Consider the following 72,089-nt stretch of genomic DNA (forward strand, 5'->3'; position numbering starts at 1 on the left):
ATAAAAAAATTAAAAATAAATAAATGTTATTAAGTGTGTTTAAGCACACTTAATTAAACGTCTTGATTACGCTTAATTCAGTCAAACTACAGTTTAACCGTTTTTTTCCGCTTTTCTCCAAAGCGGGACTTTTTTGTCGAAATTCAAACTTAAGCGCGTTTAAACGGGCTTTTTAGAACACTACTTAATAAAAGATATCATTGGTCGTAATACACGAACTAAGAACAAATTATCAAAAACAAAAACAAATATATATATATATATATATATATAAATTAAATAAAAACCATAAAATATAATTGTTGAAAAAGAATCCTTGGTTATAATTTAGAATTTAGTGATTGTCAAATCTACGTATTCTCTCACCTCTGTCACTCTCGCTATTTCTTCTCTTCATGCGAGATTCGATTCAATCGCCGATCATTCCATTTCCACCTCTGTCAATCTCTGTCTTCTCTTTCTCTCCGCCATTATAATGCTCCCACTTCTACAAGGTAAGTGAACCAAACAATGATGGAGTCTGTATATACACTAAAATACATATTTAATCTCTTTTGAGGTTAATTTTGAGGAGGTTTTTGTTTTTCTGGGTCTTTTTTTTTTGGGAGCGAATTCTGCTGTTTTTTTCCTGCAAAAATCAGTGTTTTCAGCTTCCATGGTTTTTGGGTTTCTTGATTCTTCACCAGTTCCAGCCATAAATCCTTTGAACTTCAGTTTTGTAGTTGTGCGGGTCTGTGGAAAAGAGCGATAATGATTTTACGTGAGCAGCTGTTGATTAAAAATTTATCTTTGTTTAATTGTTCGTAATTTGATATTTTTTATGGGTTCCTGGTTTCGATTCATAATGGGTCACGAGCAGTTCTGTTCTTTTTGTTTCTTGTTTAGGAATTCCAATATATTCCACTCTGCACCTGCAATCTTGGAGGTGTACGATTCCAGCATTTGAATCCTCTTTTCGAATCCCCCTTTTTTTGGCTTTTTCAGATTTTCAATTTAAATCCCATTTACTTTCTTTATTTTTAAGACAAGAATCCAATTTATTTCTACATCTCTATAATCTTCTTCTTTTTTCAGAAACCACCGCATCAAGTGTTCAAAGAGTTGCTGTTGGAAATATATTTGGTAGTTAATGTTCTTGAATGCTGTTTTCTTTTTCAATGATTCAGATGAGATTAATGTTGATTAGTAGGTACGAAGCTTCAATTTTCCTATAAATGATGCCCTTTTGAGAGCTGTCATCATTTATGCACTTCATCAATGACTGGTTTCTTTTGGGTTTGCAGATTCTTTGTTTTGAATTTCTGAGCTGAAACTTTAGGTGGGTTTTTCTGAGTACATTTTAAAAAGCTTGCCTTTTATGGAAATGGGGATCTGCTTTTCACATCTCATCATGCCTTATATTATTATATGATAATGATAATTGATCCCATGAATAACAGTGTTAGCAACATTAATAATACCCAAATTTTTTAGTATCATGTTGAAATGTGAATTTATACAATGATAGAAACATTGATGCTTGCTAGTTGCTACTTGGTTCTTGTTTGCTTTAAAGAAGTCCTTGGATATTGTGTCTTGCCGGAGCTTTCGTGTATGTCGAATTAGTCCAGTTATATCGCTGATATACTTTTGTTTTGTGTTGCTATTTTGTTTAAGTTAAATGTAAACCGAAGAACGGTTAGACTCGAGTTTTGGTATATAGATGGTTGGAATTTTTCAAAATCGAAATACATAATGGTAATGAGATTGGCTCACTTCTTGTTATGTTCCTTAGCCTCGCGATGGTCTCTTATTCCGTATATGATTCGTTTCTTGTTTGTTCAAGGTTGAATCTTGACAACAATGGAGGGGGATACATTTCCACACCTTGTAAATGGCAGTCAGTTTGATGGCAAGATCTCGCAAACTTTTCAGAAGAGTTTTGTTCAGGTTCAGAATATATTGGATCAGAACAGGACTACTGATCAATGAGATTAATCAGAATCACGAGTCCAAGATTCCGGACAACTTAAGCAGAAATGCAGGTTTGATTCGAGAGCTCAACAATAATATCCGAAGGGTCGTCGATCTATATGCTGATCTTTCAAGCTCTTTTACCAAATCCTTGGATAATTCATCAGAAGGAGAATCGAGTGGTGGCGGCTTGAAGTCAGATGGGAAAGCTGGCCATAAAAGGCATATGCCTGGTTAGTATGCAACAAGAAGGATAACGATTGAGCAGAAAATGTTGTCGTCTTGATTCTTTGGCATGGTGGAAACAAGATAATGCAACGATAATCAGTCTCAGAGATGGTATAAAATCTTCGGATTGTGTAATTTGCTGCTCAAAATCTGATATTTGGTACCTCAATGACTAGCATATAAATTTGTCATAGAAATAATAGTTCAAATCTGTGGCTGAAAGAATGTAACTTTGTACTAGTTCCCTCTTTGAATCAAGGATGCTTTCTGTGGCCTAATCTTTGCTTTTCTTCTTTTTTATTATACATTTATTCCTGTAATAATATCTATCATATGTTGTTTTCACATGTATGTAAGAGTTATATTCAAAGCACAATATGTTGGACTTTTGAAATCCATTAACCATCAATGGTAATAATACATGGCTCAAACTTGCTTTGCGAAGACGATGGTTCTAGCTTCGTATGTCTTTTGGATGCTCGATGTATTTGTATTGTTGTCACGCCCCGAGCCCGGGCCCGCGACTGCGTGAATGTACAATGGGCTCCTATAGCAACTATAGGTATTCGTCCTCACTTTACGAAATGATTAACCCAAGTTGCTATAGAAGTCCATTGTAAGCAATTTTAAACTCATTTTAAATATTTCATTTTTTAGATGTGGGACATCACAATCACCCCTCGCGGCCTGATCCCTCGATCCACCAGCGCCAAGAATCTAGAGGTGGCTCATACAGGTTCAAGAGGTGGCTCCCGTCATTTAGCACTTTGCCTCGCATGTTCAAGAGGTGGCTCTCATGCACATAGCACTTTGCCCAGCATAGCACTTATTTCTCGGTGTTCCATGCCCGTGACCGGCTATCATTCTGTCACGTCCCGAGCCCGGGCCCGCGATTGCGTGACTGCACAATGAGCCCCTATAGCAACTACTTCGTATTCGTCCTCGCTTTACGAAAATGATTAACCCAAGTTGCTATAGAGTCCATTGTAAGCCATTTTAAACTCATTTTAAATATTTCATTTTTAAGACGTGGGACATCACAATTGTATTTATGAACAATACATTTTTTTATTTTTTTTCCTGATACATGTGTGCGAACTTGTATAAATTACATTAATCACCGCTCCTTATGTTAAATCAAATATATTCTAGTCGATCTTCTATGAGATGGATCTACCCAGATCATAAAAGAAATAACTTTAACATAACAATTAATATTTTTTAATGAATCAGGTTGGATAGTAGAGATCTGAATTACAAAATAAACCGTGAGATAGTCTCATAGGAATTTTTGTAAATATCTTTTACAACCAGGTATTTGTAAAAATCAGACATATTTGCTCGATTTCCAATGATTTTACTTAAGGTTTTGAAAATTAAAAGATTTTAAAATATCATTAATTTCGTATGAGACGTCATATGTTTTTTTCTCAAAGAGGTCGAGCAGATCCTTACATAGAGTGAAAAATAATACTTTTAACATAAAAAGTAATATTTTTGTATGGTATAGATCGAGTCGGATTGGATAAACATATCACAAAATTGACCGTGAGACAGTCTCATACAAATTTTTATACAATATTTTTCATAAGTCAGATTGGATATCAATCTCATTAAATTTACTCGTGAAACGATCTCATACAATATTTTACGTGTGTGTACATATATATATCCACTCTGACATTGGTACAAACTCCTTGGAAAGATGCCTTGAAAGAAAAAAGGGAGAAAGGTGCTTTAAATAAACATGATTTTAGTTGCCACTCACAGAGCACCACAAGAACAGAATCTGATATAAGAAGATAACGATGGTCTTTGGACTAGTTTTATCTTGGTTCTTCCCATCCAATGACCATAGAGAAACAAAATACTATAAAGTAATTCAGAAAAAACAATCAGTTAAAAAAAAAGCAAAGGAAAACAGTCCTAAAAGACAAATATTTATGTTCAAACAGTGACCCCAACAACTTGACAATAAAGGGTCGTGTCACTCTCATATATTACAAATTATTTGTAGATGACGAGTGTGTCAATAATTATTTATGGGAATCCCATATCTTGTTTTTTTTTAATTCAAAATTAATTGTTGAAAAAAATTGTAAAATAAACTAAAATAGAGAGAAATTTATTTGACAATCAAGTCATATAGTGTATTTTTAAAAAAAAAATATGACAAATGTATTTGACATTTTTCATAAAACAATTGTTTTGGAAAATATTCAAGTGAAAACAAATATTATTTTGTTATATATGGCACTAAAATTCATCATATGTGATGTTATCTGGATAAATCAGGTGAGCAAAAGTCAGAGCGATTCATAGATGGTGATATAGTGTTTAAAGAAAATAGTAAGGAAATGATATATCTTGGTAATCTCGATCTTCTACCGCGACCTGCAAACAATGAGATGAACTCGTGAATGGGCGCCGGAGGAGTGTCCTGGCATATCCACTCTGATGCTTAAGTTAGCAGGTGAAGAAAAAATGTGAAATAGCTTGTATATGTGGTGAGATACGTGAATGCTTGAGAATTCGAAGTTCCAAAATTAAATGAGATTGATATCATTTATTTATAGGAGGAAATCTCATTATTACCTTGTTTTCAATGCTCACCCGCTAACTATGGTAAGACGACTGCTCATACCCTGCTTCTGATGGCTTCTTTAACATGCCAAACCTATGTTGTTCTGACAGATAAGATAGCCCATACCGATACACTCGAGTGTGGTGCGCTTCTCGAGGTATCTCGAGTAGAAAGTTCCGGGGAGCTTGTATGAGAGCCCGGGCTCCCGACTACCCAGGTAGAAATGTCTCGGGTGAATCCATGCACGGCTGATAAAAAAAGTGATCTGCATATTTGATTCTATTTTGGGCTATCCATTTAGTTTCTCGGGTCATCCATGACCCGGGCTTCTGTGGGGGTATCACCAATATGCTTCTTCTTTTTTACTTGTATCATGCTCAATACAAGTGGCCTTTTTCATTTGTGGCTTCCACTGCATAACCATCTTTTACCATAACTCTATTTTGTAGGGTTCATGTCAAAATAGTGTAAATTTTGCGTCAAACATCGAACTCTTCTCCAACCTATCTTTCGACATGATTTTATTTCATCAAATTGATTAATCCGAGTCTCGTACCTAAAAGAAGAGATAGTTCATAATCATAATACAAATGTGGGTACCATAAGAGTATTCTCTTCGCTCTGCATCTGATGATCCAAAATTACGCAAATATATGTATAGTTCACGATTAGAGAAAACCATATATACACCTCATACCAAAACAAATATTTGTAACATTAGATACACTTGCATCAGAATATCCCCTTACTAGATATGGCATTGGCCTCATTGGATTATGCTCCTACACTCACTTTCTTCAGTCCTTGATTGAACAAGTGATCTTAGTATAATGGAGGTCCACCTATTTTCATTGCTCCAAATGGTTTTGTTTTCTGTGTGGGTTTTGAATTATGTCTTGTTTGTTTTGGTGGCCTTTGCCTCCAAAAATATCATTTCAATGTCATCCATTCTATTATTGATTCACAAATTAACATCCACTTCAAGAAAATATCATTCCTAGGTCTACACTTTTGATACTAGGAAAAAACTTGTATGAGACCGTCTCACGAATCGTATTTTGTTAAACAGATCTCTTATTTGGGTCATCCATGAAAAAATATTATTTTCTATACTAAGGGTATTACTTTTTATTGTGAATATCCATATAGCTGGCTCGTCTCACAGATAAAGATTCGTGAGACAGTCTCACAAGAGACCTACTCCTAATTCTATATGTCACTTTTCTTTCTTCTTCTTAATTTTATCATATTCTACCATATATAGATGTAGATTACTGTCATCAGAGTGGCTCTAATTCGCCTGTGTTTTTTTCTTGGGAAATGACATTTACACTTCATTGTTTTATAAATGTACGACGACTTCTTTGCTTTTTGTTGTATGAATTGATGATATTAACCTTTGTTTGTTTCTTAGTAATTTTGTTAATGACTCTCAATTCCTAGATTAGTTTGCCAAAAACTACATATTTCCAAAAACTACTGACAAAATTATCATGAAATTTTTTAATATCCATAAATATAAAATAAAAACAAATTAAAAATATTATGAAATATATTGATTGCTATTTTTATTCCATCTTAATATATGGATTATTTTTTTTTTCAAATCAAAAGATGTTTATTGCTTGTTTTAATAATTTATCTCATATTTTCTTACTTTTTCATAAGATAGAAAGTTAATTTCTTTCCAGTAATCATAATGTCAAATAAAAATATATACGGAGCTTAAAAATATTAGGAGTAGGTCTCATGTGAGACCGTCTCACGGATCTTAATCTGTGAGACGGGTCAACCCTACCGATATTCACAATAAAAAGTAATACTCTTAGCATAAAAAGTAATACTTTTTCATAGATTATCCAAATAAAGACCCGTCTCACAAAATACGACTCGTGAGACCGTCTCACATAAGTTTTTGCCAAATATTAGTATCTTAAAATAAAGGCTTATTTATCAAATTTATCATTTAAATATTTTTTTAAAAATATTCGTTTTAAATGGGTGGTTATTTTTTAAACCAAATCTAGTGTATATCAACATAAAAAAAAAAGTCAAAATAATAGCTTTAATTTATTAAAAATATGAATTTACTCACTAGAGAGTGAATTATATATTTTGTAGAAATATTATAAGATCTTAATTTTAATTTTGAATTTTTATTTGTTTCACATTTTATTTTCAACTTGTTCAATTAAAAATTTTGATACCCCAAACTTATAAAATATTTTTTGACTTTAAAAAATTAACCAAAATTTTTATACCCTATATTTTTAGGGTAGTTTATTTATTTTATATTTTATATATAAGTGATTATTAACTTTCAAAATATGAAATTTGTTGTTAACTTTTTTATAAATCAACATTGTTTTTTATTACAACACACCCGAGGAGGGGAATCAAACTCGGAAAGCCAGCTAATCTGACAAGGGTGAGACCACTGCGCTACAAGCCCGATTTCTATTAATCAACATTTTATAATAAACGAAAGTAATAGTAGTACGAATCAAGAAAAAAAGGAAAAAAAAAAGAGTAACGAATGAGGGTAATTTTGTCAAAAAATAAATAAATAAAAGTCAAGTAAAATATATTTAATAAAATAGAGTGTAATATCATTAATTCATTCTCCTACTCTCTTGTTTTTTACGAATTCATATATTTTTATGTATATAACTTCAAATAAATAATATAGGATTCCTTATATTTTTATCACAAAATTTTGGTTCCAATGTCGTTACAAACATCCATAAAATAATATCATATGACACAATATACATGGATCTGGATCCTCTTCATATAAGATCATAAATCGATTATCTCAATATTAATCAGACAAATTTTCGAATTCGTCTGACGATATATGGAGCTCAACCCATTGATGATCTCGTCTAAAAAAAAATGCATGGCACCACGTAATGTGTTTATCTCCACAACAAAGAATCCAACTCCAATATACAGAATGTGAGAACCTGAATTTCCAGCTGCAGCTAGCAATATTCAGTAGCAATGAAAATTTCAGCAGAAGCTAATATTTCAGAAGATAGTATTTTCCAGCAGATAGAATCCAGCAGCAGATAGAATCCAGCAGCAGAAGAGCGAGATTCCAGCGGACAGTTACTGATTCAGCCTAAGACTTGTAACTGAAACATTTAACATGGAATAAAGGTTGTTAATGTCAGATTATGGCCATTAATTGGAAGGCTAACAGTCAGAATTTTGCCTATAAATATCACCCTCAAACCTCTGAATTGGGTTACACAAATCTTGAGGTTATCATCTTGAAATTAGAGCTAAGAGAGTGCATTTTTCGAAGATGCAAAATCCAGTAGCGAGAAACAGCAGATTTCAGACTTCAACCGAAACTCTAGCAAATTACAGTAAGTGGGCTTATGTATAAATATCTTGAAACCAGTTTGATGATTTCTGTTTTAAAGCAAAGTATATTTTTGATTTCTGATATCTGATTTTGAAGCACTGAAACCCAGTGAACTAATGGTAGGAATATATATTCTGAACATTACTGAATTCTGATTACTTATTACTGGCCTCACCCCTTAGAGGAGAGAACATATAGGAGATTGATATCAGTTTAACCGTGAAATTCACAAACATGCTCAGTGCTTACTTGCTAAATTTCTGATTACTGATTACCGAATACCGAATACCGAATACTGATTTCTGTTATGAAAATAAGAATTTCTGTATATTATTAATATTACTGTTTCTGTATGAAAATGATTTCGAAAACTGAGAGTTATTCCCGTCCCCGCTTACTGAGTGACAACTATATCAGTCACCCACCAAATCCATCTCAAATAAGAGCGGGGAAGAATTGTTAAGAAAAGAAGAACAACATCAGTTCTGGGGGTGGTGAAGAAGACTGTCATTTTTCTCAGTTCTGATTTATGTAATTAGATTCCGCTGCATCTGTTAAAGACAGTATTATGTTCGATTTTACATTTCCGCTGTAAAACATTTGAGTTTGTATCAGACATTGAGATATTCAGTATTTATGAATAAAAAGACTGCTTTCTGAATTTTGTACTTCTGAGGCCTGTTGTTTTCGAATGTAAATTTGAGAGCAACGTCGGTGTCAATCAATCCCGTCCCAGGGCGTGACACAGAATCACATATATGTTATCTCTAATACCTTTTGTGTTAACCCTACTCATGCTACATCCCAAATTCATCAAAGAAATGTGTGAATCTCACCAAATCAAACAAAATCAAACAATATGTGTACTAAAATGTTATCATCAATAATTCATTTTGAATTTAGTTTGTCTAAGGTGATATGGAGATAAGATGGGTTGGCCCCAATTGGCAAGCCAAGACAAAATAAACATGCTAAAAAAATATTAATAATAATTACCATGTGCAGTGGGAATCTACTTTATCTCTTTAACACCTTTTGTTTCTTGATGTTGCAGCAAATAGGCTTCAAAGAAAGGTATGTCAAATGTAGTACTATCTAGTTTGCATTATAAAAGCACAATTTTTTTATTTATTATGCTCTTCTAGTACAATATATATTACATCATACCTATTCTGAATTTAAACATGATATATTTTGTGTTAATATTATTAAATTTAGACGTCTATGAAAAAAATGGTATCTAATCTTTTTTATTTTAGTGTAATAACTCAACTTCTTATGTATTTTTACATCATTTTCTTTCGAACTACTGATAAGACGCTGGACGTGATTCATTTATCCGATATCATATCAACATATCAAAAGCATAAGAGAATCTAAAATTATATTGTTATAAAAATTTGACCAACTATAGGACCAATTTTTTTTTTTTGTTAATCTATCAGAAATTGTTGTCTTAACATTAAGTTGATATTTGCAAAATGGAACAGTTTTAATACATATTCTATTTTATATTTCGACCACTATGCAATTAATATTTCTAGTATCATTCTAAGCTACATTATTATTTTAATAATGTGACATCATGCATGAATTATTAGCATATAAAAATATACTAAATGCCCAATCCACGCCCATATATAATATTAATTTCTTTCATCAAAGTGGAATTCTGCCTAACTAGTAACTTTTCTATTGTAAAAGTTTAGGGAGAATCACATTTTTTTTTCTAATTTTCTTTTTTTTTTTAAATTTTTAGTAAGGTAAAAAATGAATTTGTAATTATAATCATGTAATTCAAATTTTTTTTACCAAACCCCCTGTGAAATATATGAAATTCACACTTCTCCCATACAAAAAAAATAGGCATCTTAGACCTTAAAATTTTATAAAAGTTGGATGAACACTCCTTGCACCAACCGAAAATCTGACGAGTTGAAGTATTTTGATGATATCTCATAGACCAGCGAGTAAAACAGTTAGAAAAAATACTCAATTTGCGATAATTCATATTTCAGCCAGCTAGATTAATTCGAACATTATTTATGCTAACTAGACGTTGTAAGATAGAGATAGATGACACATATACAATAATTGGCAACCTCTTGTTAACATAGATAACGTCCGAACTAGTCTAATCAGCTCGAAATATGACTTGTAGTAAATTGAGTTTTTTTTCTATTTGTTTTGTCAAAATATTTCAACTTGCCAGATTTCTAGCCTGTGAAGGGGATTCATCCAACTTTTATAAAATATTAAGGTCTAAGATGCATATTTAATTTTCACATGAGAGAAGTGTGTATTTTCGATATTTCACATGTAGGTTTCGTGCAAAAAACTCTAACTCGTATATTGTTTTCATTTTTGATTATTTAACTTTTATGTTTTTTTTCATTTTAATTCTTTTTTTGATCGGAAAAAACAACGAACTCCGATCAAGATAGGATCAAAAGTGAAAAATTACAAATTATAAGAAAAAAAAAATTCACCATAACAGAACTAAAAATGAAAAAGAAATGCAAGTTACATGACTAAAAAGTAAAAAAACACAAACTTATTATTAACAGAACCAAAAAAGTGAGAAGGACGAAAATGTAACTTTCCCAAAGTTTTAAGTTGCTAATGATGTTTATTACACTTTTATGTTTGTAATTTGGTTGGTCTTTTATATCGGCTAACTGAAAAATTGCATAAAAAGCAATATTAATGGATCAAGAATTCAGTATATAAATTTGACAAGGAATTGTGACTTTTTGTACTAATTAATCGTATTTTCATCATCTAATATAAAATCGAATAATGCTACATGTACAACACAAAAAATTCAATACAAAAATTCCATTTATCAACATCTCATGATAAATTCAATGCAAAATATCACGATATATTAACAAAATATCACGATTTAATTGTTGTAAATATCGTTGTACGATATTTTGGTTGTACCTTTAACATTATTCTATAAAATCTGTGCATACAAAAAACTCATATTAGTTTCACACAATTAAGATTAAATTACTAAATATATTTTTCTGAAATTTTCTAGCCTTATATTCATAATATATCGATTCGGTTTAAAATTTTGTTCCAACCAAAAGTAAACATGGTATATCAATAAACCAAACCGAAGTCCGACGTTCGGTTCAGTTCGGTTCGATTAAACTTCAATTCGCTTATTTCTTCTATATTTTCACTTATATGAAGTGAAAATTTGATGTTTAACTTTTTTGCTCCGAAGAGTGAGATGATAATAAGTATATTGTACAGGAAATTAAAGGATCTCAGTTTTGACAATGGTTTATTTGGTTTGTCCCATTCATTGAAACCAGCAAACCGCAAACTGAGCCGAAATTTCTCGGTTCATACCAGAAATCTAATTTTTTTTGGATTTTTAGTTCTTTTATTTCGATAATTACGGTTTCACGTAGATATATCCATGTTAAAATATTTCTCACATATAAGATAAGATATAAATATACTTTTTGTCAACTTTAATCTCCTCACATGTACAAATTTTTTAGCTCCATTCACTGCCGTCATGACTAGTGCAGTAGTGCAGTACTGGTATTTCCTATTAGAGAGTATATTGCAACAATATCATATATCTATATATATATATGAGACTATCGTCGACTCTGTGCATACTTATAATAAAAAATTAATATTTTTGACATAAAAAGTAATACATTTTACTCAAATCAACACACATTATTTTCATAATATAACTAATAAAAAACGATATTTTTATAGTGAAAAATAATATTTAAACATTAAAAAAAAATTCAACTCATAAAACTGTATTATATAAATCAGAATACTCGATGTATCCAATTTGTTTTAGCACATGAATCATGAATTCGGTGGGCGGCGTTGGATAAATATATTTATGTTTGTTTGCGGATTTTAAATGAAATGATTTGAAATTTAACGAAATATAAATTTACATACTTTAATGTAAATTTTAAATACCACAAATATTATAAATTTTAACATTTAATTTTATGCATACAGGGTGAAATTATCCTCGCTTTGGTGGACCTAGCCCAACATTTGTTTTTGGGCCAGTTTTTTTCCCAGGTGCAAACATAGTTTATTGGCCCGTATATTAGTGTATACCCATATGGAGAGAACATTGGCATATAAAGCCCATTTTAAATTAGAAGCAGATTCAATTAAAATCCTATTTAAAAGTGCCTCAAAAGTCAAAACTTCTGTCTATATTTTCAATCTTGATGTGGATTTAGTACGAAAGTGAGCATGAAAAAATGTTTTTGGGTTTATTATAATTTTAACTATATCAAATCAATCAATTCACAAGATTTAAGGATAAATACATAATTTTATAGGTTTGAATTACGATCAAAATGAAAATAACAGAGATTCATATTGGAAGTTGATCTTGGATTCTAGTTCGATGTCAAACTCTAAATTATTTTTTGAGATAATTGTCCAAAAAATTGAACATGAATTTAAAATATACAAATAATCAGGTAACATCTCATCATGGGGTTTTCACATTTCACGTATTAACCATCTATATTGTGGATCGTGTACTATCTTATGAATTGTGTACTATGCATCGTCCTAAAATGTCAGCTCCATGTGTCATATCTGCAACAACTTCCTCTTAGTTCGTTCCCGAGTTATACTGTACTAAGAGAGGTATGGCTCTGATACTATTTTGTAACGTCACATATTTGATGATTGTCTTCATTGTACTCACACGAGTCTTTTCGGCGTATTTATGTCATCACTCACACATACTCAGAAAAAAACTTCCCAATAAGGTCACTCATCCTAAATTTATTCAAGTCAATCACGCTTAACTTAAAAGTTTTTAAGTTATGGATTCTTGAAAGAAGATGTATTTTATTGATACGAGTAATACGTAACGATTATTTTTATTTTTATGTCACTCATTCTGATGTGAGATCGATTTGTTCATGTTCCCGTCACATAGTAATTGGTGAAATTTCTATCTTTCAGGTATTAATCACATATATTGTGAACCATGTACCATTTTGGGAAATGCATATCATGTGTCGTCCTAGGATTTTCAGCTATGGGTGTCACAATCTTGTTTTACAAACTTATCTTAGTTGATATCACACTATCAATTAAGACTCACAGCTCTCTCAGTCAGGCGTGACAACAAGCCTCAAATGACCTGTACGACCAATCTATCAGACGACAATTTTGGAGATCAACTCTTACTTTTACAATCGTTCTTCTTCAACTACTGAGTCGATCTGGTTTGAAGATCGAGACTAGGTGCAACAAGTTGTTGTAGGATGAACACATTGATCCTTGAAGATCTGATATAGACGTTGAAGTCATGTTCTAGTTCTCTAAGGTGATCTTTAATTGAGCAAATATGGAGGTGAAGTGTGAGCATGCAGATTGAGGCATGTCACCTTTATTTGATTCATTATCTCTGCAAATGATTTATGCCAAAGTTTTCCCCAAAAAAAAAAAAGTACCACACTTAAATAATTGGGTTTAAATTCTACCAGATGTGACACTTAATTCATGATATCCAAAGCAAAATTTAAGTAAAAATTTGCATAATTAAGATGTAAGGTTTAGCAAATGCAGTAGTTAATAAAAGAGTAAAAGACTATGAACATACCACGACATCATGAGAAGGTAGGGGATATTTTTACATTATCGAAATTTTGTCATGTAACATGATATTACCCATTTCTGTTCATGTAATATCTTATAACTTATTAAATGTACTTAATTATGTATCAATCGTATCTAATAATTTATATAAATATAAAATATGTAAATATAGTAGTAATATATTAAAGTTGAATTAGTCCATGGTAATCTATTCAATATGGGTTTTCATAATACTTGATTAACATCAAAATATACTTTAATTAGACATTTTCTGTCACGCCCCGAGACTGGGGTTAGTCGACACCGGCGTTGTCTCACAATCACATAATTGTAAAACAACAAGCCTCGTAGTAAATCAAAATAACCAGTCTTTTTTATAACAAATAATCGTCTTTACAATGCGATGGAAATAAAAATGCGGAAGCGGAAAACATGATAATAAAATTAAAAGACAGAATAAATTCGACTGGTCTCGAATTGGGTTTGCTTCATCACTATCCCCAAAAGTACTCTTGTTCTTCACCCTCGATTTGTTCCTCGTTCTTATCTGGGTGGGAATGTAAGGGGTGAGTATTTTGGGAAATATTCAGTAAATGGGGGCCGATCGTGCATAACAAATATTAAGGATATACATACAATTAAATTATCGTAATTTCAATATTAAGCATGTTGAATCAAATACTAACAAAATATGAATATAGCACTGAAAATCATCTCATTTTCTATGGTTTTACTGATCAGTCCCCTATATGTTACTCATCTAAGGGGTGAGGCCAAAGGAACGGTTATTATAACCCACCGCATCAGGGCCTAAACAAAGCATATCAAAGTTCGGAATTTCCTTTACCATTTCTAAATCAAATCATTACAGTGCATTTCAAATAATTCAACATGCTTTCAAATATTATAACTAATATCGAACAACGAATAATTAAGGGGATTTTATACCCAATGAAAACGGATAAATTATGCCGATCGAATTTTCAAAGTTATATTTAATTTATTTCGAAATATATTGTGCTCGCTTAAAGAAAAATAAGTGAGCCAAATCCTTTATATAATAATTTATATATTCAAAAGTCCACTTTAAAAATAATCAAATAAATAATCCATATTTATTTTAAGAGTATAAATATCAAGGGCCATTTAAATAATTATGAGTGTGCAATTTTATTTAATAATATTAGAAACAAAATAGAGTAAAGGAGAAGACCCACTTACAGATTTTTGTTTGGCTTTAAACGTGAAACTCCAAGGAAGGTGACCGAGAATTGATGGGTTTGTGGGGAGGATTTGGGCTTCGAATGGCTAATGGTCCAGAGATAGTAATTTGTTACTGCACAGTTCAAGGATGAAAGAGGAGGCTTCGTAAATCTGCTGCAAGAGGCTCCTACAGAAGCTTCAAAAAAAAAACAAAGAAATGGACGGAGACGAAGATTGGCTTACTGGAAAGCTTCGGGGTGGTGGAATCTCGACTTCGACCCGCTGCGGCCAAGATTCGAACTTGGAGCTGAATTCTGGCTTTGAGGTTGACAGAAAATGCTAACGGAGCAATGGACAACAGCTTGTTCGAACCGCCGCGGAAATCTCGAGATTTTGGATGAAGCTTTGGTCGCTGGAAAAAATTTCGAGAAAAGGGCAAGGAGGTGCTCGGAAATTGCAGGCTCTATATGGTGTGATCTCCCTTCTCGTTGGACACCATATAAATAGGGCTGTATCACCCGGCTGAAATGCTTATTCCATAATCTTCTTTCCTTAATTGCTGCGCTTCCCTCGAACGTGGACTCCGAGAATCTTGCTGCATGATGAGGGAGTGATTTTGGTTTTCCTTAATAGCCACTTGAAACTCCCCCAAGAATGATGCACATACTTTCCTCCTCCAATACTGATATACGGTTTTCACATTCCTCTCTCCTTATTGTAAGTTTCGTCCTCGAAACTTGGATTAACTCATTCTTCGAAAAGATAGGGGTATTGGTCTCTCATTTTCTCTTCGACTTCCCAAGTGGCCTCTCTTTCGGTATGATTAGACCATTGTACTTTGACATATGGAATCGTTCGTCTTCTTAGTACTTGATCCTTGATATCCACGATTCGGATCGGAACTTCTTTGTATTTAAGTTCTTCATTCAAGTTTCCTTCGATCAAGAGCGGTTCGGTTTCAAGAATGTGGCTTGGATCCGAAACATATCTTCTCAGTTGCGAAACGTGAAAGACATTATGGATTCTCGACATAGCTGGTGGGAGTGCTAACCGGTAAGCAAGTGTACCAACTTTCTCCAGAATTTCAAAAGGTCCAACATATCTTGGGTTCAGTTTACCCGGTTTGTGGAATCGAACCACACCCTTCATTGGTGATACTTTCATGTACGCTTTATCTCCCACTATAAATTCCATTGGTCTTCTTTTCAAATCAGCCCAACTTTTCTGTCGGTCTTGTGCAACTTTAAGTCTCTCTTTTATTATAGCGATTTTATCCACTGTTTCTTGGATCAACTGGGGTCCAGTTATGGCTTTTTCTCCTACTTCATCCCAATATAGTGGTGATCGACATTTTCGCCCATACAGAGCTTCATACGGTGTCATTCCAATGCTGCTGTGATAACTGTTATTGTAAGAGAACTCAATTAAAGGCAGATGTTCACTCCAATTACCACTGAAGTTTAGAGCACACGCTCTCAGCATATCTTCTAGAGTTTGAATTGTCCTCTCTGTTTGGCCATCGGTCTGAGGATGATAGGCCGTGCTGAGAGTGACCTTAGTTCCCAAGGCTTGTTGAAAGCTCTTCCAAAAACGAGATACAAACCTCGGGTCTCTGTCTGACAATATGCTGGCTGGAACTCCATGTAATCGTACGATATCGTTCATGTATAATATGGCTAGCTTGTCCAAATTATAGTTCATGCGGACGGGTAAGAAATGCGCAGATTTTGTGAGTCTATCTACGATTACCCAGATGCCATCATGACTTTGCCTTGACTTTGGTAACCCGACAACAAAGTCCATAGAGATATGTTCCCATTTCCATTCCGGGATCTCTAGAGGTTGAAGAAGTCCACCCGGCCTTTGGTGCTCTGCTTTGACTTATTGGCACACAAGACACTTGGAAACAAATATCGCCACATCCTTTTTCATTCCACTCCACCAGAAATTCTCTTTCAGGTCTCTGTACATCTTGGTACTGTGAGGACCGAAATTTTTCAACTTCTTATTTTATTTAATCATGTATAAGGAAATTAAGATATTAGACCCTTGAGATAATTGAGAAAATAAAGGAAATCCTTGTATTAGAAATCTTATTATTGAGAATCTCAATTACCATGTCAATAAGAGGTATACCAAGGCATGCAAATTTCGAAATTGGGGATGATGGATTTACAAGATTGAAGTATCCTACAAAATCTAAAGAATTAATGCATGCTATGGTAACCAAATTTTCGAGATCCTCCTAAGAATATATATGCCTAGATTGTGATACATGGATGCATGGAAATTTCAAGGAAAAGTGGAGACAAATCATCAAATTGTGCACAAAATCCTTGACTTAGCTAGCATATATTTTCAAAAATAATCTAGGGCTAGGGGCAAAGGAATGAATCTCTCAAATTGGTAGTAAATAAACTCACCATGGAATGAAGTCTTGGGCAAGAAAATCGTGAGAATATTGAGTGCAAAAATGTGAGATCTTAATGCCATGTTTAGACCCACCATTCCCCACCTATAAATACTCCACCACTCCCACTCATTTTCACACACAATCAAATTCGAAAACCCTTGCTGAGGCTCTCGAAATTCAGCATCCTCTCCCCAGCCAAAATCCTCTCAAAATCGTCCAAGGAGAATCACGCCGAGGTGCCGCCGAAGTGAGGATCAAGGAGCGACCCATTTTCTAAGTCAATCACCCACGTTTTTAGCATCAAATATACTGTAAGTGGGCTATTTTTTTTAAACTTTAAAATCTCGAATTTATGCATACATGTTTTCGATTTTTACAAGAAAAATAAATAGTCGAGTACAATTTTCTTTCTACTCCTTTCTTGTATTGTCATACGATTTTAAATGCACTGTGAGGAATCGACTGTATACGGGTGGGAATCCCAACCACGACGTACCCTTACGCGGTGGGGGACATAACCGCTATACGGCCTCGCCCCCTTAGAGGAGTAAAAATTAGGGACTGACGTCAGTAAACCGTAGAAAGTAGATGAGTCGCAGTGCCGGGTCAATATTATGCATGTTTACGAAGTACGTATGGAACTCATGTTTTATGTTCGAAATTTTATGCATGTTATCCTTATTGTGCTCGATTTTCCCCCATTTACTGAGTATTCCCAAAATACTCACCCCACTTACAACCCTTCCGAGATAAGCCCGAAGAGGAACTCGAGGATGAGGAGTCCGAACAGTTCTGGGGATGGTGAACGCTAAAGGAATCTAGTTTAAGTTAATTTATTTCAGTGTTTACGTTTCCGCATTTAAAACTCTGTCGTCTTATTTATTTCGTTATTGTAAAGACAATTTTATTGGAGGTTATGATTTATAAACTGGTTTCGGTTTACACTGTGCTACGAAAGGCTTGTTGTTTTTAATTGTGTGATTGACAAACAACCCCAGTCTCGGGGCGTGACATTTAAGTGGTATCAGAGCCGCCAGGTTCATAGTCCGGTTGGGAAAAATCGATTTTAAAAAAAAAAACCCTAAAAATTTTCGGTGGAATTTTAACTCGAGGCCGATGCTACCCCCTCCGAAACGGCCCAACGATCAAGGCTCACCACCCTAAAGTCGTGAGCACCACCCTGGAATCGCGAAAATCCTCCGTTTAGGCCCCCGAAACGTCGTTTTAGGAAAGTTTTGTAACCCTTATAACTTTTCGTAGGAAACTCCGAATTCGATTCCGTCAATTGTCCCGGAATCCTCTCGACATATGCTTCGAACCCATATGTCTAATTCCAAACTTTCCATTTTTGGAAAAAAAATATATTTATTTAAATTGGCTCCATCTACTCCCATGCGACCCCGTACTCGTGTCCAAGCTGCCCTTCGTTTGAAGGAGCTTGCCCTTCACTATCAGTCCCGTCAGATTCGACGACTTAGAGCCCGATTGAGTGAGAGGAGGAGTGAGGTCGAAACCTTAACCGCTGAGAAAGAAGAGATTCAACTGCGCCTTAATCAGTCTATCTATCAAGGTGAACTAGTTAGGGGAGATAACATGGACCTACGGGACGTCATAGAGCAGTGCAAATATCAAAATGGAAAGTTGCGAGAGGATGTGGAGCGCTATCACAAGGAATTGGAAGAAGAAAAACAGCAGAATGCCAGGGGCAAAAAGAGATTGGAAAATTTGAGTGAGGCTATAAGCTGCATTGCCAAGGTGAACTATCAGCTGACTCAACATGGAGAAGCATTGAAGAACAAGATCAAGGAGAACAAGAAGGGGTACGAACTGCGCCATCAGTGTACCGTAGATCTGTTGGATGAGGCAGAGGCAGATGTTCAGGAATGGAAGGCACAGGTGGCCCAACTTAATGCAGAGAATGCCCAACTCACCCACATGGTGGAGATACTGCAAGAGGAAGAGCCGGAGGAGGAGCCGGAAGAAGAAGCACCTGTTGAGATAGATGAGCCTATAGCTGCCATAGGAGATGGAGAGATAGACGATTAGAGTTCCTTAGTTACCTTTCCTTATTACTAGGAGTTTATCCTTCCATTGTTGCTATTTTATTTTCAGTCAACATGACTTACTTTCATTCAGTACCTTTGTTCATTCAGTTGTTTCTTTAAATTCGAAAATTAATAAAATATGATTATTATTTATCTCAGTCATGCATCTATATTCAAGTTATGTTTATTTATTTACTCAGTTGTTCCAGCATAACTTATCTATTAAATCTTGTCGATATATTCAACGAATTCTTAGAAGCGTTTAACTTGTAGGAAATGGCCGGTAGACCACCAAGACAGAACCGCAACCCCCGCTATGCTAACAACAACAACAAACTAACGAAGAAGGCAACGCACCTCTACCTCAGTTCAGCCTTAATCAAGCAGATTTGATGGCTATAGCCACGATCGTGGCAACGACACTTCAGGGGTTAGTGAACCCCAATGCTAATCAACAGCCCCCACCTCCACCACAGCATGGGGTCAAGTTTCACTACGAGTCACTGCGAAAGAACAGGTGCCCAACTTTCAGTGGCGCTGCCGACCCCGAAGTTAGCCAGAGTTGGCTAAAAATCGTGGAAACTCAGTTGAGACTGTTGGAAGTCCCGGATGCACTGAAAGTGGACGTGATAGTGCCCTTCTTGGAAGACAAGGCAGCTAAATGGTGGGAAGCAGTCTCGCCAGCTATGACCGCTGCCAGACCAATCACATGGCGAATGTTCCAAGAAACATTTCTGAAACAATACTACCCAGCAGAAGTCAGACTGCAGAAGCTAAGTGAATTTGAAAATTTCATTCAGACTCCAGACATGTCAGTGGTGGAATACACCTCTCAGTTCAATGCTCTCGGATCTTATGCTCCAGCAATCATGGCAGACGAAGTTCTGAAATTGCACCGCTTTAAGAAAGGATTGAACAGCAGGATCCAATCAGCTCTAGCGGTCTACCAACCTGCCAACTTTTCAGATTTGATGGGTGCGGCTATCCGAGCCGAGGCTGATATTCGTCGAAGAGAAGGGGAAAACAGGAACAAGCGACCCCTTAACAGCCAGCCTTCTCAAGGGAGACCAGTGTTCAAGAGGCCCAATCAGTCAGGTGGACCTCCCTCCGGGCAATCCCCTGCCACTAACTATCAAGGACTCAAGCCATGCTCAACATGTGGCTTCAAGCACTCCGGGGAATGCCGAAGGGCCAGCGGTGTATGCTTTGGATGTGGGAAAGCGGGACACCGAATTGCAGAATGTCCTACCGCTGCCAACCGACCAGCAGGGCCAAACAGAGGAACTGGGCCAAATACTGGAGCAGGCCCTAGTTAACCAAAGGAGGACAAACCCAATGCTAGGATCTTTGCCATGACAGGAAGAGGCTGACGACGCAACTGAAGTAGTGTCAGGTACCATTCTAATTCAATCAGTACCTGCCTATGCATTATTTGACTGCGGTGCTACACATTCCTTTATGTCTAAGAGGTTTGCTAAAAAGTTAGGAGATAAGCCTGATAAACTAACTGAACCCCTCCCAATAGCCACACCTACTAGTAGAGCCGTCGAAACTGACGAGATTTTCAGAGACTGTAGAATCAGTATTAGTGATTAGACTTTTAGCGCCGACTTGATACACTTGATCATGGTCGATTTCGACGTAATCTTAGGAATGGATTGGTTGGCAAGAAACAGTGCAATAGTAGATTGTAAAGGGAAGAGAGTTAAATTCCTAACCACAGAGCAGAAGGAAGTTGTGTTTCATGGTAAATCCAAGGAACGGAAGTTCCTACTTTCCGCAGCTCAAGCCTGGAAGGCCATGAAATCCGGAGAAGACATCTACCTAGCAATGGTCAGTGAGGCAAAAGAAGAAGTCAAACTGAAACTGGAGGACATCCCGGTAGTGAGAGATTTCCCAGATGTTTTCCCAGAATAACTCTCAGGGACGGTCCCGGACCGCGAATTGGAGTTCGAAATCAACCTGGTTCCCGGTGCGGCACCAATCTCTAAGGCACCGTACAGAATGGCACCGGCCGAACTCAAGGAGTTAAAGGAACAACTCCAGGAATTGCTAGATAAAAGGCAGATTCGACCAAGTGTGTCCCCATGGGGAGCTCCAGTACTCTTCGTAAAGAAGAAAGACGAAAGTATGAGATTATGCATCGACTACAGGGAATTGAACAAGATCACAATCAAGAACAGGTACCCTCTACCTCGGATAGACGATCTGTTCGATCAGCTTAAAGGAGCCGCCGTCTTTTCTAAACTGGATCTCAGGACAGGATATCACCAATTGAAGGTCAGAGCTGAAGACATTCCCAAGACAGCCTTTCGAACCAGATACGGGCACTATGAATTCACAGTGATGCCCTTTGGTCTAACCAACGCACCGACAGCATTCATGGACCTTATGAACAGAGTGTTCAAGCCATTTCTGGATCAGTTCATAGTGGTATTCATCGATGATATTCTCGTCTATTCTCCTGACGAGGCGAGCCACGAAGAGCACCTTCACCTTGCTCTGCAAATCTTAAGAGAGAATAAGCTCTATGCTAAATTTAGCAAGTGTGAATTCTGGCTGAGAAGTGTGTCATTTCTAGGACACGTGATCTCGAGAGCAGGAGTGTCAGTGGATCCAAGGAAAGTAGAGGCGATTACAGAGTGGCCGAGACCGAAGAACGCCACCGATATCAGAAGCTTCCTGGGATTGGCAGGGTATTACCAGAAATTCGTCGAAGGGTTCTCCTCGATAGTCGTGCCACTGACGAAGCTCACACAGAAAAATTCTAAATTCACCTGGGGTGAGGATTGTGAGGAAAGTTTCCAGACCCTGAAAGAGAAACTCGCATCCACACCAGTGCTAATCTTGCCAGCAGAGAATAAAGATTTCACTATTTAAAGTGACGCCTCTAAGGACGGCCTAGGGTGCGTACTCATGCAAGAAGGAAGAGTGATCGCCTATGCGTCAAGACAGTTGAAACCGCACGAGCAGAACACCAGCGACCTGGAGGATTAGTGCAACCTCTGGAGATTCCCGAATGGAAATGGGAACATATTTCGATGGACTTCGTGGTAGGATTGCCAAAGTCTAGGCAAAGCCACGACGGTATATGGGTGATAGTAGACAGACTCACGAAGACTGCACACCTCCTACCCGTTCGCATGAATTACAATCTGGACAAGTTGGCTTCACTATACATGGATAATATTGTGAGACTGCATGGAGTGCCAGTAAGCATCTTATCTGATAGAGATCCGAGATTCGTCTCGCGTTTTTGGAAGAGCTTTCAAGAGGCCATGGGAACGAAAGTGACCCTAAGTACGGCCTATCATCCGCAAACCGATGGGAAAACCGAGAGGACCATACAGACCTTAGAAGATATGTTGAGAGCATGCGCTCTGGAATTCAGTAGCAACTGGAGCACTCATTTACCCCTAATTGAGTTTGCTTACAACAACAGCTATCATAGCAGCATCGGAATGGCTCCATATGAAGCTCTTTACGGAAGGAAATGTCGGTCACCACTTTATTGGGATGAAGTGGGAGAGAAAGCCATAGTGGGACCCGAGCTAGTACAGATGACAGTGGATAAGGTTAAAATTGTCCGAGAAAAGCTCAAGGCAGCTCAAGACCGACAGAAGAGTTGGGCAGATCTGAAAAGAAGACCTGTAGAGTTCAGCGTGGGCGAGAAAGCTTATGTGAAAGTATCGCCTATGAGAGGAGTTGTCCGATTCAGCAAGGCCGGGAAATTGAACCCCCGATATGTTGGACCCTTTGAAATCTTGGAAAAAGTAGGCACGCTAGCATGCAGACTGGCGCTGCCATCAAGCATGTCAAGAATCCACAGCGTGTTCCACGTGTCCCAACTAAGGAAGTACATTCCAGACCCAAGTCACGTTTTGGAAGTAGAACCACTCCTGACCGAAGGAAACTCGGGAGAAAAACTAAAATACGAAGAAATTCCTATCAGAATCGTGGACACCACGGAACAAGTCCTTAGACGGCGTATCATTCCCTACGTCAAAGTGCAGTGGTCCAACCATACTGAGCGCGAAGCAACTTGGGAAGTTGAAGAAAAGATGCGAAAGGAATATCCTTATCTGTTTGGAGACCAAGCCAACTCAAGTTTCGAAGACGAAACTTCTCATAAGGAGGGAGGGATGTGAGGACCGAAATTTTTCAACTTCTTATTTTATTTAATCATGTGTAAGGAAATTAAGATATTAGACCCTTGAGATAATTGAGAAAATAAGGGAAATCCTTGTATTAGAAATCTTATTATTGAGAATCTCAATTACCATGTCAATAAGAGGTATACCAAGGCATGCAAATTTCGAAATTGGGGATGATGGATTTACAAGATTGAAGTATCCTACAATATCTAAAGAATTAATGCATGCTATGGTAACCAAATTTTCGAGATCCTCCTAAGAATATATATGCCTAGATTGTGATACATGGATGCATGGAAATTTCAAGGAAAAGTGGAGACAAATCATCAAATTGTGCACAAAATCCTTGACTTAGCTAGCATATATTTTCGAAAATAATCTAGGGCTAGGGGCAAAGGAATGAATCTCTCAAATTGGTAGTAAATAAACTCACCATGGAATGAAGTCTTGGGCAAGAAAATCGTGAGAATATTGAGTGCAAAAATGTGAGATCTTAATGCCATGTTTAGACCCACCATTCCCCACCTATAAATACTCCACCACTCCCACTCATTTTCACACACAATCAAATTCGAAAACCCTTGCTGAGGCTCTCGAAATTCAGCATCCTCTCCCCAGCCAAAATCCTCTCAAAATCGTCCAAGGAGAATCGCGCCGAGGTGCCGCCGAAGTGAGGATCAAGGAGCGACCCATTTTCTAAGTCAATCACCCACGTTTTTAGCATCAAATATACTGTAAGTGGGCTATTTTTTTTAAACTTTAAAATCTCGAATTTATGCATACATGTTTTCGATTTTTACAAGAAAAATAAATAGTCGAGTACAATTTTCTTTCTACTCCTTTCTTGTATTGTCATACGATTTTAAATAGTTCTTTCTCTCTCAGTGTCTGAAGAGTTAGACGGAGATGTTCTTTGTGGTCTTCTTCACTTGGTGAAAATATGAGAATATCGTCAATAAACACCACCACAAACTTGTCAAGAAATGGTTTGAATACTCTGTTCATGAGATCCATAAATGCTGCTGGAGCATTTGTTAACCCAAACGGCATTACCATAAACTCGTAATGTCCATATCTTGTTCTGAAAGCCGTCTTCGGAATATCGTCTGCCTTGACCTTCAGTTGGTGATAACCTGTCCTTAGGTCGAGCTTGGAAAAGACCGTAGCCCCTTTGAGTTGATCAAATAAATCGTCTATTCTAGGAAGTGGGTACTTATTTTTTAATGTGATTTTATTCAGTTCTCTGTAATCAATACACAATCTCATGCTTCCATCTTTTTTCTTCACAAATAGAACAGGAGCTCCCCAAGGAGATACACTTGGTCGGATCTGTTTCTTATCCAACAGCTCTTGGAGTTGATCTTTCAATTCCTTCAATTCTGCTGGAGCCATCCGGTAGGGTGCTTTTGATATTGGTGCAGCGTCGGGCATCAAATTAATTTCAAATTCTATTTCTCGGTCCGGAATTTCTCCAGGGAGTTCTTCAGGAAAAACATCTGGAAAGTCTTGAACTACTGGAATATTTTCTAATGCAGGCATAGCTTCTTCATTTACTTCACTTATCATTGCTAAGTAAATTTCTTCTCCGCTTTTCATGGCTCTCCAAGTCTGAGTAGCTGATAGGAGGGATTTCTGTTTCTTGACTTTGCCATGGTATATGACCTCTTCTTGGTTTGGAGCTTGAAGTGTGACATTCTTCTTTCGGCAATCTACTAATGCATTATTCTTGGATAACCAATCCATTCCTAGAATGACGTCGAACTCCACCATGTTCAGTTGTATCAATTCTGCTTGGAATATGTTCCCGTTGATACAGATTTTACACTTTCGGTGCATTCTATGTGTTTCGATTGTCTTACTAGTAGGAGTTGCTACTCTAAAGGGTTCAACTAGCATTTCCAGTGTAAGCCCTAGTTTCTTAGTGAACCTTTTAGATATAAAAGAATGAGTAGCACCACTGTCAAACAACACATAAGCTGGCATTTCATTGATAGAAATGGTACCTGCCACGACATCGTTTGCATCATCTGCTTCTTCTTGAGTTATTGCAAACACACGAGCGTTGGGCTTATTCTCCTTTGGCTTGTTGGGGTTAGCATCAACATTTGGCTTGGTCCCTCTCTCTAATGGCTCGGGACAATTTGCAATTCGATGCCCTAGTTTCCCACAATTGAAGCATGATCCAGTATGTCTGTGGCATTCTCCAGAATGACGGCTATTACATTTGGGACACATCTTTGGTTCTTGGTAAGTTGGGTGGGACGAAGCACCTTTGAATGACCCACTGGACTGATTTGGTCTCTTGAATGGTGGTTTCCCCTGAGATGACTGTCCAGTAAGAGGCCGCTTATTCTTGTTCTCGTTCTCCCGACGCTTGATATCCGTCTCGGCTCTTATTGCTGCTCCCATTAAGTCAGCAAAGCTCGTAGGTTGGTAAACTGCTAAGGATGACTGGATACGGCTGCTCAAACCCTTCTTGTATCTGTGCATCTTCAGAACTTCATCTCCCATGATTGTCGGGGCATAGGTTCCAAGGTCATTGAATCGGGAGGTGTAATCTACCACTGACATGTCTGGAGCTTGCAAGAAGTTATCAAACTCGCTCAATTTCTGTAGCCTGACTTCTGCTGGGAAATACTGTTTGAGAAAGACATCTCTGAATTGTTTCCAGGTGATCGCTCCGGCGGCTGTCAGGGTAGGTGAGACTGTTTCCCACCACTTGCTCGCTTTATCTTCAAGGAATGGTATTATCACCTCTACTTTGAGTGCCTCGGGTATTTCTAATAGTCGCAGCTGGGTTTCCACACTTTTCAACCAATTCTGGCTACTTTCAGGGTCGGTGTCCCCCTTGAACACTGGGCAACGGTTCTTACGAAGGGACTCATAATGATACTTGATCCCATTCTGTGCCGGTGGTGGTTGAGGCTGCTGATTACCGTTACCATTGGGGTTTCCCAAGCCCTGGATAGTTGTTGCCACTATGGTGGCTATAGCCATCAAATCTGCTTGGCTCAGGCCCACTCTGGGAGGTGGTGGTGGTGGATTTCCGTCAGGATTCGGATTTCCATTATTGTCGTCGCGGTTGTTGGCGTACCGCGGGTTGCGATTGTTTCGTGGAGGTCTTCCGGCCATTTCCTACAAACGTACAAGTTTCTAAGATATTTGTTGTACGAACTGATAGAATTCATTGCATAATTATGCGAAATTAAATTGACGTCAACAAATAACAGCTTTTATTGATTTCTGAAATAAACAACTGAAAGGAAATTTACTGGAATGGAAAATAGAAACAATGGAAAAGAAATAGTTCTAACAGTAGCAATAGGCTAACACACTCTAGCCTAAAACCTCTCCATCTCCTACCGCCTCCACTGGCACTGGCACTAGTTCTTCAGGTTCTGGTTCTTCTTCCTCATCCACCAGTAATTGCGCCACTTGTTGCTGGAGCTCGTCCTTTTCCTCTATGAGATGGGCCATCTCGCTCTTCAACCCCATTATCTCCGCCTCTACTTGGTTCAGAAGCTGGCGGCCGTGCTGCACCTGATTCCTAAGGGGATCTACCTGCTTGATCAGGCGGGAGCTAACGTCTGAGAGGTTGACCATGGCTGCACAAGACTCCCTCAATCTCTGCTCGTTCACAACACCTTTTTGTTTCTCCTCTTGCAGCTCAGTGGTATAGCGCTCTATGTCCTTGCGAAGCCTTCCCTCCCGATACTGGCTCGCCTCGATGTCCTCTCTTAGTGCAATGTTATCGCCCCTCAACAGCTCGCACTGGTGGATAGCCTTGCCCAGTCGCTCACTATATTCGTCCTTGGTCGAAGTCAGCTCCTCACATTCTTGTACTTGTACTGCTAGCTGGGCCCTAAGGCGCTTGATCACACGGCTCTGGTAGTTGAGGGCAAGCTCCTTCATGCGGAGAGCAGCTTGAGCTCGAGTGCGTGGTCGAGGGTTGGGCATAGGGGCTGATGGAGCCATTTCCTGAAATAACGAGAGGAAATGTTTAACAAGTATCGGAAAAGCGGTCAAGGAATATTTTGATTATACAAAACAAGGAATATTTCCCAAGGATTTTAAAGAATGAATCATAAGGGTATTGATGACAAAGTTGGTTAGGAAATGATTAAGCTTTTGCCAAAATTTGACTTCGTCAAATTTCCTATGGCAATCTCCCATCCGGATTATGAACCTGGTAGGCTCTGATACCACTTAAATGTCACGCCCCGAGACCGGGGTTAGTCGACACCGGCGTTGTCTCACAATCACATAATTGTAAAACAACAAGCCTCGTAGTAAATCAAAATAACCTATCTTTTTCATAACAAATAATCGTCTTTACAATGCGATGGAAATAAAAATGCGGAAGCGGAAAACATGATAATAAAATTAAAAGACAGAATAAATTCGACTGGTCTCGAATTGGGTTTGCTTCATCACCATCCCCAAAAGTACTCTTGTTCTTCACCCTCGATTTGTTCCTCGTTCTTATCTGGGTGGGAATGTAAGGGGTGAGTATTTTGGGAAATACTCAGTAAATGGGGGCCGATCGTGGATAACAAATATTAAGGATATACATACAATTAAATTATCGTAATTTCAATATTAAGCATGTTGAATCAAATACTAACAAAATATGATTATAGCACTGAAAATTATCTCATTTTCTATGGTTTTACTGATCAGTCCCCTATATGTTACTCCTCTAAGGGGCGAGGCCAAAGGAACGGTTATTATAACCCACCGCATCAGGGCCTAAACAAAGCATATCAAAGTTCGGAATTTCCTTTACCATTTCTAAATCAAATCATTACAGTGCATTTCAAATAATTCAACATGCTTTCAAATATTATAACTAATATCGAACAACGAATAATTAAGGGGATTTTATACCCAATGAAAACGGATAAATTATGACGATCGAATTTTCAAAGTTACATTTAATTTATTTCGAAATATATTTTGCTCGCTTAAAGAAAAATAAGTGAGCCAAATCCTTTATATAATAATTTATATATTCAAAAGTCCACTTTAAAAATAATCAAATAAATAATCCATATTTATTTTAAGAGTATAAATATCAAGGGCCATTTAAATAATTATGAGTGTGCAATTTTATTTAATAATATTAGAAACAAAATAGAGTAAAGGAGAAGACTCACGTACAGATTTTTGTTTGGCTTTAAACGTGAAACTCCAAGGAAGGTGACCGAGAATTGATGAGTTTGTGGGGAGGATTTGGGCTTCGAATGGCTAATGGTCCAGAGATAGTAATTTGTTACTGTACAGTTCAAGGATGAAAGAGGAGGCTTCGTAAATCTGCTGCAAGAGGCTCCCACGGAAGCTTCAAAATAAAAAAAAAAAAAATGAAATGGACGGAGACGAAGATTGGCTTACTGGAAAGCTTCGGGGTGGTGGAATCTCGACTTCGACCCGCTGCGGCCAAGATTCGAACTTGGAGCTGAATTATGGCTTTGAGGTTGACAAAAAATGCTAACGGAGCAATGGACAACAGCTTGTTCGAACCGCCGCGGAAATCTCGAGATTTTGGATGAAGCTTTGGTCGCTGGAAAAATTTTCGAGAAAAGGGCAAGGAGGTGCTCGGAAATTGCAGGCTCTATATGGTGTGATCTCCCTTCTCGTTGGACACCATATAAATAGGGCTGTATCACCCGGCTGAAATGCTCATTCCATAATCTTCCTTCCTTAATTGCTGCGCTTCCCTCGAACGTGGACTCCGAGAATCTTGCTGCATGATGAGGGAGTGATTTTGGTTTTCCTTAATAGCCACTTGAAACTCCCCCGAGAATGATGCACATACTTTCCTCCTCCAATACTGATATACGGTTTTCACATTTTCGTACTCGATGAACTTGTAATCAATCGTATCTCATTAATACAAGTATGTCCTAATTTATGCATTAGTTGCACTAAATATCTCTATAGAATATTTGATGATCCAACATTAATTTGAGTTAGGGCCGCATAATTGTGTCCACTCTCATTGTACTTTAATTAGAAATTTTCATACTTGATTCAATTGCAATCATTCTAGAATCACACAAAATCGTACTTTATTAAACCATAATACACATGTTACACATATGAATGTTAGACATGTACAATTTTTAATGAGACATTGTACTTGTGTTGTGTGAACTCTCATTGTAATAAATTTTTTATCATAAGGTGAATATCAATTCAAATATTTTGGACGTCAGTTCATCCAATCTTGAATTGAAGGAGATCATATTTTATTAAGTTGTAAACATAATAATTTACACATATAATAATGGATTTTGGATACCTAATTTGTATCAAATTTTGCTTACATTTGAACAAATAGTACATTGCAACAGTAATACTTAAAATGTGCTTAATCAGAGCATTATTTCGAATCACATTATTCAACCAAAAATCACCAAAGCAAGAACACATTGTTTACATCAACAACCAACACAAAACCCATGATTTGCAACAAAATTTACAAATAATTTCAACTATTTTTTCAAGATTACTTTCTCGTCTGACAGTATCATAGAAACAACAAGTGCTCTGTAGACTTCAATTATACAAACCTAGTTGTTGCGTATTTTCTGCTTGCAAGTGTACGATTGTCAAGTTTTAATATAAGAGAGTATGGTATCGTTCACACGAAAAGTGTATAAATAAACGTATACCAGTGTTTGTAATTAAAATAGTCGCGATTTTATCTAGAAGAATTAATAAAATGTTTGGTATGCTTAAAACGAATTAAATGAAAATAAATAGGAGTCGAAGAACCAAATTTCTGCAATTATCAGTGAAAGAAAATAATTAGAAGAGTGATTTCACTTAGTTTCCATGATAGCTATTCCCTATTGTCTTTATATTCATGAATTCCAGTCATTTAATGGCCAAAAAAACTTAATTATTTTATTCCCTATTTCCCAATGGTAGAGGTGGATTCTCATTCCCAATCCCGCTGTTGGTGTTTTGGTCGCGATTGCGTTTATTGCGATTGTTCCGATCCACTGCCTATAAAAGCACGACAATTCCAAGATTGTTGTAACAACAAGGATAGTGCGATAGTATTGGCTCAATTACGAAATGATCCAAGGAATAAATCAAATAACTTTTTATTGAATTCAATTGAAGAAAATACAGATCAAAGTCTTCAAAATGCAAAAGAAAGCAATTGGATTACAAATCCTTATTACAACTAGTGACTCTAATACTCAAGCATCTACAATCTCGCCGTCTCCCACTGCCTCATCCTCCATTGGGCCTTCCATTGGTTGTATTTCGAGCTGCACATTAATAAGGACTTTCTCCAGCTAATGGACCTCGTTGAAGAGTTGTTCGTGGTGTAGGGTTAAGTTATGCACGGACATTTGCAGTTCCTGGATAGTTGCTGCATCTTGATTATGACGTTGTACCGCCGTAAAGCATATATGTTCTCTTTTAGCCTTAAGCTCTGCTATCTCGGTCTGAGCAGCTGCTAGGAGTTCTTTGGTCGCATCAAGCTCCTTTCTGCCTTAACATAGTAGTGAACGAACCTCTGGATTTCTGTTTGGAAGTGCTCTCTCTGCTCCTCTAAGTCGTGTGTTGTGGCTAGAAGGTTATTCAAATCCCTACCAACTCCACATTGACTTCTCTCTCTTGAACTAGGGATGCCTGAAGGTTCTTGATACGGGGGTGGTGACACTCTTGCGAGCTGTGATCTGGGTATGATCCATTTCCTGAAATAAAGAAAAAGGCAAATGCTCAAATCAAAGATACAAATAATCAGTATGTAAGGTACCGAATAGTAGACTTGTGAAGTAAAGAGGACTGTCAGATTGAATGAGATTTTTCCGAAAAATTTCCAAAATAGAAATTTTCGAGATTAACATATGGGTTGAAAGCATATGTTTCATGGAGTTCAGAACAAGTGGTAGAACCGAATTTGGAATTTCCTACGAAAAGTTATAGGTTCTACGAATCTTTCCTAAAACACGATTTTGAGGGCCTAGATCATCAAATTACTAATTCGAGGAAAAAAAATTCCTATCGGGGTTATGAACTTAGCGGCTCTGATACCACTTAAATGTCACGGCCCGAGACCAAGGTTAGTCGACACCGAATTGGTCAACAATCACATAATCGTCAAACAACAAGCCTCGTAGTACAATATACATCAAAACAAATTTAGTTCTCATAATCAACAAAAGAATCATTTTGACAACTTACATACCAAAATAAACTGAATAAAAATGTTTTAATAGTGTGGAAGCGATAAACATAAATTGAGCTTTAAAACTTCTAGGATAACTCGAGATCTTCTACCATCCCCAAAGTTGCTCTTTCTCCTCTTCTTCCATTTGCTCTCCGTTCTTATTTGGGGGGAGGGAGGAAAGTAAGGGGTGAATATTTTGGAAAATACTCAGCAAGTGAGGGTCGTTTGAGACATGTAGCAACATATACATATACTTGAATTCAAATTTTACATAGCATATCATAACTTGAATAATAACGAATATTCATATTTCATAATCATAACATATCATCACATATCATACTCGTATAGCATACTTATCTTTAAAGAGTGATGCCATGTCCAATATGTTAATCCTCTATAGAGTGATCAGGTCGTACAACAGTTTCCATCTCAGTATAAGGGTCATAGTTCGGAAATCATTTCTCATATCCAATCAAATCATAACAGTAATTTGAACATATAATTTGACAAATCTTGAAGAAAACATGTCGTGAACAAGGAATTATACTCGAACGAACTTTCAAAAAAAACTGAAGGGAGATTCGTACACAAATTATAATATAGCAACAACTCAATTACGAAAAAATATATGCATAATAAAAGTCCACTTATGAAAGAAAAATGTGCAAATTATAATATAGCAAAAACCCACTTACCTTGAATAATTCGCAAAATGAGAACTGGTGATGGTAGGATTTCAAAACTGAGTGTGGATCTAGACTGCTGTAGAGCATCGCTACTTAGCAGAATTCGGAACACTAACTTTCGAAAATATGTAACTTTCGAAAATACGGGGAGAGTACAAAGAGCAAGTTTCGAAATTTTGCTTCTAAATGTGTTGTGATTTTCGAATGGGGAAGGCCTCCTATTTATAGGGGATGACCATTATCCTGATCGTGTATTATCCTGAAGTTTAAACCTTTGAATTTAATTTTTTTTGAATCTAATATAATTTATTCTCGTTTATCCACATCCTTGGATAATGAATTTCGAAATTCATATCTTATTGGGTTGGTGTAATTCAAAATTTTATGCTTAAATTTACCACTATCCGGTAGACTTTTGTACTGCAGTACAACTTAATTTCTGCTCCTAAAATTCGAAATTTACATCCTTGTAAATTTTGAATTTTATTTGAAAATTTATCCTTAAAATAAGACTCTTGATTTATCCTAAAATATTGGTAGGCAAACTTTTGAATTTCCCAAGCATTTATTTATTTATCGTCTATACTTTTATTTATTTTTATTAGCCTACCTCTATTTTTGAATTTTATCCCTATCTATACACCAAAAATATCAAAAAAATACAAAAGATTGCATTATCCTCAAGTTGATCTCCTTTTAGCTTGATCTACATGTGTACCAATCTTATATCAACCTTTAAATCTAAATTTCAAAATTATATCCCACAATTATTAAAATATACCTTCTTATATCCAATATTTTCTTTATTCAAATTCTTAGATCTTGGTTTATTTATCCCAAAATTAGAGTTGTCATCAAAATTCTTATCTCCACAAAAAAAACGGGGTTTCACAGATCGAACACCATAACTTGGTCTCTACTATAAGAAAGGAGAACAATCAGATTGGTGTCTTTTTGTGATAGTGATTATGTGGGAGGTCCAGATGATAGGAAAAACTTTAGGATATGATTTTCTCTTAGATTCAACGGTTGTTCCATAGATTTTGAAGAAGCGATCAATTGTTACTTTATCAACCATTTAAGCTGAACTTGTTGCAGCAACTTCATGTGAATGTCAAGCTATTTGGTTGAAAAAAATTCTTGAAGAGCTTAAATTCAAGAACATGATCCTATTGCAATTTATTATGATAATAGTTCAGTCATAAAATTGTCAAATAATCCAGTACTACATAGAAGAACCAAGCACGTTGATGTGAATTATCTTTTTTTATGAGATCTTACAAAGAATGAAATAATTGATCTCATCTATTGCAAAAACGAAAATCAAGTAGCTGGCATGTTTACCTAGTCCCTCAAAATGTCTGCATTTCAGAAACTAAGGGAGCTACTTGGTATTAGAACACTATAGAACAAGTTTGAGGGAAGGCGTCTTTATTAAGCCAATGTTGACCTTATCAGTTTAAGGGAGAGATTGTTGAATTGTTAAATATTTGTCCAATTCGTTAGTTATCTGCCTTGTCAAATAAAATCTGTATTTCATGGTTTATTAGTAACAAAATATTACAGGAAATAATTATCTTTACATATTTTTTATTTAATGATATACATGTCAAATATTATTGCTACTTTATGGTTTTGTGTGTGGGTGTATTTTCCCATAAAAAGCTCAATAAAGAACATATATAGCAAAAAACAAAATTTTTCTCTTTGTTTGATTTATATTTTATTTTTTCACTTTCTTAATTTTTCTATCATTGCAAATTCTGAACCACTAACCATAGATTTATATGTTCGTTTAACTTGAAGTTTAAAAAATAAAGTTCGAACTATTTTTTGTTATACAAAGTATATGTTTAATTAACTTGAAGTTTAAAAAATTAAGTTTGGACAACTTTTTGTTATAAAATATAGAAAATATATTGTAGATTTAAAAAATATTAATAGTAGATCACTTTTCATGTGAAAGAATGTATAGTAAAAAAATATTAATAGTATTCGAATTTTTATTTGAAGGGATGCATAATTATATATCAATTAAATAAACAAATAAATAAAATTAAATTTAAAATATATTAATTATTAACTAATTGTGGGAAAAAAGTGTATTGTGATGTATCAATCTATCAATTAATAAAATAATTTTATTTAACTTGAAGTTTAAAAATTTAAGAACATACATTAATCATATATAAATCAATCAAATTAACAAACATTATATCAACATTATATGATTATGTCCATCTTCTTTCGTCGACAAAATCACAATACATTATTATTATTATTATTACAAAAAATAAAGAACTAAAATTATTTACACCATCAGTGATCTCACAATTATTTCAAATACAATAAAACTTAAACATTCAAAAGTATTTATTCAAGCTAAATTTATAGATTGAAACCATATGCAAATCAAATATTAGATAATTAACAATATATGGATGAGTATTATATATAAATATAAATGAGATAACCACATATTTATATATCAATTTATTTATTAACTTAGTCTTTGAAAGAGTGTAATAATTTTTATAATGAATTTATAAACATAAAATAAGAATTTTGTTTGTAAATTTTGAGACTTCGATTTATTTTTACAACATAAACATGGAGGAAACAAATTTATGTCGGAGAAAGTAAATCTTAAATGCGTGATCAATAGTGTTGATTGTTTGAATGAATATGGTTAGATATGGTGTAGATCATCAAATGCAGGTAAATATGGGAAATTGGAGTATCTTTTCTTTTATTTGATAGTACAATCTGACAGCCCACAACCATAAATTTGATCCGGGAATTCAGTATAGTGAATAAAATTTATTTTATTTTACGATTTTGAGCTTAAATTTTTGTGAAAAACATTTCATAATCACATTCATGCAAACTTCCGATTAGCCGTATTTCTTGTTTTTATTTTCCTGAAAAACTCTGAATTTTAAGTAAGAATAATGAGAAATCAACAATAGTGTATTGATAGCATTCTTCTCGATCATTTCTTTCTTTATTTTTTCTGAAAATTTGACATCTTATTTCTTATATTACTCAAGCATTAAAAATTAACTGAGAAATCAAAAACCCAGAAAAAGAAAAGAAAAAAAAAAAGAATTTCTGAAATTTGTTTCCAGCTCGGGCAAGAACAAGAATCAGGCCCACAAAGTTGCTGTTAAGAAAAGTTATAATTAGTGGTTTGAAAGTGAAGACAATCAAGGCTGTATCTATCTACCGACGTTATATCTATGCATGTATCTATTATCTTCTGATGCAAAAATGAAAGAAAAAATACACAGCATGTATCAAAAATGGCAGCAGCTGCCTTTCAAACAAAAATAAATACTACTACCAGTGATAGCAAACAAATATGAATATCGTCTGAAAAAGCAAAATCCCGAAGTGATTTCCCAGTTACCTTACATGGATTCCTCTGAACCCTTCTACCCACGAGATAGTATATATATATATATATATATATATATATATATATATATATATATATATATATAAGAAAACTGTGTTTCCACATGTCTACTAATGGCTTAAGAGAAAGAAGATCTGTCCTATCAGAATTTAAATTACTCTGCTGCCCTTTTTGATGCCAAGAACGAGCGTCTATTCATATCTTCGTCTGTCGTGGATCTCTGCAAGAACAGTTAAAGGTTGAGTTGAATTTGCGTTTCAGTTGTCTGTTATGGTGAGAAATTTGAATCAAGGACTTACTATTTTTGTGTCATGAAGAAGTCATGCATAGACTTGGGTACAGAAATTGAGAGCTGAGGATTGTTGTGGATCGACATTTTATCATCCGAATTAGGCCAAGAATCTTTGTCATTGTGTGGGCTTTCGTCGAGAAAATGATGCATGATTTTCTTGGGGTGATCAGAATCAGGCATGAAATTGTAATCTTTAAGGCTCTGCAGATGCTGCTGACCAGTCTGGAAATCAGAAGAATAAGGCTTGTGTTTCATTTGGGACACAGATGAACCCATGGTAAGTGGTGCCAGTTGCCACGTGGAATCATTGTGAGAGATTGGATTTGCCTCTCCGAAAAATGTGTGTTCATTGATATCCCTTTTCACACCATGTCTATTGCTGCTTCTGCACCAAGAATCATCTCAATAACCAAGAAAATGTAATGATTATGCTGTTTACCATGAATATGCTTCAACCACATCAACTGTAAGTTCACACGAACCTATAATCTTTGCCATGTAGAAGAGAATAAGGACTGGAATCCATGAAAAAGCTGGTGGGATTTTCTTGAGAAGCTTGCAAGCCAATGACTGAAGGTCTTGAAGACGGATTCTGAGAAGAGAAATGGTGTGGTTTTTGGGGTGTTGTTGAGTTGATAGGAATAGCATTTGCGGGTGTTGCTGTTTTTGGTGGCGTCGACAGTATTTCCACAGGCTTTCTTGAACGGTTTCTGCCTCTGTGCATGTGTCTTTCACAGTACTTGGAATCAGGATATGCCTCTTTCGAACACCTCCATTTCTTGCCATCTGTTCTTCTGCATCTCCCTGGTTCTGGATCTATTTTCCTCCCAAACCCCACTTGGAATCCATTCCATCCAACTGTAGAAAAACCCACAAGAAATAATCATTGGTTCTACAACAAGCAACATTGCAAAAAAAAAAAAAACATGTGCTATATATATATATATTCTGTTGTAAGAAATCAAGAACAGAAATAGTACTGTGTTGGGGTTGTTGGAGCAGAAAGTTCGAGGAAAACGAAGAATCCAAGCTTCTTTTGATGGTGAAGAGGAGATCCGGTGGAATAGGCATCCCAGAAACCATGTACTTGAAAACAAGAGCTTGGTGTTCAAGCTCTTGCCACTGGATTGCAGTGAAAGGGTACCTACAACTCCCAACACTAGTCATCATCAAGAAACCAGAAATATCACACCAAAATCTTGAAATCTCTTGCAAGCCCAGATCAAAAATCGAAGTACAGATACTGAAAAACAGTGAGGAGGGTATTTTTTTTTCTGGAATTATTTATTCTTCGTGTTTGGTGTTGAATATAAACGATGCTAAAGAGTTAGAGCCCGTGGAGTAAATGCATTTCAGACTGGAAGACTTATTAATTTATTTGAGGGACCATTTTAAATTTTTGTTGCAGAATCTTTCTGTACACGGATAAAACTAATGGTTCTGAATTCTGATCACATTTCCCTGCCAATTTCCCTTAATTTTTCTCGACCCTCTCACACACACTAGACCACGCACGAAAACACACACTTATGACAGTATTCTGAACACAAATTATGACTAGTGCTGCAGAGACAGGTCTGCAGGCATCTGCTGCAACTATGCTGTCTTTATGGCAGCTCCTGTCTCTGACAATAATACGGAAATCCATAAACTAAAGTTTAAAAAAAAAACAAGGGAACTATTCTTATTCTGTTTAATTTATTATTGATATTGTTTGATGATAAGAAAATATTATTAATTTATTATATTATTATAGTTGCTGTCTGAATTTTTCAGCAGTGGTTGATCATGAATAGATCGTACGGTTTCGATAGCTTTTACTGACAAATGAGGGATGGATGGCTGTATCCGCTAAAACTTTTACTTTTTCATCTAGCTCTGTTACTTTTTACCAGTGGAAGCTGTTACCCTCCACTTGCTTGCCTTGTTTCATCTTTCTTGATTGGGGGATACTGTCACTTTATTTATGTAGTTTTGAAAGTTTTGAATTCTTTCTCCATTTTTTTGTTTTGGAATATTTGAAAATTTATTTTGGAAAAATCTTTTTTTTAAATAATAATAATAATAATAATAATAATAATAATAATAATAATAATAATAATAATAATAGTGCTATTGGACAAACGTGGCGTTCGTGTGAAGTTGGTTTTTTTTAGCAATTAATTTTGGATTTAAGTTAATTTTTATATATAATCATAAGTTGTTATATTTAAAAAATGTGATTATTCTGTCGTAAAGGAAAAATCGATACTCTCCGACTGTTGATACAAACTACGACAGAATAATCACATTTTTTAAATATAACAATTTATGATTATATATAAAAATTAACTTAAATCCAAAATTAATTGCTCAACCAAAAGAAAAAAAAAAACCACCTTCATACGAACATGTTCAAGATTAATAGAACTTTAGACTTCATGTTTTTAAAAATCATGCATAAACTCCATGAAAAAAGGTAAATGTTTCTTATTTTGTATAATTCGGTGATAGGAGGAAATCACTCGCTGTCTAAGTGGCGCATATACGATTTTTTAAATTAAATATCTAATTCTATTTGTTCATCTTTAAATTGATAAAAGACCTATTTTTCTCAACTCTAAAGAAACGGTCGAACTACAAATAATACGAAAAACGGTGCAATTGTTCTTTTGATTGCTATTTACTAAAATATGCAAATTCAAAAAGATAAATAAATAAAGAAGTGTAAACGACTGAACTCGTGGAAGTTCGAAAGCAAAATCATTCTACATCTTTTTTCTTCCATTTAAAAAGAAATTCACTAGAAGACTTTGTTTTACAAATCATTTGCAACAACTCGCTTCAATCTTAAGTTTGAGTAGGTCTCATGTGAGACCGTCTCACGGATTACAATCCGTGAGACGGGTCAACCCTACCCATATTCACAATAAAAAGTAATACCCTTAGCATAAAAAGTAATACTTTTTCATGGATTATCCAAATAAAGATCCGTCTCACAAAATACGACCCGTGAGACCGTCTCACACAAGTTTTTGTCCTTAAGTTTTATCCACTTCATAAGTTGAAACTCCTAGTATCTCTTACAACGTTGAGACCTTTAGTCATACAACCAAAACACTAAAAAGATAATAAAAAAGAATGAATCATAAGATTCAAAATGTTTGCTAGTCTTCGAACTGTTTCTGGTAGCAAACGATCGAGTGTTATCTTTAAACTCTGAAAAATCCTTGTAAATCTGATAATATATTGAAAAGAGAGATGTTGAACAGTGTGAAGTATATATGAGAAATGTGCTCAGAAATATTTGAGTATACAATCTTTTGAATTTTTGCTTCAAATGCGTTTTTTTTTTTGGTTGAATTCTTGCTTGCATTATCTATATATAGTACTTGAGTTTTTTTCCGGTTCAACGACTCTTTGTACTATAGCCCGACAATATGGACACATTGTTGTCACATACTGCAGCTTTCATTAAATTATCTTTATTGTCTTTCCTGCTTTTGCGCCTTTAAAATCCACATAAATGATGTGAGACCGCATATTGGTGTAATGTTTGCTGTCATATGAGAGTTGGTAGGATATGTGCAAATTTTTTTTAATTTAAGCTTATTTTCTGATCTGTTGACTTGTACAAGTATCCTTAAATATGTCCATCTGTAAATTGCTTCAATATATCTCTGATCAGTCCGATCGGATAACAGATTTGTCTTTTTCTACTTTTGGATAATCAATGAAGCAATTGAGTAGCTTTACTGAAACCGGTAGACAAATTTAGTAGCTTGCGACTGTTAACCCAACTATTGAATTCGATTGAAAATTTGCGTCTTTGGCATATCGGTCGAATACCTGTAAATGCAAGTAAAATGATAGTTTGTTCTAATACAATGAATTATTGTTTTTTTTTTATCATCAAAACTAAGTGATCTAACAATTTATAATATAATGATAAAATGTGTAGGATTTTTTTTAAAAAAAAAATGATGTATTAGCCTATTAATATTTTTATAGAATTTTATGTTTTTTTTATACTTTTCACAAGGAGGTCTGATGCAATTAACCCAAGTAATTTGTATAGAAATAGGTTATTATGCTATTTTTTATTAAGTGGAAAAAAAATTCATAGTAAAAAAAATCTAAATTGATTGGAGAAAATTGATGTCACAAAGTCGGATCAATAAAAATCTAATCGTAAATATAGTACATATAATGGAGAAAATAAAAATATGTACATGAATTTGGATTTGTAGAAACATAAATTTTATTATGATGATAAAATTGTACAAACTCTTATCATATAATCGATATTTTGATAATGTTTAAAATAATAAAATATGCTAAATTTTGTTGAAATATGAAATATAATTAATAAAAATTGGATTAAAATAATAATTTCAAAAAAATGAAAGTAAATTATATTTTTTTAATACAGGAAAACAATCACATTTAATTGATGCTTTGCTGCTTGGGTTCAAGATTTACTCGTCTCTTTATTGATACTATAGTTTAATTATCAATTTCAACAATTTTAAATCCTAATATTGAATAATATAAACTGTTCATTTTTATATTTTAAAATTTATACAGGCCATTATGCATCACCAATAATACAGTCAAACTTTCACTAAAATCAAACGAATAATATGCAAAAACCATGAATTCAAACAGAGTAGCTAGGGTGGCTTTGGGGGTCAGAATCTATACTTTTGTAGTGACTGATACAATCACCTGCAGATGTTGGAGCCAGGACAACTACTTTTGAACCAAGATTTCTTGGTGTCCAGAAACACCAGCAACAGACAGTATATAATCTATATCTATCTCTCTATCCACACACACACACACACACACATATACATACATATATATATATATATATATACATACATATATATATATATATATATATATATATATATATATATATATATAGTCGTTGCATCAAATTCTTATCCCACACAAGCATAAAACTGGCATGCCAATATTCTTCCACAAACAAGCCATGAGCAAAAAGGAATCAATCATTCAGCCTTTTATCAAATAATAAATCATACACTAAAACTTGTATAAATTAATATTCAATAAGTAATAATATGTATAAGATAATATTTTATGTTGGTTCCAACTTGAGCAAATGTGGTAAATTAATAGTTTTAATGGATTGATAAGATAATAGTTTTTCGAAATTTTTTTTATATGCAATTTTGCTCCTGCCGATATCGTAAATAAATAATTCTCTGAAACGGATACATAACTAGAACAATTTAGTAAAATATGATTATATGGTTATTTTTTTTCATGAAATTTGATTTTAATGTTATTTTTGTTTCTACTATGAATTTTATTTGATTAACCAATACCATAAATATTGCTTAATTATAGGAAAATTGAATATCATTTTCTTATTATTTTTATAAATATATATGTATAACGAAATTTTTGTATATTAATTCAATAAAACAAGATACATGTTGTGATTAAACACAACTTTTTATGTAATTAAATTAATGGTTGTTGAAGAACAAAAACTATTTAAAATAAAAATTATTGATTTATCAATTAATTAATAAATCTCTAAATTAATAAAATTTCATGGTTCCAACATTATTAATTTATAGAAGTTTTAACACACCATGATATAACACAACATGTGATGAAAGATTTGGAAAAATTTCATTGAATAAAACTGCAATCCACAATCCAAGAGATGATTAGTTCACAACAAATTACAATCTAAGTTCATATGCATATTTCCATTATGATAAATAGTATGTTCATTCATGGATTCATCAATGGTTGTTGGTAATACAAATGTAGTATTTTTGGTCTGTAAACCGCTTCAATGTCACTTCCAAGAGCTTAACCAGTGGAATGTGTGTAAATCCATTGAAGCAACATACTGATCCGTGGATAATGAGTATATATATATATATATATATATATATATATATATATATACCTATTTGCAGCTACACAATCTGTGCAATAAAAGAGACTTACCCAAAAATGTGAGTTACACCTTTCTTGGTATATACTGGTCTGATTTGTGACCGGCCAACATCTCTTGAGAAATGATTCCGGTGTACTGGAAAAACCAGTTGGGTATTCTTGATTGTCTATATATGATTTGGCAGCACATTCTTATCTTCTCTCCGATTTGAAGCCTTGATCTTGAAACAATGGGGCAGCATGACTAGTTTGAGCTCATATGTTGGGGGGTTCTCTCACAAATACAGCCAGGAAGGGGGTTTGCATAAAAACTCTCTTCCAACTTCGGGAACTCGCCAACCTCCCTCATATATGGGCCACCCATACGATCCTTGTGAACCTTTTGTACTTTAGACCGAAATTTCTTCCAAGAAATCTTTCCCTCGTCGAAATCATCAACAAGTTTTACAAAATTCATCCTGCAGGAAGAAAAACAGAAACAAAGAACTTAAATAATGTCTCATTGGGTTTAGCTGTGATATCCTGAAAAATATTTTCTGAAACTGAAAGCAGGCACTCCACACAAAAACAATAAACATTTATTCCTAATATCTCTAAAATTGCAAGTTTGGCCCATCGAATTCCATTAAAATCCCTTAGAATTTGACTCCCATCTTATCCTGCCAATTAAAATCTCGGTACCACATGAAAAATGAAAGGAAGTTTGTATGCTAACCTATCCGGGTTAATGGTTTTCTTGAAACCTTCAAAACGTCTATGACCTTGTACTGCCTTGGCCATGTTACCATCATATGTGTAAACGAAAACGTCACTTTGAAGGGCAACAACGTAGTCCAAACCAGCAAGCATGTTTTGATGATTTATGAGCGGACTTATCTCTTCTGCTGTTGTTAGTGATGAGTGGGAAAATATATTCGGATAACTATCTGTAAGATACTGCATGCTCCCGTTTCCATAAGCTTCACCAGCCACCAAGTAAATATTTGTCTTGGATGGGAAGTCAAGCGCTTTAAGTAAGAGTGCAGTTTCCCTAGGGGTCATAGGGCAGCCACCAAGCTTTCTTTTTTCTACTCCATCAATTTCTTTCTCCTTCCAATGACCGACCTCGTAACGCATTTGCCGAAGTTCATTATCTTCTTCAGCGGTCAAATTATGGCTGCATCCTGTAAAAGCAAGCATGTCCTTCTCGTACCTGCAATGAAATTTATCAATGAATGAGCAACACATAGAATTCCCGATATAGACCTCAAATATGCAACATTACTTCTGAAAAGACAGGAAACTGTGCTTGAGCATTGCTGTATCAAGACAAATGCTAAATTCTTGTTTATAGAAAAAATTGATCATGTTTTTATGAATGAGAGGCTATTCTACTGTCCAAAAGTCCTGTCAAATACAAAAGAATAACCCACAAGATGGTACTCTACAAGGGTAAGTTTCATACTGGAGGTCTTAATGCTATTAATATGAACTGGTTAAAGTTAAGGCAAGAAAAGATTAGAGAACACCACAGAGCAAAAGAATTAATCCTAGTGTTTCAACATGGAAAGGACATGACTACCCCAAAAGAAGAAAAAGAATAAAAATAAGAACTCCAAGCAGGGTTTTCAATCATAGTCACTAGCAAAAGTTGTATGAATTTTGGCCAATTCAAACTTGAAACAAAGCAACTAGACGCTCATTATATCCCTCTAAAGGTTAATCACCAACCATGAATTATGGAACCAGTACAGAGATGGCCATTCCGCGAGAGGACAGCAGAAAGGTGATTGGATGAACCCAGGCTGCACCATGGTTCAGTTTGACTCTTGTTTCCGGAACTGGAGCCGAACCATGAACCTTAGTTCAGGTTTTTGAACCACATACGAATATAGAAATGACTGTTCCTTTTCAAACTGGAATGCAGTCAGGACCAGATTGACCAGTCATTTTTATCAAGGAACTGTTACCTTTATGAAGTAAAAAATGATAGAAAGCAGATAGATGACAAAAATGAACAGATTGGTTCTTCTAAAAACTCTCTGCCGAATCTTACCTAGCTGACTTACTTTTTTCAACGCAACACCGTTGAAATTGAGAGCTAATGTAAAATTAAAGAGATCTTTTACAAGATCAATTTATCCCCTTTAGTTTGTTTATTGATATTTTAGAGTAAAGTCCACATATTTTGAAAGCATCATAGGTCCATGCCCCACTGGAAGAATGGAGATATTTTTCAAATGCGCAAACAAATTGTTAAAAAAACTTGAATATCAGCTCACCTGGTTTATTTTAAGGAACTCCAAGTTAAAGGAAAACAAGGAAACTTAAACTTGAAAATTATTTCAAAATTAAGTAGGAACAGAGCAAACCTCAAATGCAGTGCAAGGTAAGGGCCATCAGTTTGTCGCATTCTTGACACCAAAAGTCTCCCTAGATCTTCAATAGGGGCAGAATATTTCAGTGCTCTATAGTTTACACGGCATCTTAGCTTCTGTATAGTATCGGGAAGGCCATTGTTGGCTATTCGAGAATCAGTATGAGTAAAATACATTACTTTATGCTGCTTCAATAGGGGAAGGACCTCAGATTTATAGTAACTGACCTGATTTAAAGAATTCACACAATTAAGCTAAGCAGAAGCTTTGAGTACGCCCAATTAACAAGGAGGATCATAAATATTTACAACACTATTTGCATGCATAGATAAACTAATCTAGGAATAGCAAAATGACAGGCAAATCTAAGATATATTTTCCCTAATTGAGTGATATCTGCATAGTTCTAGTCCAGGATTCACGTACAGAACTTCTCTAAAATTTTACTTCCTTCCATATACTAACATCTCAAGCAGAATCCACAGCAATTATGGCCACCAAGTAGGTATGACTTGTTTATGTTGGTATACAATAAATTCAATATTTGCAAACCTCGGGATGGAGACAAAATATGGTTTGAAGGTGGAAGGGAGTTTGTAGAGAGTAAAGCAATTTCTTTCAATCTTGCTTAACCAAAGACTATATTGATCTGATTATGCATGTATTAACCAAAAACCCAACAATTAATCTGTAAAAACTTTGTCAATTTAATACAAATTATAATTTTCTAATTTTACATGCATACTAATGTTTAAAAAATAAACAAGGTAAAAGGTTAATTAACATAATTGGAGTTAAAGAATATGTTTGGAATTCAATATAATTAAAAGGTTAATTCGATAAGTTTAACTTAATTTAAGGCCAAATTCATTATGGTACTTTATAGGAGGCCTTTTAAGATAATCTCTCATTTTCCGAATCAGTCCAAAATCTAGATTTCGAGATCAAGGTTTGTTATCATGGTGTTGGGATTCGATGAAGACATCACGAGAAAATTGGTATATTGCTCAAAGATCCCTTTAGTATATTGTCGGGGCCCATCACAACCCATGACATAGAAGCTAAACTATAACTATATTTATTATCCTCTCATGAAGTCACTCTAACTTGACTACAATATGAGAGGAAACCATAAAGAAAGGCTATGTAAAACATAGATAAGAAAACACTTCAAATTAAGGGATTCTACATGAACCATCGACTTTGACTATCTGATATATGTCCATAATAAAAACGAAAATGAGAAACAGCATGCATTATCATTTTGAACATAGTTATTCTAAAATTCTAAACCTTCAGCAACGGGTATCATCATCATCAACTAAATCTAGACTCTATTGGACTTTCACGGTACAAAATTTCCCGATCCATCGTTCGTCATTTATATGTTTTTAACATGTAAAAAATGTTCAAAATTGCAAGATGATAAATGGCCACATTTTCTTTTGTCTGTATAGTTGAAACAGAAGCATACATTTTTGCTTAAATTTGACCTTGTAGGCTCGGCAGAAGTGCCATTATCATTAAGTTAATCAAATAAATTGTCTTATAAATCATTTATGAAGGCAATGGTACATGAAAATCGCAATCTTGTTTGGCATAATCACAACTGATTGTTCACACAATGCCATGGGAAACATACGTCAAGATAACCATAAAAAAACACAGTCAATTAAATGATAATAGTAGTTGGCATATTCCAATTGTCATGCTGATGAAGTTAAAAATCGGTATATTTGAATATAACTTGAAAAAAATATCACTGGAATAATAATGTAACAAGGTTCTTACCTTAGACCAAGATATAGGAGTCTTTACGAAGGGTTCAATTCCAGCATATTCAGATGGTAATCTTTCAATTATGTGAACATCATCTTCTAGTGAATCAATGAAGTGTTGCCAGTCAAACAGATCTTTGAAACCACTGGAAATGTCATAAACAAAATATGTTCAGAGTTAGATATTTCTGGGATCATAAAGATGCAATAAAGCATTTAAACATGAGCATTTTGCGATTGGTATTTGGTAGCAGTAACCATTTATAGAACAAGTAAGAATATCATGAAAAGAACTCAAAGTAACTATATGTGGAAACTTTGTGCTAGCAAATCTTTCTAATGGGTTAATTTCTCATAAACAAGATAAGATTGTGCAACAAAGAGAAGCAGAAAAAGATAGGTGGCATTTGGCTGGGCTGAAAATTGACAATACAAGTAGAAAGAGATGAACAGTAGTGATTGTATGAAAATGAAAAAGTTGTACAATGAATAGAAAAAAGTAGACAGAAATGAAGGACGTCGAAGAAGGTAGGACTTCTTATGCACACGAAGGTTGGGATCTAGAGTTGAACTCCAGAGACCAACCAAACAAAGACACATTGCAAACTGCAAATCAACAAAGAAAGTTGTAGAGCACCTCTCATCAGCCCAATATGAAGTGTGATCAAGGGATGGAAGGACAAGTGTAGCCCTCATAATTTTAGCAACAGCAACCATATCACAGATCTGCACTCTAAAATATCCATTCGTTAGACTAAATTAATGAAAACCTTGAATATAGACATTCTAAATTATCAAATTGATGACAAACATACCCCAAATCTCATTTGGTTTAATCCACCATTTGCATTTGTTAGAAGAAAACCATTTGTTTTCAACTCCAGCTCTGATAAGAAGATGACCAAAACATGTAACCAAAGATACATATAATTATGCAGAATCCACGAAAATTACTCAAAACACCCTTACTTTTATGACTTTTTGGATGATCTATGCAGTGAGTAAAGTTCTCGCTATCAGGCTTGGACCAAATTCCTGAATGCTGAAAAAAACTCATTCAGAAAAAGTAGAAATGCACATTCGAGCTTCAAGCTTTGAAGCATTAAATAACAAAAATTTGTTACTCACATCAGCCATGCTAATACGGCCATCAATGATGGCCGAGGTTACCATTGTTAAAGTTTGTTCCACCCCACTTCCTATGCTCAGACCATCACTTCCTTCCGTATATCCATAGTCGTGAGAGACAATATCCTGTAAAATGAACGAGGAACCAAGCCAACATTAAAAGACCATGAGGAGATATTATTTTAATGAAACACGTCAGAAAAAGTGCAAAAGGCAGTAAATCATAACACAATCGCACTGTCTGAAATATAGCTCTAAATATGAATATTTTTGCTTGGCAAAATTATGCATCCAAGGTTGATTTCTATGCCAATGCTTTTACTCATCAAAATCTAAAATCAAAGCCTACATTAAAGTAAAAATGAACCTATAAAAATGCCTTTATTATACGTAGAAATGCTATGCATTTGCGCACAAACTCAATGCTGTAAGAGGGCATTATTACTATTTATTTCTATTTCGTATATAGATACACTATAACTAGCAACCATGTGTCAGTTAAATTTCTTGTTGCAAGACATATTGGATATTAAAAAAATTAAAAACCTCTTTTATCCTAGCATGTTAATGTTTATCTAGATACCATATTGGTTAAAAGTGCATCTGGAAATCAAATGATGACTTGTTCGCAATTTATCAGCGCACAAAGAAAATCAGAGCGAAAACAAGGCCATATTCAAGTTTCTTTCAGTTTCCAATCATATTTGCAAATGCCTCGACTTTGCTCAATTTAGCGGACCTGAGAGAGATTTCACACTGGTTCAACTAATATGGTGAAAATTGATTGGATCTGCAGCCGCAACTTTGCTCAATTTAGCTTGAGCGACTAAATAAAAATACATCTACACAGCCATTGAAATATGATAATTAATGGGATGAATTGAGAGCGAGAAGGAAATCCTCATCAGTATGAAGGTAGAAATGAGCAATATCTAATCTTTCTTCTTCACCATTCGTTTGAGAAATCATCTCATTGACTGTTAAACAACAAGAGTCTCTATAAAAAAAATTATGCCAATCATTTAGTACAGCTCTATTGGGTATTTTACTATCGACCATTTTTCAGTCACATTCAGACAGTAGAATATGAATGTAAGTTATCAAAAAATTGGTGGAAATGCCAAAATAAAATGAACGCCTGATACAGAACTAGCAAGCAAGGAAATATAACTAAATTAGTCGATAAGAATGCCCTCTGAAGTATATCCATTTCAAGAAAATGATAAAGTTAGTAACTACCAATATTATTTTAACTGATTATCGCTGTATTCCAGTCAGAAACTAAAAAATAACACTTCCCAGTTCACATAAACAGCAATATATAATTCCTATTAAACGATAGCTATTAAAAAAATAATTAAAGAAAGACAAGAAGTGGCTATATAATAGGTTGATTTTCATTCAAAGAAAGTGAAAATAATACCTGATTGTTCGAAAGCCTATCAACAGTAGATCCAAACCAGCCAGCAACACAAATCTTGAAAACACCCATAAACAAGCACAACCCACAGAACATCAAAAACATCCACTGCCCCAGCTTCTTCTTTCCTTTCAACTCCAGCCCCAATTCCCCAAAATCCACCCTCAAAGATTGAATCTTTCTCCTCAGATGAACCCTCTGCGCCACGCTGCTGGCGTGTGCCGCCCTAAAAGACTCGGACCCATCACCGGATACCGGGCTTTCAGATCTAGGAGAATTGAGCTGCTGAAGATCGATGACGTTCTCATGATGATGATGCCCACTGCTGTTTTGAGTGTTCTGTGAAGAATTATTGTTACTACTATTGCGCTTGAATGAGTGCGCTCTTCGGGTCATTGGACCAGAGAATCTTGGGCTGCTGACGCGCTGTGAAACGCCGCCGCCGTCATCAGTGGCGGTCGCGTGGTGCTGGTGGAGGCTGTTATGGTGGTGGCCCATTTCTTGGAACGCACATCCAATGTACGCAGGAGCAAAAACCTTGTGTGTGTGAGTGTGTTTTTACGCTGATAATTATTCCCTTCCTATCAGTAAAATTGAATAGAGTGACGAGGGAGGAACGAAGGAGAGGAATACTGAATACATATGTAAGAAATTTTTCCATAAGCTATTCACAACCCTGATTTTAGTAAATTTTTTAGGTTGATCACCGTCACATCAATAGCTTACTATTTGACCAAAAATTACGGAAGTTAGTAACACAATTTTTTTTTTTTATATTTGTGAGAATTCATGATGCACTTGCTTGGATGGTAACGAGTCAGACTGTTAAGCACATGAGTTCAGAGTAAGGTGATCTGTGTTTATCTGCTGGTGTTATATATATCTCTTAGAGATCAGTCTTATGATTTCTCTACCGTCGACTCTGTCTTCACCATAGATAATATTACCCGTTAAGATATTATGTCACTCTTTTATAGCTCACATAGCCAACCAAATCAAGCGGAGTAACGTCAGCAACTTGACGCATGAGAATTTCTAATGAGATCATCCATCTCAATACTACTCTGATTCATACACGCTTAAACCAACAATAATTTTCCAATCAAATTCATAAAAAAATAATATCAAAAATATTAATTTTTATTAAAAATATCGATCTAATCATGAATATAAATTTATAAAATAATATCATAAGAGACGTGGTCATACTACTTATGATAATCAAATCACGAGATTGCAGAGACCAAGTTTGACTAATCAGAATTTAGGCTTAAATAGAATGTTATTTTTTAGGTTGAATTAAAAATAAAATGATAGAAATACCGTAATTTTATTATTAACTAAATAAAATTTTAAATAATAGAAAACATAAATTTTAAATTTAAATGAATAAGCTCATCATCAGTTAATATCAACGTGAAAAAATATTTGGAAGTAACAATCATGTAATATACTGGAAACTAAAAAGGAACTTTAGCTAAAATAATATATAATTTACATTAGTATATTTATATAAAAATATTTGAAGTAAACACGTAAGTGCTAAGCGCTTTCTCCTTTGAAATATTTTATATTCATTTTTCAAATAATAATTGTTAAAAATTCAAAATAAAAAAAAAACAATACAAAAATATATGCGAGCTTTGTATTAAAATTTAAAATCTCTCTCTCTCTCTCTCTCGTTATCTATTTATCTCAAATTAAAGACATAATAATCAATCCGGGAAAAAAAAAGATGGCACCATATATGATTTAAATTCTTTAATTTGGTGAAGCTATATATTGATATTGCCCTTGAATTATATAAATAAGTAAATTAATTATTGAGTAGGTCTCATGTGAGACCGTCTCACGGATCTTAATTTGTGAGACGGGTCAACCCTACCCATATTCACAATAAAAAGTAATACTATTAGCATAAAAAGTAATATTTTTTCATGGATGACCCAAATAAGAGATCCGTATCACGAATACGACCCGTGAGACCGTCGCACACAAATTTTTGCCTTAATTATTTTATATTAGTCAAATTACCAAAGTATATTAAACATAGTGCGTAAATAAATTATTTGTCAATTGATAACAAAACATAAAATGTAAATATAAAGTATAATTTATGTAATCACAACATATATCTGGAAGTCATTTAAATTTCACATTAACATTCATTTTACTAAAAATTCATGTTGTAGTATATTATTTATATAATTAAAACAATTTACCATTATAAATGCAATTTAAAGTTCTTTTTAAAATAATTAAAAACAAAAGGAAGGGGAACTGAAGTCACTGGCAAGCACACCAACTGGTATAAGAAACAAATTAGAAATTTCCCTCTTTGTAATATACAATCCATTGTTTGTTTTTTTTTAATTAAGAATTGGATGTAATTTAAACTCAAAAGTTAGCTAAAAAGAAGGATTATTAGGTCCATGTAAACAATTTCCAAAGGCTTAATATAGTCGGCGTGAGACTTTTAACACACCATTTCAAGCCAAGAAACGAACGACTGGAGCATGAAATTTACAAGAATCATCGGATGTCTAATATGACAGTCCAATATATAAACATAGGTCTGAGCTCTGACACCACTTGTTATACAATAGAACACATATATCCCCATAATAATATTATATTATGATTTTTGATGATCTATATTCTTAAATTTCAGTTTTATTCATGTATTTTCCGATTTTTCAAATTGAAATTATCATTCAGAACAAATAAAAACACAAGTGGCCACAAAAACTAATTTTAAAAAACTTATAAAAAATTCTTCCCCCTTACAAATTTGCCTGCAAAAATTCATTCAACTCCTCGAGGGCACAACGTAAAGCCAATATTTGGGTCATAAAAAATGCTTCCAATTTACGGAAAGTCAAATAATTATTAAATTAAAGCTAATAAGTAGTTAATTTATTTATCAATTTCGAGAGACATGTCTCTTATTTGAAGCACAAGAGACCTACTCATTAATTAAATAGCTTACACGTCATGCCTTGATGTACATTACAATGTAAATAGTTTTATTGAAGATTATGAAGCTTAATCAATGGTTCGTTTTAATGTTTCAAATTACGACAATTAGTTAATGACCTTAATTCCAATGTCCATTGACGATGTCCGATCAATTGGACATTTACCCACTCGATTGATTACCTTTAGAATTAATTTGTGAAATGTTAAAAATTGAATGCTCATATATAACTGTTTTACTGGATCTATAATTATACAATATTAGCAACTGAGTTGCCATCGTTGAGTATGAAACCCTGAACAGTATGCTCATATGTAGTCACCAAATGATATATTATTCAACTGTGACCTGGTCAATATGTAGGTGATTATACATCACTCAAAACATTTAGACTTAAAAAGTATACGTATATAAAATATTTTCATATTTAAAAATAGTTTAGTAGCTAAATGGTTTATTTGTTACTACTTGTTCTTTGTATAATATTTTCACGCCCCGGGCCCAGGCCCCTTGCCTGCACGATTGAACAATGAGATCTTACAACAACTATTTTGTATCTGTCTCCGTTTTACGAAAATGATTAACTCTCAAGTGATTTTAGAAGTCCATTGTAACTCATTATAAGCTATTTAAAACTTTTGTTTTTAACCAGTGTGAGACAAGAGTATCACAATAACCTTTCTTTCAGAACGCGACGTCCTCGTCGCTGCATGACCCTTCGATCCACTAGTGCAAGGAATTTAGAGGTGTCTCCTACAAGTTCAAGAGGTGTCTCTAGTCATGCAGCACAAAACCCACAGTTTGCTAATATTCAAGCCAACATCACAGAATTCAACATACCCCAATTTTAAGATGAACCACTATAAATATTATTGTTCATTTTATTCAGTTGTTGATATTACTTGTGATGTTCAACGGAATGTTACCTCAAGTATTTCTTGATATCCCAACAATGTTCACTCATATTCACAAAGACGTATGACAATTAATCTGGAAAATGAACTGAATTCTCTATCATCAAAATTGATCCGTGAGACAAGCTAACAAATATTTTTATGTTTTATATAATAAAAATATTATAATATTTTTTACATTTCCTTATCAAACATATCTATTTTCCAAAAAATTTAAAAATACTAAAAAATTTCTATGCTTCCGTCATATTGTGCTTAAATAAACTCACTTTCTTATTTTTTTGGTCAAAAAGCGTGTGCTACATTATGTCGTTGCTTATGAGTGTTTTGGCAAATGAGTGCTTAATTATTAAAGTTTAAATTTTTCTCAGTCTTTAACCATGAGAATTTTAAAATCCATTAACTATCTAAAACATGCATACCGCCTAATGATTCGATTGTAAAAAATTAATAATAATAAATAAATTTGAAACTTTCACCAAATGCGCAACTCCACATCTGCCACAAGCTATATCATATTTATTATTGTCATAATTAACCGGCAACCAATTAAATGGCCAAAACTGCAATTTTAATTCGTAGTTTTTTTTTGTTGTGATTTTGATATTTTCGTTATCGTATTTAATTTTAGTCTCGTATCTTTTAACTTTGGTACTTTTAATCTTTATCTCGTGAGAATGCTAATGTAACACTTGATACATCAACTTCATATCAGTGCTGAATCAGCGTTACACTAGAGTCGATATATAGCAAGTCGGGCTTTTTGTTCACCAACATCATCGCAACTTCCTTGTTTTCGGCCATCGCAGCAACGTGTAGAGCATTCCCACACCAGTTTGTGTGATAACTGTAAGAATATTGTGTTCTACAGATATTATTAAATAATAAAAATATAACTAATATAACCAAATCAGTATAAGATGCAAATTCGTGTCTTGTCAGAATTAAATGTTGTGCCAGATGTTACAACATCTCGGACAACATGCAGCGGAAAATCTATTTTGTAACACAAATTCACTTACAATAAATAGATAGACAAGATTAAATTTGCACAAGTCCTTATGGAAAAAAATAATCACTAGAAAACCAAATCGTTTACACAAAAACCTATCACTAGTGATTATTCCACAAATCAATTTCCTCAACACTTTGAGAAAACAAAGCTTTCTAAAAACTACCAACAATATTAAAACGTAAATAAGAAAGCAAAACTTGATCCCGGAAAACACGATCAATTAGATGTAATCTTCAGTCAACATCGTTACGGATGTTGTCTGTAGATGTTGGCAACATTCAGAGCAACACGGTGATCACCACTCTTCAAACAACACCGACTTCAAGAAATTTTTTCTGAAAAATCTTCACTCCGTGTATGTATGATCGATATTCAAGAAGCCCTTTTCCAATGTCCTTGATACCTTATTTATAGATGAAGAGTTTTACTCCACAAGGAAACCTATTTCATAAAGAAGGTAGTGTTTTATTAGAAATAAACTCTATTTAAACATCGATATCATATTTCATTAAATGTTTATATTAAATATCATATCTAGAATATATATTATTATCATAGAAAGACAAAATCACATTAAATCAAATTAGCAAGGAAAAGTAATATTAGAAAAAATACTTTAAATTAAGAAATATATCAGTTAAATACGGAATTATGATTTCCCTTCAATAAATGCTTCATATTTGGCATCCGCGGGTACTCTAACAACATTTTTACAAAATAAATCGATTTTCCTATCTCCACGGCTACTTGTAGAACTCTTTGTGAGGAACTCCTGTGATAGCCTCTTTATCTCTGTCCAAAAACTTCATTGACTTCCTTCCAATCATTTCGTGATGCTTCTCAGCTGCTCTATACAATTGCAAGTACCGGTTCAAATCCTCACCCGCATATTTTTTAGTTGCATATAATTAATTTCTTCCTACATATGTATAAAGATATGTACACAAATGTACTTTCAAATTTTAGGATTCTTTGTCACCCCCTAAGACCAAAGCGTTTTGACATCAAACATTGTTTAACAATATATATTAGAACAATAAGCCTCTTAGCAAATAGTCAACACCAGTCTATTTCATAACAGATAATTGTTTTTACGATGCTTAATCAAAAGAGTGCGCAAGATGTCTTTGCAAGAAATCATATGGAATTCGGAAGCCAATTACAAATGAAATTTAAAACTAGAAAACTTAGTTTTCATGTCTTTGAATTTCTTTTCGAGTATAACTAGATGTTGCAATAGAAGTAATAATAAGAAAATATGGTGTTACGAGTATAATTCAAAGTATGAGTAACTCAATACTTTAGTTATTAAGATGTTTGTTAAAAATCACTGGGATATGATTTATTAATTTTAGATGATGGTCTAATCATACTGAAAAAGAAGCTATTAGGGAACTAGAATAGAAATGCACGAGCAATATCTTTATCTCTTCAAAGACCAAGTCAACTCAAGTTCCAATGACGAAATTTCACATAATGAGGGAATGATGTAAAAGCCAACAATTTCCAAACCCTAGATTATTTTTGTACTAAAAAAATTGTACTAGGATATCAAAGATTTTCTATTTAAATATTATCAAGATTATCTAAAGTTGTGTGAGATAATTAAAGCTTTGTGTACAACTGTACAAGTATCCAAGGAGTTCAAAATTTAAGATGATAATATCCCTATATTTCGATTTTTGGGATATATAAATAATTCAAGATCAAAGAATTTAAATAAAGAGATATTCGATATATATACAATTATGTCTACGTGTATTTTGAAATTTTGTTATATAATTTCGAATTGGGAAATAAAATACAAGATAAATATATTGATATTAGATAACGAAATATATACATGTATTTTTAAAAATTACATATACCAAGATGATAAATAAAAGTCTACATGATAAGGAGATATATGCATGAAACTAGACATGAAATTCGAATTACATGCCTAACAGGAAGATATTTTCAAAAATCCGATCCAAGGAGATAGATAAGATGATTATCATAGATTCAAAATTTAATTCAAAAGTTTAAATGAGAAGATAATACATGATCTGGATAGCAGTCACCCCTATACAAATAAGAGAAGTTCCCATTCGAAATTTACATCTCATATTACATTCAAATTTTCGAGAAAGTGTTATCCATATTTTCGAAAATCCTCTCCCAAGTGCTTATCAAAGTTCTGTCCACGTTCAGAAAATTATTTCCATCGGTACAGTGCTCATAATCGAATCTTCATAGTTCATAACACGCTTTCATATATTTTAAATAACATATCCAAAATTCAGGAAATCCAATGGTTAGTTTTTCATATATAGATTTCGGGAAACAACTGCTTAGATTCTAGGTGAGAACAATATATCTATGGTTTTTCATCAATAACAGGTCAAAACGTCTTCGAGCCCGATCTCCACCGTTCATAATTTAGTTGACGTACTTTTAACCTAGTGTGAAAGTTTAAGCCTGATCCGACATTTCAACAAGTCAAAACGAATCCTGCAAGGAGACTATTTTATGGTCAAAGCGTTGTTATGTTTTTGAAGTGTCGTTTGCGTGATTCTTATGTGGTTTTCGATTATTCAAGTAATAGTAAGGTAAGTGGACTTGTTTAAAATAATTTATATATGATTTTTTTTTAAGTTTCGGTCGAGTGCAATTCTTCTACTACCTTTCTTGTGATATAATTATTTTTTGTTTGGCACTATAATGATTAAATTGGATATGGGTAAAAATCTCAAATAAAGATATGTTTATGACCCTTACACAGTGGGATTGTAACCGTTATATGACCTTGTGTAACGTCTACTATTTTAAAAGTGCGGAATTTTTTTTTAAAGATCACATTTTCAAAATAACATTTAAAATAATCATAATTATTTTACAATAAAAATAGCAGTTTAAAATAACCAAAATCATCCAAGATCAAACGTAAACATAAACGAGTAAAAATCGTAAAATCATCAACGTATGAAAATATTCATCTCCTCTCAAATCTCATAAAACATAATACGGAAAACATACGGTCCTCGGGTCGTGTCACTGCACTAGGTCTGCCTACTCAGAGTTCGGCACCTCCAATCTCCTCATCATTTAGCTCACCTACATCACACACGCCTAGTGAGTCTAAAGACTTAACACACATGTACCATAAATAACAAGTACATATACATGGAACACAACACTGAAAAATATCATACTCAACATAACTTCCATGAACTTAAAAGCATAACATAAACGTGTCGTGTCAAATCATATCGTGTTAAAGCATGTCATCATATACGTAAACATTTTTATTTAATTGAATTTAGTTCATTAGTTGTGACTTTCGTATCAGCTCTATCGATGGATCCATCTACGTATAACCACGGTACCGGACGGTGGGGACATCAACGAAACTCTCACCCGTCAACTGAGCGTTGGCCTATCATATCATCATATCATGTCAATGGAAATACGATTGTTGGGCTCTCTCTGGGGCCTTCTCCCGTAAACGGGCTCCCTCTGAGGCCTTTTCCCTCACGATATCTCCAATCATATCATCGTGTCATCGTATTAGTCACAACCAACTCCCATCCTTCGAAAAGATCATCATATTCACCACTTAATAAAAACATGCATATACGTAATTTTTTCCTTAAAACCAAGCATGCATCGTATTTATCATAATTTCATAAAAATCATAAACATGATGCATAAACATTTAAAATATCATAATTTTGTGCTCAGGGCACTGTCATGACCAAAATCTCATCCGGGTACAAAATGACCATTTTGCCCTTGGGAACTCAAAAATTATCGTTTAACCCTGGACCTCTAAAATCGACCCGAAGCTTACCAAACTCTTTAAAATATCCCAAATTTTTTTAAAAGCATTCTTAGACGTAAACTCGAGCTCAATTCATAACTTAACTGATTCGTTTTAAAACTTGGACCGGGGTCTCGGTTTTAACCCGAATCAATCCGAAACTTAACCAAATTTTTTCCTAACTCGAACCATGACTCAAACCTCCATGACCAGCCTCTAACTCACTTATTTCAGACCATTTAGGACCTAGAAACAAGCCCAAAGGTTGCTGGAAATCTCCAGTGTACGCGCAAAAATTTTCCAGCTTGAGCGATGTTACGATAAAAATCATATCTCTCTCATTTCTTATCAGAAAATTACGAATTTGCTATCGAATCGAAGATAACATAGAGTACTAAAAATCATTGGTTGAACACATTTCCATAAAACCAACCAGTAAGTCGCTGAATTTAAATAACCGAGGGTTACGGGTTTTGAGACACATAAATTTCACAGCTTGCGCGACTTTACGAGAAAAATCATATCTCCCTCGTTTCTTATCAGAAAATTACGAATTTTATATCGAATTGAAGATAACAGAGAGTGCTACAAATCATATGTTGAACACATTTCCAGAAAATCAACTTATAAGTCGCAGAATTTGAAATAACAGAAGGTGACGGGTTTTGAGATACCGAAATTTCACCCGAAAACTCAAGATATCGATCGGCCCCCTCCTAAAACCCACAAAACTTCGAATCCAGCCTTTTGACACCATAATTTTCAATGTGAACAGCCCCTTGACAACAAAACTCAGCAGCCCTCTTACACCAAATCAGGAAATGTGAGTTTCATGCAACAAAAGAACGAATTTCATGTCAAACTTTTCGTAAAAATATGAACACAAGAAAGATCGAAACTTTTCATGCATAAATACATTCACTAGCATATAAAACATGTGTGATGAGTAAAGAAGTGATACAAAGCGTGCCTTAGCATTTATATGATCAAAAGCTTGAAGATACGCGCGTGAGACGTGAAACGGAGAGGCGGGGCGAAGGTTTCTTGAAGAAGCCACGGAGAAATCAAGAGTGGCTGCTGGTTGCTGCTGTTCTAACGTGAGAAAGCTGATGGGTCTTAAATTTAAAATTAAAAGGTTAAGTCATAAAATAATGCACTAATGGGTCTTAAATTTAAAATTAAAAGGTTAAAAGTGTTTTGGGCCCATTAAGCACTAAAATAAATGCATCAAGCCCAATAACACTCTCGAAAAATATTTCGTTTAGGTACATTACTGAAAATATTGCTCGAGCACTCAAAAAGTCTCCCGAATCGTTAAAAATTACGCACCGGTTAAAATATGCTCCGACGGGTAAAAATACCCAACAAAGCTCATTTCTTGAAAAATACACTTAAAAAACCTTATATTAAATAATTAAAAATAATTATTCAATAAAAATATTTTTCCTGAATATCCCTGGTCTCCGTTATTCGTTCGAACGTGAAATACAACTTAAAATCTTAATGCATTAAACTTTAATAAACCAATAATTAAAACAACATATTCATGTTAAAATCATGCATTTAATACATTAAAATAATTTAATTAAAATACATAATAAATTGATAACTTGCATGCATGTGGTTTACGTAGACCTTCAAATTTTGGGACGTTACACCTTATCCTCTTAGATGAGCAAAAATTAAGGACCGATACCAGTAAACCATAGAAAGTAGAGGATTATCAGTGGCTAGAACAAGATATGCTTACGTTATGTTTATGATATGTGGTACAAAATATGTTATGTATGGTGTGAATTTTTCGAAAATCATGTATGTTTGATATGTTTGTGCTCGAACGGTCCTCGCTTACTGAGTGATGATCATATCACTCACCATTTATTGTGAGTGATGAAGAAACTCTATTATATCGAAATATTTGATACAACTCGATCTGTTTATTCAATTTAGCTTGTAACAACGTATGTTGATCATCGTACTTGTAGTCTTGCTTAGTCCATTTTAATAATTTGCATTAATATACGCTTGAGTTAGATCAATTTAGTTTGAGATCACAAAAAAACTTAAATATAATTTTTTTTCTAAACAATTCTGTTATATTCAAACGAGACACTTGATTCGAATTAAAAAATGATTATTCAATGTGTGATAAAAAAATTTAAAGATAAAAAATATAATATACAATAATAATATGTAATATTTGATATGATTTTTGTCGATATTCTTTGGAATGTTTTAGAATTATGGTTTTTTTTCTTGTGGGTTGGGACAACAAAGGTTGTTTATGGGATCTTTCATATTAAAATGAGTATATACGTGGATTGTTAATGCCGCGAGGGTAGATGAGTTAATTTTTCTAACTTTTAACACAACATAACCATGGACCAAGCTGTTGATATAATAGGTTTCTTAAAAAACTAACCAAACAATTATTAAAACAATAAATCATCTCACAATCACACCTTGTCTCTCATGCAAAAGATTGCCTTATAGATTAATAATTATTTTATTTTATTATTCATACTACTAACTAATTCGCTACTTAATTTTTTAAAAAATGAACCAAACTAAGTGAGTATTTTATAGATATGATTTGTTAGGAATTTTAAAATCTCAGCTGGTTATATATATAGAGGGACGTAGACATAAATTTTTTACTGAGAATGATCGTTCTATTGTTGTAATAAACGTATGAAGCGTTAAAAATTAAATCTATGTAAAAATACAATTCATATAATGCCTAAGAAAATTAAGAGACTTAACATAACAAATGGTCACATCTCAGTCGGAAACGACATATTCAATGTGTTAAGATTGAAATATGGACCTAATTCAACCCCAAAAGTTAGTTCAAGAGGGGAGGATTGTCCAATCCCATATATACCACTCAAACGTTAATTATCTAACCGATGTGGGACAATTAACACACCCCTCTCACGCTCAGGAATGAACATCTGGAGTGTGGAGTTTACAAATGACCCAATTATGGGCAGAACGGGTGACTTAATTATAGGCAGTCCAACACATAACGGTGAAACCCGGGCTCTGATATCATGTTAAGATTGAAACTTGGACCTAACTCAACCCCAAAAGCTAGCTCAAGGGGGGAGGATTGTCCAATCCCATATATACCACTCAAAGGTTATTTATCTAACCGATGTAAGACATTGACACAATGTACAAAATATAACAGTTAACATAACAAATGTGAAGTTATTATATATATCAAATATCTTTTTTTAAAAAAATCATATAAAAAAATCATATATATTAATATTTCAAATATCTGTATCTTTCATATTTTACTCGATAATATTTCGATATATATGGTCGAGAAAAAGAAAATTAAATGCAGTTGATTAGGTGCGCGGGGCACGTGCCGTGGAGGTAGGTTACGGGTTGTCCAAAGCTATCTATGTTTCTAATAATTAATTAATACCGAATATATAAATGTGAACTGAATTATTAATATTAATAGCTTGATTGGAAATAAACTATGGAGGAAACTAATTTTTTTAGTAAGATTTTAATAGTTATAAACAAATTATAACATACTTTACACATTCTGATAAAACTAATTTTGAAGTCTCGCAGGACTTGTCCAAGTGCAATTAAATAAAATAGTTCTCGAAATATTTATATTTTATTTTAGTGGTAGTTCATGATAAATAATATGTAATGATAAATAATTTAGTCCCCACAAAACTATTTTTTATATATTATTATTATTTATTGTGAAGCCGCCTACCTTCTCTTAGCAGCCCAACTTTCTCCTCTCTTCTCTGTGAGAGATAGTTTAGTTTTTTTGTGGCCATTAAATTCAGCCATGCATTTATCTGTGACAACTTCTTCTTCTGCATAGTTGAATCCACCCCCCCCCCCCCCCCCCCCCCCCCCCCCCCGCGGGGGGAATTCTTTTGTTGAGTAAGTTTTTATTCAGCTTTTTTCATCATAGTTGAAGCCAACACAAATGGGTCACTGCCACTAAATAATTGGATTGTATTTATAACATGCAAACTATGTGAATCAGTTGTAAATAAAAAGTGAGAGTGTCGGAAACACTTTTCTTCTTTTGAATAAAAAAACAATTATGAGCAAGAAAATACTTCAAGTGCATCAAATCTGCATCAAATCTTTCACATCATTTGACTAAAACTCAGCATCGTCACAATGTCTTCCCCAAAATTAGCAAACTATCCATGGCCATCAACTGTTAATGCTGCGAACTTCATATCAGTCAAGCTATGTCTTGACGAAGACAAAAAGAAAAGAAGCGGTAAAGATTACAAGATATGGAAAAAACAGATGATCTGTCTGTTCGAGAGCCAAGATTTGCTGGGCTTCGTTGACGGCCAGATCCCGGCTCCTAAAGAATCCATGGATGAGCAGAAACTCTGGAGAAGAACCGACCAGCTTATCACAGGATGGATTCTGGGTTCCATTACTGGGACCGAGGTGCTTGATGCAGTGGTGGGATTGGACAGTTCCAGGGAAGTTTGGTTGGAATTGGAAAAACTTTTCAAATCAGATGATAACGAAATTCAAACGAGCAGTTCTAGTTCGGATGAGGAAGATGCTGCTGCTGGTAAATGAAATGAGAACTCAGTAACTAAAACTGATAAAAGAAAAAGAAAAGAAAAGGTTAATTGACGAATTCAAATGTATTTTTTCTGGTACAAGGCTTGTAATTTTAAGAAATATGCAGGTACGGATTTTCACCGGTACTTGCCATTGCATAGAGCAATATTAAGAGGTGATTGGAAGGAAGGCAAGAAGTTCTTGGACAAAGATGAAGATGCAATCACGGCCATCATCAATGATTCCTCGGAGACAGCTCTGCACGTAGCGGTGGAGACTGGAAAATCAAATGATTTCGTGAGAAAGTTGTTAGAATACTCGACGCCAAACGAAGCAATTCTCTCGAAAGCTAGTTCGGGGAACACTGCTCTACACACAGCCGCTTTGGCTGGAAACAAGGAAGCTGCGATACTGTTGGTGAACAAAAAAACCGACTTGCTATATATTAAAAATAACAATAATATGTTACCGATTCATTTAGCAGCGAGGAATAGCCATAAAGATACGCTTATGTATCTCATATCCGTATCCAAGAAAGAAGTGCAGAATAGCCCATTTGTGGGAAAGTTGGGGCTTTGCTGTTGACAATTGCCATAGCTTCTGAGTTTATTGGTTAGTAGGAAATATTAATTTATTTTTAGTTAATTGTGAAATATAAAGATGATATATTTTTCTTTGGGCAGATGTGGCTTTATATTTGGTGCAGAAATACCCAGAATTAGCTACGTTAAGCGACGACGACGATGATTATGCGTTGCAAGTGATAGCCGGAATGAAATCTGTGTTTCCGAGCGGAAAGAGTTTCAATTGGTGGCAAAATTGGATCTACTCTTGTAAGTGATCTTTCTTAAAGAAAATCTTTTAATTGCTTTGATAATCAGATCATTAGGCTACATTTTTTTAATGATTTGACGAAGTATGGGATTATGATTTCCAACTCCTATAAGATATTTCATCACATACATATATATACATTGAAGGTGTTCCTTTGACATCATTGAAAAATACAAAGATCACAACTGGCCTAAGGTCTGATATGGATCAAGTGACAAAGAAGTTCGATTGGTTCAAGATAATTTCTTTGGTGGGTAAGTATAATTTCATTTTCAGATAAAAATTTTTACTTGGCTCATTTGATAGTTTTTTTTAGCTATCGAAGCTACTCTACTCCTTGTCATCATTACAAGTTAAAATATACGATGCATATATTTGTTTATCTTCTTACTTTTGGCTATTAGTATATACACAGTTCCTGAAGTGAAGAGCATCAAGAAAAAGAAAGTAATGCACCGACAGACACTTGAACTCGTCAAATGTTTGTGCACCGCACTCCAATCTTTGTCTTGCAGTGATGCTTCACCTATCTATGAAAGTGCCATAGTTAAGGCTGCACGGAAAGGCATACATGAGGTTGTGGAGCTGATCATAGAGATGTTTCCGAATGCCATTTATGCTGAAGAATCAAAAACTGAATGTTCCATTTTTCACATAGCAGCAAGAGAACGCGTTGAAAATATTTTCAATATAATTTATCATATGAATGAACGAAAACAATATTTTTACGACATGACGGACTCTTCGGGTAACAACTTTATGCACATATGCGGAGAACTAGCGCCTCCTCATAAACTCAATCTAGTTTCTGGTGCAGCTTTACAGATGCAGCGTGAGTTACAATGGTCTAAGGTACTCGACATCTTGCATATCATTCTTCTTAATTATATGCGTGTCCACCACTAGCAATTATAGTTAATTTGACGGATCACTTCGGCAATTATTGCTTGTTTACCTGATCACATTTTTGTGGTGATAATTTCATCAACATGCACCGAACAGGAAATGGAAAATTTTGTTAACCCTTCTCGTAGGACATGGTTAAACAATGACGACAAGACTCCTCAAATGTTGTTTTCCGAAAAGCACCAAGAGTTAAAATCTCAAGGAGAGAAATGGATGAAAGACACTGCCACCTCATGTACCATTGCCGCTGCATTGATTGCTACAGTCGTATTTGCTGCAGCCTTCACAGTTCCAGGAGGACTTCGTAGTGACACCGGAGTACCGATTTTCGTAAGAAAAACTTCATTCGTTTTATTTGCCATCTCAGACTCTGTTTCCTTGTTCACATCCACCACTTCACTGCTCATGTTCCTATCGATCCTTACCTCCCGTTATGCCGAACAAGACTTTCTTTACGTTCTACCTGAGAGATTATGCATCGGCCTACTTACCCTCTTCACTTCAATCACGTTCATGATGGTCGCCTTCGGTGCAGCTATATATATTACATTGAAGGAGAAATCTAAGTTGTTTCTTGTACCAATGACCGTATTGGCTTGTCTTCCAGTCACATCCTTTGCATTCTTGCAATTCCCACTTCTCATCGATGTGATGTATTGTACCTATGGACCCGGCATTTTCGGCAAAAAGAGTGATCGAACATTGTATTAAAACAAAGCAAAGCGAGGGCTTTCCACTTCGGTTTGATAGCAAAGATATTTGTTGTGTGCGTGCGTGTATATTATACATATATATAAAATAAATTATCTTTAGCTTGAATTTAATCAATATGAGGGATGTATCAACTGTAATAAAGATTAATTTGACAATGTATTGCAGTGACATGTTTGGAATTTTATCGATAATAACATAAACTAGAGAGTTAGGAAATCCATGTTTATACAGCTGAAAATGTGTATTTACATCAAAGAGAAGAGATTTATGAACACGAGTCTCAAGAACCAAGCAATCCGCGACCTAACTATAGATATGCGTTATGTTAGCATGGAATTCGATATAAATTTTTTTCTGTATTTATGTTGTAAAAATGCCTATAACTTGTTACACTCTGGAAATTTTGGCTCGTCTCACTCCTCGTTTTACTTATATATTGGTAGGGGTAAGTAAAAACATTCGAAATGATCGAATGTTGCTTTTATTCAAAAACAAAAAACAAAACAAAAACAAAGCCTGCAAAACAATTTTTTTCAAGAGGACTACATGTTACTTTTTTAACAAAATACAATACAATAACTATTACTCACAGCATGTAATAAGACATTTGAGTCGCAGAGCCAAACAAGGATTGGCAAGATAAATGTTTCTATAGACTTGAAATGCATCTATAGATTTATGCATTTCCATATACTATATGTTCTGAACCACCGAATTTTATTTAACCAGTAGCAGAGATAATGAACTTGAGTACATTATGAATATTGATCCTAAATTTGCAAATAAATGTAGACACGTAATTTTTTCACAGATTATTCAATAACAAATACTATTTTACAAATTATCTATCATTTTAAACAACCATGGTTTAGTTTCTTAAATTTCTTGTATGATTTTCAAATCTTTCAGTATCTTTTTCATCTTTTTATTTTATTTTTCATACTTCTTTCTTCGATTAAATTCAGCAATCTTAGCATCATATCTAATTTTCATGTTTCTTTTTCGTCGTCAGATTTGAGGGTTTTTATTAAAAATAATTTAATTTTAAAAAAATTTTCAAAATAATGTAAAAAAAAAACCCTTTCAAAACTACTTCAATCCGCGCTTATGGAGGGTTTATTTTAGCGACGGAATGTATATCAAAACCATCGCTAATTAGCGACGGTTTTTCAATCCGTCGCTAATGGCGACAGTAACTACAACGTCGCTAACAGCGACAGTAACTAAATCGTCGCAAAGAGCGACGATTTAAAAAACCGTCGCCGATTCAAATAAATATTCCAATAGAATAAGTATCCTCTTTCACAGCATGCTATATGCATGCCGTGAATAATAATATTGACGGCGTGCGATTAATGTACGCCGTTAATGTCCACACATGATGTTTTTAAAAATATTTTACTATTAACGGCGCACATAAACATACACGTCGTTAATAATATGTGAGGCCCGGGGCCGAAGAGGGCGGGGGGTGATCCGGTGCCATCAGTTGCACGGACAATGAGCGGCTCCTGGCAGGCTTCTAGGTGGAGGGAACATGAATGAACCGACCCACACGGGAATGAGAGGGATTCCGAGACTGTGCAATGTAATGGACTGAACAGTTGAAGAGGGTTTAAAAGATTTGATTGGTACTACTCATATCACAAATGTGCATCTTCTTTTCGTTAGCTCATCACATAAGAACTCCAAAGTTAAGCGTGCTTGACTTGGGGAAATTTTGGGATGGGTGACCTTCTGGGAAGTTTCTCAGGGTGCGTGTGAGTGAGGACATAAGCACGCTGGAAAGACCCGTCTTGATACAGTGAGGACAGTCGTCGAATCTGGGGCGTTACATAATACTATCAACGACGTGTCTTTATTGTGCGCTGCGAAAATTGCATATGTTATTAACAGTACACATATATGCAAACTGTAGATATTACTATCCGCAGCGTGTTTTTAATGCACGCTGCGGATAGTACTATGCGCAGCGTGCTTTTATACACGCCATTATTTCTGTCAAATACAACAATATTAACAAAAAAAAACAATGCAGATCTCGTAAATAACAAGTAATATTGAATAAAAAATATCAATAAGAAATAGAACTATTGAAGATAAAATAATGAATACATATATATATATAATATATATATATATATATATATATATATATATATATATATATATATATAAACATAATTGATATAAAATGGTGTTATGACTTAGCTCAATTGTTATGCTAAATAAATTATATTAGGTTGACAAATTTGGCCCATATATGAAGAGTTGGGCTCTCATGTATTTCTAATGCTCATATACAATTTAAATTAATATATTTATTAAATCGATTAATTCGGTTTAACCGAATTTTTGAAATTAAAACCGAAACCAAACCGTAGCGTGCAATTAAATCGATATATTGTTGTAATTGACAGAAATAACGGCGTGCATAAAAGCACGCTGCGCATAGTACTATCCGCAGCGTGCATTAGAAGCACGTTGCAGATAGTAAGATCTGCAGAATGCATTTATGTGTGCTGTTAATAACATATGCAATTTTCGCAGCGCACAATAAAGACACGCCGTTAATAGTATTAATAACGACGTGTATGTTTATGTACGCCGTTAATAGTAAAATATTTTTAAAACATCATGTGTGGACATTAACGGCGTACATTAATCGCACGCCGTCAATATTATTATTCACGGCATGCATATAGCATGCTGTGAAAGAGGATACTTATTCTATTGGAATATATATTTGAATCGGCGACGGTTTTTTAAACCGTCGCTCTTTGCGACGGTTGTAGTTACTGTCGCTGTTAGCGACGTTGTAGTTACTGTCGCCATTAGCGACGGATTAAAAAACTGGCGCTAATTAGCGACGGTTTTGCTATGTATTCCGTCGCTAAAATAAACCGTCGCTTACATGGTCCAGCGTCCGCGCTTACGAAGCGCGGACGCTGCTCCACGTAAGCAGCGTCTGCGCTCCATAAGTGCGGATTGAAGTAGTTTTGAAAGGTTTTTTTTTTTACATTATTTTTGAAATTGTTTTTTAAAATTAAATTATTTTTAATAAAAACCCCAGATTTGATTTTGATTAATCCCTTTGATGTTTGCATGTTTTTTCCTATGGTCTTCTTATTTTGTTTATTTGAGTCGTTCATGCTTGGGTTTAACTCCATATTATTTTTCTTTCTTGTTTAAGTCTCACTCGATTTCTCCACATTATTATGTTATATCTATTTTGCATTAGGAACATACTTAAGTGTACGAATTAATTGATATATTTACTTGATATAAAAATTAGGAGAAAAAACGTTAAAATTCAAGAGCAGATAATATATTAAAAAAACTCTCTCGAGATAAGAGATGTAGATAGATTTTTTATTAGGGAGGCAAAAAAATTCAAAATATTTCACGATCGTAAAAGTAAAAAATATAACTGTATTTTCTTACTTTAGAAAAATTAATGGGACACCTCCTAATCTTTAGGTACCAATCTTAATATTTCAAAAGTTACTAATTTTTTTTAGATTTAAGTAAAATCATAAAAATATGAAAAAATATGCATATATTCACATAATTTTAAAACTAATTTAGAATATATATACATACACAAAATATATGAAATCATTAAAAAATAATATATACTAAAAAAATATTTTGAATAATATCAGATATTACAAAAGCAATTAAGCTATTGTCATTATATTTTTAATTAATTTTGTTGCATTTATAAGTTTATATAATAGATAAAATTAACTTAAGAGATATAACAACACTTTTAAAGTAGTAAATAATGTCAAATATTACAAAAACAATTAAGAATTGATAGAGAAAATCGACGAGAGATTTAAAATTTTTCAATTATAATTTAGAATTTATGATTCAGAGTTTTTAAAAAATAAAAATTTAAATTAAATAATTTATTTTGCTTACCGAAATATTTTGTCAATGAAGTTTTCTTGAATAATTTTCATCAATTATTTGACTTAATGTATTTAAGAAAAATTTCAAATTTAAACATGATTATTTAGTTAAATTAATGTAATATTAATTGAGTCATAATAGAAATAAAAATATGTAGAAAAGAGGAAAAATTGTTTCTTATGTATATAATTTCATCATGTACAATTATAAATTAATTAATATGTTGAAAAAAACAAACAAGACAAAATTATATAATATATATATATATATATATATATATATATATATATATATCAATAATTAAATAAAAATATCATAGTTATTGTGAAATAACCATTAATGTGTATTACCAATGACACATTATGATTTAAATTTATCTATATATATAATATTTCCAACTATGTTAAATAAAAACAATAAGCACAAAAATACCGCAAACATGAAAAAAATATATATATAAGAAAAAAAATAGTGTCACAAAAACAAAATGACACATGCACATGTAAATAGGAATATAAACAAATAATAATCAATGAATATTAATTATCAAATATTAATTAGAGCATGTGAAATGTTTTAAACTTTTGAAAGAAAACAATTGAGTAAATTAGATACATTTTTTCAAATATTAATTAGAGCACATGGAATGTCTTAAACTCATGAAAGAAGCCCATTTCAGTAAATTAGACAGACGCTTACATCCATACATGATATCAGATTGTAGGACCGAGCGTTTACCGTTTTACCAAAATCTATAGCTAGTAGTAATGATGCAACTCAAATCTTTTAAACCGCACAGCAGCTCAAACACCACGGTTCGATCAAGCTACCAAGTAGGAAAAATTATTGCACCCAACAATCTTCCTCTCAATAATTGTACTCCTTGCAATCAATGAGAATCGAATACATGACCTTGGTTCTGATACCAATTGTAGGACCGAGCGCTTACCGCTTTACCAAAAGCTATGGCTAGTAGTAATTGTGCAACTCAAATCTTGTGGGGGCCCGTGCTCCTGATTAACGTTTAATGACCAAACAACCAGGATTTATTAATGTAAACAGCGAAAGCGATTAAAAATTTTTCATTTTGGGCCTACAGAAATTTCGGCATGACCTATTCATAAATAGGACATCCAAAAAAAAATCAAAACATCACAAACAATATTTATATGCTCGAAATAAAGTCACAACATCAATTTACAACCTATAGCCGCACTGGCCAGGACTAAACACATGCAGAGCCGGCAAGGCTCGATCACACAACTATCCATTCAAAACATCGTAAAACAACAGTACAGCTACACGGGGCATCTCCCCGGTAAATGTATGACTCCATAATATAGTGTATATATATCTGGGAAACTCTCAACCACGACTCGACGACTGGGCACCACTACCTGACGCTCCACCAGACGCGTCAAATCCTCCTGGATAACCTGCTATGGCATCAAAAACAACCACAGCATAAAAGAAACGAGGGGTCGGGCCCCAGTACGACGAACCAGTAATATTACGACAAATATAACTGACATGAAATAAAATCAAGTACAATGCGATGCGATGCAATGTAATGCAATGCGTGAAAGGTAACAACAAAATAATGGATACCAAAGCGGAGTCCAAATGAAACGCATCAGCAACAAGAACAGTGGCCACCCGTGCCAGGACTGCAGCAACGTAATAGCATGCCGCCGCTCATCCATGCACGTAGCATCGAGGGTCCGGTAGCGACCCGGTCAGTCCTCGAGCAGTCATCAGGAGAATGCTAATCCTATCACTCGTTCCATCGATAAGATGTCAGGAGTGATCTATCCTATCAGGCGCTCCATAGATGACGCAACATCTCAACAGATCAGCAATGATAGCAATCAACGGAGTCAAGGCTCGAAATGCAATGTATCAACTCAAATAAAATGCATGAGTGCAATCACGTATTCACAGAAGCACATAAAGCACGCCACAACTCATTACAATATACTTAACGTCATTCCACATCGCTATAGACGTCATAAGAAAACGGTTCATACGTACCTCAACTGACTTTAATTTACCACAAAATCTTAAATATTTCTCGAAAACTCCAATCCTGTGGCAAATAATACATTTCATATCAAGTTCCATTTATTTTTCCAATATTCACTAATTTAGCCTAAAATTCCAAAAATCCATAATTTAGGCTTTACAATTTCTAAAACTCAACGCAAAGTCAAATATAATGATTTATTTAACTTAAATCTCTCAATACCGGACAACTTGAACTTTCGAAAATTCGATCATATCGAATCTGAAATTTTTCGATATTTACTAGGAATTTCCAAAATGTTCATTTTTTATTTCTAATGCTATAAACACATCCCAATAACGATTTAACATTCACAATTCATAAATTCCCAAATTAATAGGCTAAATTCGAAATATTATCTAAATAAATTTCGAAAATTAGCTTAATACCTCCAATCGGCTCCGATATAACACCTACAATCAATATTCCAATATATATTAATTATTGAAACTCGAATTATTCAAAATACCCAAAATTCGAAACCCTAAAATCTGAATTTTTTTTTTTACCTCAAACACTTCAAATCTCGTGTACAACAATACAATCAGTTGTCCAAGCTCGAAATAACACTAAATAAAAGCGAAGAGCAAAAATTCGAACAAGCCACGACCGAAGGGTTCGAACAGGGTTGTGGAAAAACCTTGCAAAATGGGTATCAATAGGTAGCCCTTGTCGAGAGGAGTCCAAATATATATTTATTGAAATTTTTCGGCGACCGGTGAGGCCACAATCGGCGGTCGAAGTGACGAAAATGGTTGAAGAAATGAAGAACAGAAAGTTACGGGAGATGACGCACGGTTTCCAAGGAAAAATTTGAGGATGATTATGGATTTTCATTTTTCCATTTTTTTTAAAATTGTTTTATATGATTTACTTAATTAATAAAACAAATGGGCTGGGCTTACAAATGGGTTGGGCTCTCACATTCTCCCCTGCTAATAAAAGATTTCGTCCTCGAAATCTAGCATACACAATATTTATACAAAAGTGGCTTACAAACATTCACCACTGATAGTACACAGGGAAATCAGAATACATGGAATAATTTATTACATTTTCAAACAGATGAGGCCATTCCTGACGCATCTTAGCCTCTAATTCCCATGTAGCTTCTTCTCTACCATGTCTACTCCACTGTACCATAACTAGTGGAATCGTCTTATTCCTCAGTTGCTTCTCTTTGCGATCAAGGATTTGCACTGGATGTTCAATATAGCTAAGGGAACTGTCTAACTCTACCTCATCAGTCCTCAAGATATGAGAAGGATCCGGCTCGTACTTTCGTAACATAGATACATGAAACACATCATGTATCGCAGACAAACTCTGCGGCAAGTCCAAACGATAAGCCAATGTGCCAATCCTCTCAACAATCGCATATGGACCAATATAACGCGGAGCTAGCTTCCCTTTGCGCCCAAATCTCATAGTACCACGAAATGGTGATACTTTCAAAAAAACCTGATCGCCAACCTGAAATTCTAAAGGCCTACGCCTTTTATTAGCATAGCTGGCTTGACGATCTTGAGCTGCTTTCATTCTTTTCCTGATCATTTCAACTTTTTCTTTCATTTCTTGTATGAATTCTGG

General features: G+C 34.4%; 6 protein-coding genes and 1 pseudogene across 7 annotated transcripts in view; 3 read left to right on the forward strand and 4 right to left on the reverse strand.

The window, feature by feature from the left end:
- Positions 1–327: 327 nt before the first annotated feature.
- Positions 328–2,481, forward strand: LOC140818357 (protein ELF4-LIKE 3-like; annotated as a pseudogene).
- Positions 2,482–19,816: 17,335 nt separating this feature from the next.
- Positions 19,817–20,740, forward strand: LOC140818759 (uncharacterized). Its single transcript, XM_073178810.1, has one exon. It carries the CDS (start codon positions 19,817–19,819, stop codon positions 20,738–20,740), a length of 924 nt encoding a protein of 307 aa, XP_073034911.1.
- A 3,403-nt stretch (positions 20,741–24,143) lies between these two features.
- On the reverse strand, positions 24,144–26,710 carry LOC140818760 (uncharacterized). Its single transcript, XM_073178812.1, has 2 exons — positions 24,898–26,710; positions 24,144–24,274 (listed from the first exon to the last, which is right to left on the reverse strand). The coding sequence occupies exons 1-2, from the start codon at positions 26,708–26,710 to the stop codon at positions 24,144–24,146; spliced, it is 1,944 nt and encodes a 647-aa protein (XP_073034913.1).
- A 9,222-nt stretch (positions 26,711–35,932) lies between these two features.
- Positions 35,933–37,748, reverse strand: LOC140817779 (growth-regulating factor 1-like). Of its 2 annotated transcripts, XM_073177565.1 has the most exons (4): positions 37,149–37,747; positions 36,651–37,026; positions 36,176–36,553; positions 35,933–36,096 (listed from the first exon to the last, which is right to left on the reverse strand). In XM_073177565.1, coding segments are annotated over exons 1-4 (945 nt in total). In that variant the 5' UTR covers positions 37,339–37,747; the 3' UTR covers positions 35,933–36,095. The 2 variants fall into 2 exon arrangements, with proteins under 2 accessions (XP_073033666.1, XP_073033667.1); XM_073177566.1 differs by lacking the exon at positions 35,933–36,096 and having other exon boundaries at positions 36,175–36,553; positions 37,149–37,748.
- A 4,050-nt stretch (positions 37,749–41,798) lies between these two features.
- On the reverse strand, positions 41,799–49,412 carry LOC140817778 (O-fucosyltransferase 35-like). Its single transcript, XM_073177564.1, has 9 exons — positions 48,783–49,412; positions 47,360–47,485; positions 47,201–47,273; positions 47,047–47,117; positions 46,869–46,957; positions 46,245–46,377; positions 44,448–44,680; positions 42,812–43,288; positions 41,799–42,554 (listed from the first exon to the last, which is right to left on the reverse strand). The coding sequence occupies exons 1-9, from the start codon at positions 49,275–49,277 to the stop codon at positions 42,341–42,343; spliced, it is 1,911 nt and encodes a 636-aa protein (XP_073033665.1). The 5' UTR covers positions 49,278–49,412; the 3' UTR covers positions 41,799–42,340.
- An 11,971-nt stretch (positions 49,413–61,383) lies between these two features.
- LOC140818761 (uncharacterized) lies at positions 61,384–64,672 on the forward strand. Its single transcript, XM_073178813.1, has 6 exons — positions 61,384–62,072; positions 62,193–62,645; positions 62,749–62,898; positions 63,046–63,153; positions 63,315–63,751; positions 63,902–64,672. Exons 1-6 carry the CDS (start codon positions 61,658–61,660, stop codon positions 64,514–64,516), a joined length of 2,178 nt encoding a protein of 725 aa, XP_073034914.1. The 5' UTR covers positions 61,384–61,657; the 3' UTR covers positions 64,517–64,672.
- A 6,829-nt stretch (positions 64,673–71,501) lies between these two features.
- The window catches only part of LOC140818762 (uncharacterized), a 4,735-nt gene continuing 4,147 nt past the window's right edge, over positions 71,502–72,089 (reverse strand). The window contains exon 9 of the mRNA XM_073178814.1: positions 71,502–72,089. This exon is cut by the window's right edge and continues 46 nt beyond it. Coding sequence (XP_073034915.1) covers positions 71,502–72,089 — 588 coding nt within the window.

This window comes from Primulina eburnea, chromosome 17, assembly GCF_022965805.1.
Source record: "Primulina eburnea isolate SZY01 chromosome 17, ASM2296580v1, whole genome shotgun sequence".
Taxonomy (NCBI): Eukaryota; Viridiplantae; Streptophyta; class Magnoliopsida; order Lamiales; family Gesneriaceae; genus Primulina; species Primulina eburnea.

Excerpts from the sequence above, each read along its gene's own strand:
- LOC140818760 (XM_073178812.1), bottom strand. The coding sequence starts at position 26,710 with ATGGCCGGAAGACCTCCACGAAACAATCGCAACCCGCGGTACGCCAAC. Across the intron at positions 24,275-24,897 it reads TAAGAAACAGATCCGACCAA|AAAATGGGTCGCTCCTTGAT; the intron begins GTGTATCTCCTT and ends TGATTGACTTAG.
- LOC140817778 (XM_073177564.1), bottom strand. The coding sequence starts at position 49,277 with ATGGGCCACCACCATAACAGCCTCCACCAGCACCACGCGACCGCCACT. Across the intron at positions 47,486-48,782 it reads ATAGGCTTTCGAACAATCAG|GATATTGTCTCTCACGACTA; the intron begins GTATTATTTTCA and ends TTCATTTTACAG. Across the intron at positions 44,681-46,244 it reads CTCCTATATCTTGGTCTAAG|GTCAGTTACTATAAATCTGA; the intron begins GTAAGAACCTTG and ends TCTTTAAATCAG.
- LOC140818761 (XM_073178813.1), top strand. The coding sequence starts at position 61,658 with ATGTCTTCCCCAAAATTAGCAAACTATCCATGGCCATCAACTGTTAAT. Across the intron at positions 62,073-62,192 it reads TGAGGAAGATGCTGCTGCTG|GTACGGATTTTCACCGGTAC; the intron begins GTAAATGAAATG and ends AGAAATATGCAG. Across the intron at positions 63,752-63,901 it reads GTGAGTTACAATGGTCTAAG|GAAATGGAAAATTTTGTTAA; the intron begins GTACTCGACATC and ends TGCACCGAACAG.
- LOC140817779 (XM_073177565.1), bottom strand. The coding sequence starts at position 37,338 with ATGATGACTAGTGTTGGGAGTTGTAGGTACCCTTTCACTGCAATCCAG. Across the intron at positions 37,027-37,148 it reads GCTCCAACAACCCCAACACA|TTGGATGGAATGGATTCCAA; the intron begins GTACTATTTCTG and ends GTTTTTCTACAG. Across the intron at positions 36,554-36,650 it reads CTACATGGCAAAGATTATAG|AAGCAGCAATAGACATGGTG; the intron begins GTTCGTGTGAAC and ends TTCTTGGTGCAG.
- LOC140818759 (XM_073178810.1), top strand. The coding sequence starts at position 19,817 with ATGGCTATAGCCACGATCGTGGCAACGACACTTCAGGGGTTAGTGAAC.